This window comes from Strigops habroptila, chromosome 2 (assembly GCF_004027225.2).
Source record: "Strigops habroptila isolate Jane chromosome 2, bStrHab1.2.pri, whole genome shotgun sequence".
NCBI classification, from domain to species: domain Eukaryota; kingdom Metazoa; phylum Chordata; class Aves; order Psittaciformes; family Psittacidae; genus Strigops; species Strigops habroptila.
Window position 1 is genome coordinate 53737095 of NC_044278.2, and position 68365 is coordinate 53805459.

General features: G+C 41.6%; 2 protein-coding genes across 3 annotated transcripts; both read right to left on the minus strand.

Annotated features, from left to right (window-relative positions):
• Positions 1–12717: 12717 nt before the first annotated feature.
• ASMT (acetylserotonin O-methyltransferase) lies at positions 12718–21194 on the minus strand. Of its 2 annotated transcripts, none has more exons than XM_030476630.1 (8): positions 19954–21194; positions 18545–18719; positions 17218–17347; positions 16326–16394; positions 15684–15802; positions 15317–15457; positions 13925–14047; positions 12718–13298 (listed from the first exon to the last, which is right to left on the minus strand). In XM_030476630.1, exons 1-8 carry the CDS (start codon positions 20023–20025, stop codon positions 13087–13089), a joined length of 1041 nt encoding a protein of 346 aa, XP_030332490.1. In that variant the 5' UTR covers positions 20026–21194; the 3' UTR covers positions 12718–13086. The 2 variants fall into 2 exon arrangements, with proteins under 2 accessions (XP_030332490.1, XP_030332491.1); XM_030476631.1 differs by lacking the exon at positions 19954–21194 and adding an exon at positions 18003–18076 and having other exon boundaries at positions 12721–13298; positions 18545–18611.
• A 6634-nt stretch (positions 21195–27828) lies between these two features.
• On the minus strand, positions 27829–38753 carry AKAP17A (A-kinase anchoring protein 17A). The gene is made up of 4 exons (XM_030476633.1): positions 37913–38753; positions 35651–35799; positions 34293–34533; positions 27829–32858 (listed from the first exon to the last, which is right to left on the minus strand). Exons 1-4 carry the CDS (start codon positions 38672–38674, stop codon positions 31929–31931), a joined length of 2082 nt encoding a protein of 693 aa, XP_030332493.1. The 5' UTR covers positions 38675–38753; the 3' UTR covers positions 27829–31928.
• Positions 38754–68365: the final 29612 nt, after the last annotated feature.

Genomic DNA, 68365 nt, shown 5'->3' on the forward strand with positions numbered 1-68365 from the left:
CATCACCCAAAACTCACAAAACTTCTCAACATTAGCAGGAGGGGAAAAACCCTATGCAAGCCACTTTGCTTTTCCCACGCCATTGCTCTAGGAAGAACCCAGTCAGATGCCAAGAAAACCAAAATGATGCAGAATGAATGGGCACAAGTCATCACTCAAATACACCAACACATTTCATCAGCTTCCTCTGGATAGACTCAGAGGGGCAGCAAAGCCTCTGCTAAAATCACAAGGACTTATTTCCTCTGAGTGTCTAGCCTTTATCATTGCCTATGGAAACAGGACACTCTCACTGATACAAGGCATTCACTCAAGTCTGTCTCACAGAAGATCTTTTCAGACCCAGCCTACTATTTTTGTTCTGCTCTTCAGTTCTCACAGATGGAAGTTTAACATGGTGAAAATTCACCAGGTAGAAAACTAAATGCCAAAATTAAATGCTTATTAGCAAAAATGCTTTTAATGAGAATCTTGTAGATTTTATTATCCAACCATGTGTAAGAGCCTCCCAGATCACATTTCTCAATCAAAGTACTGCTAAAACTAGCTATGCTGATTGCAATTTGCTTAAAGGACGGTTAGAGGTTGCTGGGAAGATGCCAGCGTACCTATTGCTGGAATATATGCATTAAAACTTCCAATGACAGGCAAAAATCCTGCTGAAAGACCCCCAGTATGAAAAGTTGTCATCAGAAATCCCTGTTGGAGCATGGAAACCATAGAGAAAACAGGGTTTGAATTTGCCTGCATACAGCAAAGCACTTCTTACACAGAAAGATCCCTGCAAAGGCATGTTTTTCCTTGAGATTTACCACCAGGGTTAGCAGAAACCTTGACAAAGGTGGCTTTTCCTCACTCAGAACTGTCCTCATAAGCAAAAGGAACAAATTGGTTCTGCTGAGAACATGTGTGTTCCTCATATGCGGAAGGTCTTCTTCATAGTGTCTGTCATTTATCAAGGAAAATGGGAAGAGGCTCTGGTGAGACTGATGACACCTCCATGCCTTTGTCTTCAATTCAGAGCAGTCAGGGATTACCCTGTTACTAACCTGGCAAGCACAACTTGGCTTCAGGCACCTTCAGGTCCTCAATACCGGAACTCATGGGGGGAAAAATTAAGAAAAGAAAATAATTATAAGCATATTTTTGAAAGGGAGGTGGTAAAGTTTTCATTTAAGCTCATCCATCCTAGCTGATACGTTTCTTCCCCAAAAAGATACTGATGTCTAAACAGCAAAATGACTTCAACATCCAAAAGAACAGAAAGGGCTTGCCCCATAAAGGTTTTCCTGCAAAGGCATGGTAGTGCTAAGTCTATGTCATTGGCCTTTTCCTACTTTAATGAATTAATTCAGAGAAATACTGCATTTAGGGAATTAGGTCTGACGAACCAAAATGTCCCATTTTTGCATTTACTGAAGACAAGGGCAGAATTACCACTGAATCTGAGTCACGGATTCTCTGACTCATCAAGCATAAACATCTGGTTATATATGCAGCTGTAACATATTGACTGTGACTAGCCTATCTGCTGACTCAGGGGACAAAGCAGCAACATGAGCAAATGGCAGTCCATAGGCATGCCCTGGTTTTATCTCTTTTTCTGCCTTTAATTCCTTGCCCATCTCCAGGTTCATCCTAGAAATCAAAGGCACCTTGTTTCATTTCTTTGCAAGCCTTCCTACTTACAGTGTAAAGGTCTTCAGGAGTTAAAACTAAGCCCTTTTCATTGACGTCTGCCCAACATATTTGAGGAGCTACTGCTGCAATACTAAGCCAGGCTGTTGTGTCTTGGTAGGGAATCACAGGATTTGGGACACATTACATGTGCCCTACCCGCACCAACTAGCCACATCCTGAGGCCAAACACTTTATCTTGAGTCACAGCAATCCATGGGCATACAGGATGCTTTACAAGCATATGAAGTGACAGCTCCATACCCTGAATATCTGTCAATTTACAGTGGGATTTATACAGCAAGGACCTTAACAGACAGTTGGAAAAGGTAAAAGAGGACAGAAATTGCAAGCGTGGAAGATACTGAGATGGGCTTGATGTTGTGCGTCCACTGGAGGAGTGTTTGGAAGAGCTTGCAGGCACACATGGATATTTTTTTTTTTCCCATCATATAACATAGCCTGATTTTACAGTGCTCCTCATTCAAAGATAAATTTACATTTCCTTGGTAAAAACTGTAGAGGGTTCATATTTAGCCACTTAATTCATTCACTTAAAAAGGTAATTAATTCACAGGTACCACCACTTCCTTCAGGCTACTTTTTAGCATGAAACCAATATTGCTGGTGCAGCCAAATAAACAAAATAATTTCTCTGAACTGTTTTATTTTTAAGGTGGTGGTGGGGAAGTTGACAAAGGCCTAAGTCAGCCCCACACAGCTTCATTTCGTTACTTGTGCTGGTGCCTGGCTGCTGCAGAATGTAACACCTCGCTTTGTCTGGAAAGCGAGCAAGCATTCAGAACACATTACTCACAGGCTGCAGCTTCTGGCAAAGTCGCCTTTGTGCCACATAACTTGCAGGTAGAGAACACTACACAGTGACTGCAGCTTAGGAGCAAACTCTCCAAAACCACTTGCCCCAACTCCTGCAATATCCGGTGGATATCTACAGAACTAGATCCTACTTCAGCATAAGTGGCTCATGAACTGTGCCCTGTTGTTTTTGTTGCTTTGCAAATGGTTGCTTTTAAAGAAGGGCCATTACAGCCTTGTGATTTGATTTTATGCCTATCACAGGGTGTGACAAATGGCCAACTTTCCCCTGCTAAGGCTACTTTCTCCCTACGTTCCTCCTACAATCAAGGGAGAGGGATGTTCCTGTAGATGGCTATAAGTGAAGACGCCTTTTGTACCTGATGCATTCAGTGTCCTCTGAGTATAATGAGACCACAGTGAGATTAGCCCCACAAAGATAACAGCCTTTGCAAAGATTCTTTATGCATGCTTTGATGCCTATTACTGAGCTCAACAACTCATTGAGCTGAACATTCATTTCAGAAAGATATCTGTTCTTGAATTAAAGACACTACAGATAAGATCATCTGATGTCTCTCTCTCAGCCACTCATCCTCACTTTGCTTTCTAGTCCCTGCAGGAAAATAGGACATGCAAAATCTTTTGGAAAAAATGATACCCTGAATGATACCCTGAAGTGCCAGAACCTAAGGGAGCACTTTCAGAGGTTCAGATGACATGAGTCTACCTCAAACAATGCTGAATATACCACTGCTTCTCTGCTTTCATTATCCCTTAAATTTTATTTTCTTTTTTAACTGGTAGAAGGGTTTTCTTGACAGCCAAAAGAATCACAAGCAAGTAAAATCTCATCTTCCATGAAGAGGGAGACAGAGAGACTTCTAGTCTGTGTATCTGTGCAGAGATGCTCATAAACATGAAAAACATGTCCTAGAGTCTCATTAATGCGAAAGCAAGTTAAAAATGCCAATACACTGACTAAATAAATCTCATGATTTGCAGGTCTTCCTAATCTCTGAGCGTTTAAGGTTGACAACACTGTAAATTACAGCTTCTGGCCCAAAATGAAAGGAGAATTTTATACCTTTAACGCAGAATGACACAAAAGATAAGCAAAGATTATCTGAAACCTCTGTCAGAAAATTCATAAACAGGGCATTCAGGAGAACTGTATCATATTTGAAATGTCTGCTTAAACCATAAAACAATCTTTCAGATCAAGACCACAAGGCAGATTAGGAAAGAGTAGTAAGACATTTCCACTATCTGCCCTAGTGGAAGGAAAGGGGAATTATAAGACACATGGTCAACATACCCAGAAGCTACTTGAACCTTGCAGTCTGCACATCAGCTGGAAGACAAGAATTTAAGCATGGGGTGAGGCTTCAGCTAAGTCAAGAAGACATTATCTAGACCAGAAAACTCTTGCAGTCAAGTTCTCATTCCCAGTGACTGCCCATTTCCAGCCCCACTCCACCTGGAGCTCCAGGCTTTCTTTCTCTTAACCCAAACCCTAACCCTAACCCAAACCCTAAATGAATCACATAGACTGGCCTTTTTCAAACCCACACTTCCACTCCGTGTCTCATTTTCATTCTTCCATCTCTGTGCAGACAGGATGTATTACTTCTGTGAAGGAGCTGGGAAAGGAAACGGCAGCATATCAGGCTCGGCCCTGTGTTTCAATTGCCCCATGATAGTCACTTGTCATATATCTGACATTGGCCTCCTCCCTGGTACTTATACTGTCATCTTCAGCAGATCTTGTGTGTCTCCTTCAGTAGGCTTTTTCTTGTGTGAGTTCACCCTACAAGGATCAAGCTCCAGGTGTGTAGGAGCAGTTCTAGAACATCCAGGTGCTCAGAGAATTAAGTGCTTCAGCCAAGGCATTAAGACAATGGGACTAGCTTAATGTGCACTTACATAAATAGAAATATCTGATCCTGAGAACATCATTAATTAGGCTCACCAAAAGTTTTGTGTTAGAAGAATAAACAATTTTTTCTCTTTTGTTTAGCATCAGTTTGTCATTCATTGACATGCACTAGACTGTCTTCTCAGGACTTTTCCCTTGAATATGGGGATTAAATGGTATTTTAAAATTAAGAAAAGTATTCTTAGACATGCACATCACTTCTGGAGCCTGAGCTTTTACATGGACATCATATATTCAGAATAAAACCATGATTTCCCATTAAGTGCATTCATCTGTTATCCATGATGATGGATCAGCAATGAAAGAAAGCAGAGAAGGCATTTCCTTCTCAGATGGAAAACACTGATCTTTCAGAAGTTTACTTCAATTTGCGATACCAAATAATGAACTTGAAAGTCAGTGGAATTTTCTTTTAAGTTGCTGTACTGAGTCTGTCTGGGATGAGTTAATTTTCTTGATAGCAGCCTATATGGTGCCATATTTTGGTTTTGTGGCTAAAACTGTGTTGATAACAAACCAGCATTTTGGCTGTTTCTGAGCAGTATTTGTACAACCTTAAGGCATTCTCCATTTCCCTCTTTGCTCCCCCAGAGAGTAGGCTGGACAGCTGACACAGAAAAAAAGGGATATTGCATGACACATAACGTCATGCTTAGCAATAAAAACTGAGGGGTGGGTGGTTTGGGGAGCTAGTCATTGCGTAGAGACTGGCTGGGAATCAATCTACATGTGGGAAGCAGTGAGCAACTGCATGTGCATCGCTTGTTTGTTTTTTAATTCCTCTTACCGTAGCTCGTTAAACTGTCTTTATGTCAACTCATGCTTTTTCTCACTTTTGCTCTTCATATTCTCTCCCCTGTCCCACTGTGGGGGCAAGTGAGTGAGCAGCTGGGTGGTGCTTAGCTGCTGGCCAAGGTCAAACCACCACAGTTAGGATCAGTTTGATTCAGAGAAAAACATAGTTCCTTCACAGTCTCCACCTCCAATGATGCTTTTTGCCTTCAAAAAAAATCAGAAATTGTCCAAATGTAAAAAAAATTCCTGTTTGTTTCTGTTAAAATGCTGCTGTTCAATGCAGGGATGTGACCTCAACTACTGTAGGAGACAAAGGCTAACACACAAAGCATGGATATGTGCAGAACATGAATCTAAAGACATGAGCAAGTGGTGTGCGCTGTCTTCTCATCACAGGTAAATGTGGGTATGGATAGTTGAAGAAATACCTATAAAAGATTCCAACTTTATCACATAGACCACTGTCTAAACTAAATGAGTTGATGCTACAGTAGGGGAACTCTGGTATACAGAATCCATGGCTGGCTATCATGGCTAGACCATGACAATGACATGTACTAGTGGGGTCCCTCTAGTGACTAGTGCACCTAGTGCAGCAGCATGGTCTTGGTGGGGGTCAATTCTGCTCCTGGCTTCACCCTGGACTTTGTGGCGAATCCAAGCAGATTGCATTACATTTGCTGGTTATAGCCACAAATGGTGGGCAGAGGTCATAGCGTCCATTGCACACTGTTTTGATGCCTTTGCCAAAGTGCCCTGGGCACCAGTAACCCGTCTAGGAACAACTGCTATGCATTTATGGCAGATGACGGGGCCCTGGTTGTAGGTTTTGCTGGCTGAGCAGACCCTGGGAAACTGCCAGAGTGGTGGCTGCGGTCACAGGGTGGCTGGTGAAGGAGACCAGAATCCACGGAAAGGACAGAGTGGCAAAGCCTGGCAAGGCAGCCCCTCAGAGACGCCACCAGAAGCATGGAGCTCTTGGGAATGATGTTGGGGGGTGCCAGCCCCTGCAGAGAGGAGGCAAAGGGATGTCCTGCATCGGGGAGACAGAGGAAAGGGCCACGAGGGCAGCAAGCGCTGCAGCCAAACGTCATGGGGCACCGTCAGGGACCCACATGGGACAGGTGGTCACCCACATCAGGGCCAGCACCCATGGCCACGGAGTGGTGGTCACCCACACCGGGGTCAGCACCCACGGCCAGGGAGAGCAGTGAGTCATTAGGGTCTCTCCATGGCCAGTGTGGGGCACTGGGCAAACAGGGCCAGCATCCTGGGGTCCCCATGCCTGCTCCCTGCCTGGCAGCACTGGCAGAGAGGCACCAACCCAGTCGTGTAATCTGGCTCTGCATTTGCAAGGATGCTGTTATTCTCTGGGTGAAAGGAAGAAATGAAACGTAAGGCCCATGTACTACAATGTCAGTTTTCCTGTGGCACTATAAAAGGGCTTTTACAGCCGAGTTCTGCTGGACTGGCACAACCTTTTATGAAGAAGGGCCCTGTGCTCTGCTTTGTGTTAAAGATGGTAATGAAAAACAGGTTCATGTGGTGGCCTTGCTGCACATGAAGGTGAAAGGTTTGCTCCTTCTGCACATGGCTCTAGACTGAGCTGTGTGACAAAAATGGGTTTGCATTTATAAAGAGCTGTGCACAGAGCCGCCTTAACAACTTTTACCTGGACCTCCAACATCTAAGCTGTGTAATTTACACTGCGCTTCAGCTGTGACCGCAAATGACCCCGTAGAGCGGTCTTTTCCTTAACCGTGTCTGATGCCATCTCAACAGACAAGCGCAGCAACAGCAACATCTAGTGGCAAGTGAGATGGTGGCTACACCAGAGCAGAAACCAGCTCCAATTAATAGGATATAAACCAGAAATAAATGTACGAGGATAAAAAGTAGCAACAGATAACATTTTCTGTAATAATTCGTATTTAAATTTTTTCTCATGTTTATATGCATATATAATATACAATATATATCTCTCTCTCAAATATAAGCTAGTCTTAACTCTTCCTTTGCTTCACACGACTAACACTGTGTCATTACTTCAAACACCAATTGATTTGGTGACAATATGTTTGTGTCCTATTTAGCACTCTTAGATTTTAAACATGCTGAACCATAACTCCAGAATTTCAAGGGTAATTATACTATGGTTTTGTTAGCTACTCGGGCTTTAAGCATGAGAAACGTTAGATGTGTAATAGGGTATAGAATCATACATTAGTTAGGGTTGGAAAGGACCTTAAGATCACCTAGTTCCAACCCCCCTGCCATGGACAGGGACACCTCGCACTAAACCATGTCACCCAAGACTCCATCCAACCTGGCCTTGAGCACGGCCAGGGATGGAGTATTCACAACTTCACAGTGCCTCACCACCCTCACAGTAAAGAACTTGTTCCTTATATCTAACCTAAACTTCCCCTGTTTAAGTTTGAACCCATTCGCCCTTGTCCTATCACTACAGTCCCTGATGAAGAGTCCCTCTCCAGCACCCTTATAGGCCTCCTCCAGATACTGGAAGGCTACTGTGAAGTCTCCATGTTCTGCTGGACAGGGTCAAACCACCATAACCGAGCATGCTTTCCTTCATACCCTGTTCTAAATATACACATTACATTGTGCCCAGAACTACCAAGTGTGATGTTTCTAAGCTAGATTTTGGAAAAAAAATTAAGGACAGACTTTTCTTCACAAACAGGAATATGTATCAATGTAAAACTTATGAGGCAATATTTGTTATAGATAGATATACATGAATATATGCAGTTAGAGACAGCCATTCTCATACCTGTCTCTATAGTCACACAAAATTAACAGACTGTTGTTATCATACTACCTTCTGGAGGACTTGGATCTCTTCTCATCATCCCAAAATGTGCACTGTAGCAATGTTGCAAGAAGCTTCTGGTCTTTATAACTTATTTGTAGCTGCGTATAGGCATAACATTCTAAATAAGTATCAGATAATGCTCTATTCAACCAGATTTAAGTGATGCTGAAAAAAGAACATCTGCGTGTCCTATTCTAATCCAAAGACCCTGAGCTGAGTGGTGGCCAACACTTCTGAGAGATGGTTTGGAGAATAGTCTATATAGCCTATATCTGGATAGTGTGATTCAACTCTCTTTGTTTGCAATTTGCAGCAGTTCAGGAGAGATAAGTCTATTTGTCTCCTGGAGCCTTAATCTTTCCAGCTTTTCCTGTGCAATCATAAGGTTTCACAGCTCTACTAAAAAGTTAGAATTAAGCACTGGCAGAGGATAACTTTCTTCAAATGAACCTCCAGCTTGAACTGAGATAGTACATCAAAACACTCAACTCTCTAGATAAAGCAAAGCCTGATGAACATTAACATCACAGTGTCATGCACTCAGAAGTGTGGCACATCAAAATTAAGGTAGTTTCTTCTTCCAGGACCTGGAGACCAGGTCTTGACAAGGAAAAAATCCTTACTTCTTATACTAGTTGTATACTTCTTATACTCTGCTAAGAAACTAGACCAGTTGCTGCAGCCTCAACTAGCATTCAAGCCACTTGTACAGAAACTCACTTCCTACCACCTCCTCCAGATGCTTCCTGCACCAGGCAATTGGGCTATTGCGAGCTGTACTTCACCAACTGATTTAAAAAAATAGCAGATGGCCAGTGGCTTCCTCTTTCCACAGTTAGAAAGATAGGAAATGAAAAACAGAACCACTAAACCAGCTGCTGGGAAGCAATGACGGAGCCCATGAGGGAGTCTGGCGGCTCCCATGGATCCTGGCAGTCTCATCAGCACTGGGACAGCTGTGTGACAGGCTGCAGACAATCTCTCAGCCTAATGGCACTGAGTGAAAGGGAGGAGGGAAAAAGTCTGGCACTAGAAGAATGTATTAAGCAGAGCATGAAAATTACCAAACCTTGTACGTTCACAAGGGGATAAGCCACTGCTCAGACAAATGAGACTGTAGAGAAAAACACTGAGTTTCCTAATGGTCACACCACTCTCAAATACCCCTTTTTAACCCCGCCAAGATAGTAAAACACTCCCTTTATTGCTGACAAGATTCTGAATTATGTCCTGCTTTCTATCACTATCATAAGTTAGGAGTGATTTTTCTTTTTAGAGCTTGTAAAGGAAGACAGTTTAGAGCCTTGTTAAAGATCTACTGATACTCACATCCCAAGTCACAGATCTGCCTGAAATAAGAAAGGTCAAATGCAGCAAGAACATTTCTCTCACACTTACCTTATACTGAGCTCTGGCCAGCCATGAATTTCAGCATTTCTTTTCAGCATTTCACCATTAGTTTAATTTGGGCACATTAATTTTTATATTCTTCTTATATTGTGGAGCCCAAAACTGCACACATTACTAGAGGTGAGGCTGCACCAACGTTTAGTATAGTAGGACAATCACTTTTTTCAACAGGTTAGCTATACACCCCACTGAAACACTCGGCATTTTGGCCATGAGGGCAAATTGTTGACTCATATTGAGGTTACCATCAAACAAAACCCACAGATCCCTTTCTGCAGACCCACAGATCCCTTTCTGCAGGGCTGCTCTCAAGCATCTTGTATCCCACGGATGCATCCCATGGATGTATAAGTACATCCATGATTACACCATCCCAGGTGCAGAATCTGGCATTTGTACTTGTTAAATTTCACCCAGTTAGTGATTGCCCAGTGCTCTAGCTATCAAGATGTCTCTGTAAGGCACCTCCACCCTCGAAGGAATCAATAGTTCCTCCTGATTTAGTATTGTTGCCAGCTGATTTGGTAACATCCATAAGAGGGAAAACTCCTTTACCTTCAGTAAGAACATGGTTGAGATTACTGCTCAAAAACGTGACATGAATATGAATTTTGAAAGCACTGGATTGTAAATGAGGAAAAATAAAACTGAAATTGAATAGAGGAATTTTATGCAAATGCACATACACACAGGAAAACAGCATCAGCAAACATTAAGGAAATTGAAACTACTGTCTGTCTGCCTTAATGATGTGCTGTCTGGAAGAAGGTCATTATAACACATTTTGTATTCACAGCCCCTTCCCTCTGAAGGGACGTAATAGACAAATGTTATCAAACTCAGTCTGCTGCATGGTAAATCTGGGGAGGGAAGAAGACATTTGAAAAATCTTGTTATTTGCATGGTTTAAAAGGGAGGAGAAAAGGCAGTTCAAATCAGTCCTCTGTTTCTCAAACTCCAAAAATGAAAAGTAGGAAGAAATCCCATCACCCAAGGAACCTCCCACATGTGAGGTAGTCAAACAGCAATTCCTCAGCTGTAAAAGCCTGTGTTTTAAAAACTTCATGCAGATACAAGGTCTACATATACAAGATTCCAAAGGTCACAGGGGTCTCAATAAAAGTTAGGTCCATCCTGAGGACCATATCTACACTGAGTTTTTTTTTTTTCTTTTAGACTTCTATCATGCCTATTCCAAATTTGAAGTCAGTGTAGTATTAGGATGCTCTATTACTAACTGTTTTCTTCTCAGAGACATTAAACAAGTCCCTTGAGCATATTAGTCTTTGACATCTATCCAAGACTGAGTTACATTTCTTACCTTTGAGACTAAAAATCCACTGCTGTATTGCAGGATGACTTGAGGGTAGTCAAGGTCTTCTGTGGAACTGACCTTTTCTCTGGACTTTCACAGGCATGTGAGGCTATACCATGCCAAATGGATTTTCTGAACTGTTACTAAGGACAAAATGGTGCATACAAATTCAAAAAAGCCTAAGGAGCACAGTAACAGACCAAGTACAAAAAGTAGAGGTACACTTCTTTTTAACAGTAATAAAAAATACTTATACATGGAAGAATATAAGCACTGGAGGGATCCATTCTACACAACCAGTTCTGAACAAGTGCAAGTAGTGAGTAGTTTGGGTTCATTGCTGCTTTAAAATCTCCTTACAGACATCTCTGCAATGTGATCAACCATGGGCAGCTCTATTAGTCTGCTATACAAGTCTACATATTTTCAAATTCTGCTGTAAAATTGTTTCTACCCATCTGTTTCAGTTGCATTTATCTGCAACTGATGACCTGTGATTTCTGTTTATACCCCTGGGTCCTCTGCTATTACCCTATGTTTGTACTTCAGGGGCCTTTGACAAAATTGGAGGGGCATGGTTCAGCAGCACTCAGGATATGACTTCCTGATACTAATGTTACATTAGCAAAATAACTCAGGCATTCAGCTCTGTTCTACAGCTATTGAATAGTTTACACTCAAAAAATAATGGTCCATTAACTCTGCATCTGTTAATGCAAAGTTAAAGTTTTGTTAACCACTTGCTATCAATATTGATTAATTGGGGCATTATGACTTGCACATCATCAAAATTGCTTTACTGCAATGGTATGCAGACGGAAGACATCCGCAGACCTCACGTGAGGAGAAAAATCCAGCTGGGCTCCATTCAGTGCTGCATGAACATGGGTACCTAGCATCTGAATGGATGTAAGATTTACTTGCTATCTATATTCCTCTTCTTATTCTGTCTTGTTAAACTAGTTATTTTATTAATCCATTTGCTTTGGGCCTTCCAAATAAAGACCATAGTCAGCCTTGTTTCATTATTCGTGTTGGTGCCTGGCTGCTGCAGGATGTAACACCTCGCTTTTTCTGGAAAGGGAGCAAGCATTCAGAACACATTACAGGCTGCAACTCCTGGCAAAGTCACCTTTGTGCCACATAACTTGCATAGTGACTGCAGCTTAGTAGGGAACTCTCCAAAACCACTTGCTCCAACTCCTGCAATATCCTGCCAATATCCTCCAGGTGATCCTACTTGAGCATAAACCCACTCCAGTGCACAGTGGCTCATGAACTGTGCTCTGTTGCTTTTAAGGATGAAAAGGGCCACTGTGGCCTTGTGATTTGATTTTGATATCACAAAATGTGACAAAAGGCCAGCTTTCCGTTACTGAAGCTGCTTTCTCCCTATGCTCCTCCTATAATCAAAGGAGCAGGAGACCCATGCAGCTGGCTACTGAGAAGACTGTCTCAGTCCCTTCTAGTATCCAGCTTAATATACAAATGAAATTTGTATTCAAACCACAGCTGCAAAGAGTCTTTCTGCAAATGTTTCTCACTTCAGTAACCTGTAATTCTGCTTCCCAGAAAACTGGGTGGATTATGGCAGGTTGTGCTTGATCAAATGATCTAAAGAAATAGCAGGAGGCATACAGTAAGGCATTCCCCTGCGTGTAACTGAATGACTTGGCTGCATCATGCTCCCTCTCAGGTGTCTCAGGGCCTGCCCTGTAAAGAGCATCACTGGGCTTCAGCCAGTCAAGCTACAAAATTATTTTTCATAACTTAAAATCTAGAGGAAATAAAAAATTAATATAACTTTTCACACCAAACCACCCAAGGCTCAGACAGGATTTCTCCTGAAAAGACAAACCATAAGGAGATGTCATTTGCTCTGTTTATACTATGTCCATTCCTCAGGAATAAAAATTCAGTTAACAGAGCTCAGTACAGGGATCGGTTTTATTCGATTAGAAATTCAGCATTGCTTTTGATAGATACAGTATTAAAATTGGAAAGAATGAAAAGACCTGAAGCCAACACACTGCACATTTTCTTTCTGGGTTATTTCTCGTGGAACAGGTGTTGACTTCTTTCTCTCCCTTCCAGATCCAAAGGCAAGCCCTAGTCAGGCTGCAAGACTCGTAATCCATGCATGCTCAATATCTATCAGTAGTGATTCTCCTGACAATGCATCAGCTTACAAGAAAGTTGGCTGCTTTACATAAAAGCCGAGTTGATAACTCCCCTCAAAGAAGAGAATATCACATTTCTTGACTTACTCTATCTTGTAAATACATGAAAGGGGTGCTATTACTTCCTTCCTAAAACAGCATCATAGAGTTTTCCAGTCCTCTTGACTTGAATCTCTCCAAAGCCAGCTGCCTCAAGGAGCTTGCTGTACTCTGCTGCTGTTCGCTCCTTTCCTTCTGTCTGGACCAACATATTCATCGAATACAGTTGAGTTTCTAAAGGCCCACTTTTATCTTCATTCAGTAGTGATTCAACCAGCAGCACTCCGCCGCCTGGTTGAATAAAGAGAAATAAAACACACACTGAGCTACGAGAAGACAAGCTGTGTTTCAGCTGAGTTACTAGGCCAGATCCTAACCTTTAGTTTCAGGAAGAAGCAGCCTCTATGTTCAGTCCCAATTCAGCATCACAGAAGACAATGAAAGAGCAAAAGCACTGGAGCATGCCTCTGCTTGCATACCTAGGTACTGATGTACCAGGTCTGAAGGGGGTGTTACGGCTGAGATGGAAATTTTCCATATCCCCCAGCTGAAATCCACAGGAGCTTACTAATTTTGCTGAGAATCTGGCTGTGTAGGCAGTGTTTTCAAAGTGTGAGGGTTCAATGTGATGCTTAATGGGATTTTTACTGTCATCTACACCTATCTAAACAATACCCAAAATCCCCAATCCTTACACCTGAATACCTTGAAAGAGAAGTACCTGTGGAGAAGGAGACTAAAACTAGAAGCCCAAACTCTATTTGGCTCAGCTGCACATGGCTGGCTTTGAAAAGCAAAAGACTAAACCAAGGAAACCCCTGCACTGAAACTCTGCCACCCAATTGAGCATAGAGACTGGTGTGCTTCTCGTTACTGATAGCCGAGAGTCTCTCTTCTCTTCAAGAGCTCACACCTACCAGGTTTGCAAGCTTTGTAGACCTTTGCCAGCAGTTGCCTGCACTTGTCATCATCCCAATCATGCAGTATCTTGGATAAAATATACAGTTCAGCTTCTGGAATTGAATCATTAAAGAAGTCTCCTGTAAAGCAAGAATACATGTATTACGCAAAACCCCTAAACCACAGAGGGCTGAGTTAAGCAAATATTTTCAGTTCTGTTCAGTTCTGAAGACTCTGGGATTGCCATGTCCATCGTCACATCAGATTGAGTTACCAGGTAAAAGTCCTCTGTGGCACTGCATTCTTTTCTTGTTCAGTCTCAAGAAGGCCTAAAATGTTTAAAAGCAGCAGCTCATCTAAAACAGCATTTGATGTACAGGAAAGCATTTGAGACTAAGTTTTCTCCAGTGACAGGATTCAGATTCATAAAACATTAAGGAGGCAGTTTCTCACAGTTTCTGTCATGGAAAAAAAAGGAAATAATTTTCCCTTTTCTAAGCGAATTTTCAAAGACCTTCAGAAACAACAGAAATACATCATAAATCCATAAGGAAAAAATACACATCTCTCACCTCCTAGCACTAGCTTCATCACACACCTTTTCTTCAGCACCTGGTGTACCACATTCAGATTTTTCTCTCTGCATCTTAGTCATTTCCTCTCCCATTTCTTTGCACCACTGTCACATGTAACATTTCCTGTGTTTCCCCATCTTTGATTTTTATATACTCCCTTTCTTCCTCAAGGCTTCTTTCCTCTCTCTTATCTTCAAGCAATATTAAGTCATTACAACACTTAGAAGGCTTTTGTAAACATTTAAAGTTAGACCTCCCTACACATGTTCATCATAGATGGTGCAAAGACCATCCAAGATCTATGAACTGGGCAACAAAAATAAGGACTAGCTCACTAATATTCAAAGCCTGACATATCTTAGGACTTGAAAGTCAATCAATCATGACCAGAGAAGGAAAAGCCCTCGCTCAATGCAGGCCTGGCATCCCACACATCTGCCAGGAGGTCTGTGCAGGAGAAAAGGAAGTGTTAGGAAGATTTGTAACATGGTATGGTAGTTTTTCAAAATTGCATGACTTTTTTTTATTTTTTTTTTTATGTTAAAGTAGCCTTGTTCTGAAGAAATAAAATAGCTCTGTTTAGGAGTAAAGAGCTTCTGAGTTCCTGAACAACAGAGTTGTGTCTCTGATAGAAGATAGCTGCAGATGCACAACTGGGACCGCCCTGTGGTAGCAATGAACTGCAGACCTGGGCTGGGGAGGCTGCAATTTGGGACACTCTGCCCACATAAGGGGCAACCAGAGACCTGAGCCTTCGGTATGGTACCTCTGAGCAGAGACAAGGGGCTCAGGAGCAACAGCTGTGACAATGCTTACACCACTGTCCGCACCTACCTTCATGGAAAGCAATACGACGCTCCTCAGGGGGAACAAATTGCTCTTTGGCCACTTGCATGACTTTAGGCAGGTCATAAATTGTGACCGTGGAATTTGGGTACAAAGAAACACACTCCCGGGCCAAAGCTCCTCCACCTCCTTTGAGGAGAAAGCAAAAAAAGTCAGTGCTGACACAAAAACAACTTGCTCAGCAACTCCTCCACGAAGCGATGCAAGCAGTAGTGCATTCAGTGCATTCAGCTTCATGGACGCTGGCAAGGTATGTTTGCTGGCCCCACGTTGCCCAAAGGGAATAGGAGGGACAGGAGAGGCCACTGTCAGAAGACAGTTCAGAGGCTTTTAAAGAAGATCTACTGCGACTCACCTCCCAGGTCATAGATCTGCCTGAAAGGGGAAAGGTCAAATGCAACAAGTACATCCCTGCCACAGATACTCCATACTGAGTTCTGGCCAGCCATGAATTTCAGCATTTCTTCTTCTGATCTAGTAATGCAAATAGACGCAGCACAGGTAATTTACAATATCCTTGGTGATTCCTATCATAGAAATGTCATTAAAAGTTTTAGCTTAAACACTAATCTCTGTTTTTATTGACACAAAATACGTTCTTTTTACATATAAACTTACCTATCAGAAGGTAAGAAGGTAAGTTTATAGCAGAAGGGTACAGCTATGTATTCAAGCATTTAAATATGGAATTAAGACTAGTGAAGTCCAACAGTAAATTATGCTGCTAATTCTCAGGCTTCCAAGGGATTTTTTTTCCCCTTCAAATACCATTTTCTCTGTGACAGAGATGTGTGATATGTTTTTCAGAATAGGAAATGATATACTTCTAATCAAAATATTAGACAATGTCCCAGTAATGGATACTATTGAGAAAGGAAAACGCTGCATGGTGAGTGGGATTCTCACATCATCATATTTAATTGTCCTGAGCCGTAATTAAAAACATTAATTGTAACTACAATAAGAATAATAAAATTTCTATAAATATACTGATTACCTGTACATTGCTCCAAAAGGGTCCTTAGATGAAATATGAAAAGCTCTTTCATACTGGTTTCTTCCTTCCCTAAAATAGCAACCAAAAAAAGCATATGAGTGTGGATTTCTATTTCTTTTATCTCAAATACACCTTGGGGCTGTAGTTTCAGCTAGTTCATCACTGTGAAAGGCGCTCAACTTCGTACAGAATATATGCCAGCCTGTTTGTAATGTCTGTAAAGGCACCCTCATTTGCCACCTCAAAATATGCTGATGTATTTCTCAACCTTTCACATGAATGACTGGTTCTTTTGAAGACCAGGTTGGATGGGGCTTTGAGCAACCGGGTCTAGTGGAAGGTGTCCCTGCCTGTGGCAGGGGGTTGGAACTGGATGAGCTTTAAGGTCCCTTCCAAGACAAACCACTCTATGATTTATGGGAACACATCTCAGGTAAAGGTACAAGACTGGTGCAACCATCACCATGACACACACCATGTTTAATCTTCAGTTACACAGACTGGAACAAGTGAGACTCCTGCCCCGTATTAAACTACTTGTTACACCTTTGCAGAAGCACCCTTAGCTATCACTACTGATCATTTAATGTGATGTATTAAAAGACACTGTAAAGTTCAAATGCTTTCCTGAAGGTCAAATGCATAGAAATCTGATTCCTAGGTCACCACTACCATCAGAAGGAAAAGGTAAGCAAAACTACACACAAATGGAAAACAAGAAAAACCAGGAACACATTTGCTGCATTATGAACTGAAAAGATCTGTTGTTTTTTATTTCTGGGAATGAGCCAGCATCTTCCTTGTGCCCTTCCCCAGAAATACACCACTCAGAGCAGCCACACAGATGCCACAAAGCAGTCTGCAACAGACAGCGCACAACATTCCTCCTTACCTCACAGCATCAGCCAGGTAGTGCCAGCACAAGTAGACTGTATTGGAGTAATACATCATAATATGATACTGGGACTTGGGACTTGATTTTGTAAGGTAGATGTTGGAAATGTCTGTGTTTCTGTAGAGGGCTAATAGGTAAAATAAATATATTTACTGACATGTATATACTACCTTGCCAAGCCTACTACATAGCATGGTACTTATCACCAAAAATGTCCACATGACCAATGACACAACTACATTGCTTCTACAATCAATCTTTCCACTACAACGTGCAGTGAGTGAGGGCTGCTGAAATGTGTGTTGCCCCATTCAATCTCAGTAAGCACCACCTACCTATACTTACTCTAGCACCAAACATTTCTTTGAAGAACAGCAAGAGGAATTCCTTATGAGTGTCATCATATACTGATAAGCTTCTGCTATCAGCAGGAGCCTTTGGTATGCTCTATTTAAATAAGAAGCCCTTGCAGACAAGCATCTTTGCCAATCAACAAGGTCAGCAAGTGGGAGGCAAGTCCCCAAACCAGCATGCTAACCACACCTACTCCCTGTCAATTCACTAGGGCAGGTCCTTCTGCAGAAAGACTGAATGCCTAAAGGACTTGCAGAAATCTCCTCTGCTTCCTCCAACACATCTGCAGTGGCATCACTCACCCATGGGAATGTCACACAAAAGGAATTTAAAAGAGAGATTCTGCTCTCCTTAAACTCATTGAGCAACTACAGTAAGCCCTAAAACAGGGCAAGACAACAAAAGTCAGAGCCAGGGACACTACTTACAAGTCTCTGGCTCGTCTTGACCAGCAGTCTGACTGTCAAAAATCCCTCCTGACCTCATGGACTCCACATTTCTGCTGCAAGGACAAACTTATATCACCTCTCAGTTCAGATCAGCAACCTAACAAAATACTTTACATGGTGCTAAAACCCCAAAGATAAAACATGTTTTTAAATCATGCCATTGCCCATCTACCCTGGCATTTTGTTTTAAGGTTTAAAATCATGCCCACACCTCAGAGTTTTCTTGAGACCAACTCTGCAGAGACACTGAATATCTTCTCCAAGGTCTCTGAGGCTCTTGCACAAAGATATTTACAGATATAGAGCCCTTCACCTGGGTTCTACTTTACACCTTTATTTGATAATGCTGATATTTGCGGCTTCTCTTTCAGTTGAAGAAGGGATGGCGTTCACAAGTGATTCTCTTCTCCTTCCAGCAACTGTCCTAACACTAGATATCACCTCTCCTTACCTTGCCTCACTTTCCAAACCATCAGAGGCTTAAATCTTATAGTTTCTTCCCCTTCTTCTGCCTATATTACCTCCTCCTTGTGTCAGCTCTACTGCCAAGAGCTTCAACCCCACACAGGCATCCAGCAGTCTTTCCATCCCTGTGGCGCTGGTACCCAAGCGTGCAGCAATGGCATCTGTTGACAGAGGCTCTCCTGACTCCAGCAGAAGATCAAACACCCCCAACTCACAAGCAGTGAACATAACCTGGGAGTAAGCAAAGATGGGAGTGAGGTATCAGGTGAAAGCACAAAAGCATTTCTAAAGCTTTGTTGGAGAAAATACACACATAATAACATTTTTTCATGTAAAAATCATATTTCATATAAACAAGTCAAATGATTAAACTGAAGTTTCTCTGAACACCTGACAATACCATGAAGTGCTTGCAGTACACTTTTTTTCCATTTCTTTTCCTTTTCTGGAAAAGCCAGCCAATGATTTTTGCTCACAAAGCTTCACATTGAGAGACCTGTTTTGGATGTGAATGTTCCTGGCTCTTCCTTGGTTCCAGAGCACATACTCACAGTCTCTCTTGCTTTTTACCCAAAGAGCACAAGAGGATTTTTCATAATTCATTTTTCCTCTCTTTACTGTCAGCTCTGTCTTTCAGGAGCAGTAGGATGCAGCAGTATTTGCACAACCCGAAGAATATTCTTTACCTTACCATGTTCGCCAGAAGTGAAGCAAGGGACAACAGGAAACATAACTAAAGAGTAAATGAGGAAAAAATCTCCACTGCAGTGGATATTATAATTATATGCCCATATGCTTACACACAGAAAGGCAAATAACATCAGTAAACAATAAGGGAAGTGGAACTACTAGTACTACCTTTGTGCCTTAATCAAATGCTGTTTGGAAAAACAGTCATTATACCAGACTCCATGTTTCATGTGTAGAGAGTCAACACATAGAAGCTTTCAAGCTCAGATATCTGCATAATACATACAGAAAACCATGGCAGAGGGAAGGAAATTCTTTGAGAAGTTATTTGAAAAATCTTGTTCTTTGCATGGTTTAATAGGGAAGGAAAAAGGCAGTTCAAGTCAGCTCTTTGTTTCTCAAACTCCAGGAATGAAAAGTGGGAAGAAATCCCACCACTGAAGGAACCTTCTACATTTGAGGTATTCAGACAGCAAGCCCTCAGCTATAAAACCCTGTGGTTTTTATAAAGCCTCGTGCAGAGAAGGTCTGCTCATCCAAGCCCCCAAAGGTCAGAGAGGTCTCAATAAATGTTAAGTCTATCCTGAGGGGTCAGGTCGCTTTCAAATCCTTTTTGTTTTCAAATTTCCTTCCTGCCAAGAGGAGCAGACAGGATGCTTTCATATGAGATGGTTTTCATTCCAAAGACTTACATTCAGCACCTAAAGTGAGAACCTTGAATATCTCCGTCTGCATATTGTTAGACATCTACCCAAGACTGAGTTATATTTCTTACCTTTGAGATTAAAAATCCACTACTGTATTGCAAGATGTCTTGAGGATAGTCAAGGTCTTCTGTAGAACCCATCTTCTTTCTGGACTGAAGCACAGATTTTCTTGTCCTCTTAAATAAGCTTCTTTCCACCAGGCACAGAGCACACCAGCTGATCCACTTAATCTTCTCGCTTCTGAGAAACACACTGTTACAAAACGGTTAGCTAAATTATTGGGCTTCAGTGGGTCTTTCTACCAGGTCCATCTGTTTCTTTGGCTCTTCCATCATCAAGTACAAGGCTAAAGAATCAGTGCAGATTGAAGCTTGTGTTGTCAGTGCAGCAGTCAGTTAACATGCTGGTACACCAGAAGCACTTGAAAGCTTGTAACAAGCAAACCAGAAACCACTGCATCAGGAACCTGAAGTCAGTGCATTGCACCCGGAGTTCATTGACCAAAGCAGAGCCTTAACTCGGGCTTGTTCAGAAGCAGCTCTACTCCATCAGGCTGGCTTTTTGATGCTGGAAGACTTCCCAAGAATAGAAATCCTTACAGATGTCAGGCAGCCCAATGGCATGACCCCAGAATAAAGATGAAAATTTGGCAACACAATTCTTCACGTCAAAAGTGGACATTCCCAAGGGTATAAGAGTAAAGGAATATCAGCTTGTCTCAAAGCAGTCATGGCATATTCCTGGCCAAACCTGGCATCTCCCACAGCCGTACTTCCACTCACCCCTCACTCAAGTGTATGCACAGCACTTACTTACCTTCACCATACTGAAACAGAGACTTGTTCAGCCTCCAGCGCCAGGTCATGTACCCAGGGCCTCTGACTTTACTCACGCAAGGATAATGACTGGCATAACTACCACATAGCAGGCAAGAGGAAATAATCTGAGATCAGAGTCCACACAAGGAGCTGAAGGAGAAGAAAGCATCCCACCAGAGTCTGTCCCTGGAATAATTTCCACCCATGTGTGGAAAACCGGGGTGTGCTTCCCTGGTCTGGTTTGCAAGCTGTACCCACAGAAAGGCTAAAGGAAATACAAGGGTGTAACCAGAGGGGAACCGAAACTTGCTGTGATGGGCACAGGTCCAGGTGAACTTTGAGCTGGCAGTAGGGTACACCTATCCCCAAGTAGAGAAGCAGCCAGTCTGAGAAGAAGCTGCAAGAGTCTGTTGTGCTGCTTTGTCACAGTGACTAGTTGTGAATGCTCCACCCCTGGCAGTGTTAAAGGCCAGCTGAATCCGGCCTTGAGCAACCTGGTCTAGCGTGAGACATCCCTTCCTGTGGCAGGAGGTTTGGAACTAGATGATCTTAAGGTCTTTTCCAATTCAAACAATTCTATGATTCTGTGGTGATCACTCAGGTGAAGTCTACAAGGAATTAAATCTACTCTTGTTCTTTTTCCAGACTTTGCCGGTCTCCCACATAATGGCTTAGCAAGCAATACCTGTTTGACAGCAGCACCACAGTAGGGGTGTCCTACTTGTGCTTTGCCATGTTTTGCCAGAGCAGGGTGCTGAGGGATGACAAAATGTTCTGCATTTTCCAGGTGGCTGCCACATTCTTCTTCCCCTTCTCTGCAAAACTAACCAGGGGCATGCAGAAAGTCCTTGGGAAGAAACTATAAAATGACTGCCAAGTGCCAGATGCGACATGGATTTCAACTTCAAGCAGAACATACCTCATAGGTTTTTCATCAAAAAATTAAAACCCTGGATTACTTTCCTGAAACCTCTCTGCTCCACTGTCCATTCCTCCAGCTTGTAAATGCCTGCCATGGTGCTTATCTTGCCTTTTTGGGCTGAAACTGCAACTCTCAGGTGAGAAAAGATGCTCTCCATGAAGGAAAGACTCAAGGTTTTTGTATCACACATTTAGCAACCCTTCAGGCAACAACATTAAATGAGACCTGACTTGGGTAATACAGGGGTGCCAGAATGTTACAAACCAGCATTTTTTCCAATGGCAGCTTTCTCCATGCTTCAGTGATTAAGTTAATGGGCAAAATTTGAGCAATACAGTGATCAACACAGAGCTCAGCATTTTGTGTACATTAGCTTGGTGTATGTTTAAAGACTGCACTTTACAATTTTGTCCCAACACAACATTTTAGTGTTCCCTTCCTTTCCTAGGAAGTAGGGTTGTATTTATATACTGCTGCTGCAGGTTAGTTCTGTGTTTCTCTTTTGAAGCTGCCTCATTTTAGAAGAAACAGGCCAGTATCATGCTTTCCACGTGTTCCTTCTGACCATTTTGTGGATGCAGTGGAACTTTATCAACTGAAAGGTTTTACTGCATAATCCCTCTGTGAAACTGTATTTTCCTTTCAGATTCTTACATTTTAGCCAGAAATGCAGTCCTGCATTTCTTTTAGCCAGTAGTGAAATAACAACCTACTTTAAGAGTTAGTCGTTAAAGTTAGCTAAGAGGTTCTCACAATTATCAGCCTTTTCCTCCTCTGTACACAACTTGGAAACAGTAAGGGTTCCCCAGGCTCTACCACCACAGGGTCTCTGTGTTACCAGGTCCGAACACACAAACGTTAGGGCAAAGGCCAAACTGTAGGCACACTTAGACCTCCTCAGCCTGGCCAACAGAACCTGTAAACATAGTGCTATTTTCCTGCTAGTGAGCCAAACTTCACTGTTCGGTACAGGTTAGACACTAATATTCTGTTTAAATTGTACTGTAGAGGCTGGAGATCACAACACACTCTCTGCCAAAGTGACCGAATCTGTGCAGCTTGCATATAACAAGACATGGTTTCTCTGAAGGAAAAGCCTGAACAACAGGTTTCAAGAACACAGCTACATTCATAATGGACATCTTCCCCTGCCATCCTGCCTGCCTGCTACTGAGAAAAAAACTGGTGCAATTTTGCCCAAGCATAAAGATTTCCCATTCCTGGGATGATAACGACTATTCAGATCCAGGCCACCATGCACACTGGAGGCAAATGCTCACCACACTGAAGTATACATTTCTCTTCCATTCAGCTAAACAGAACAACTCTAGGAAAAGTGAGCTGCTGCTCACCAGCTTACAGACCACTTTCCTCAAATGACTTGGCCACAGATTAGTAATCAGGTATTAGTGACGTTTAGTACAGCTGCATTAAAGATTCATGAGTACAAAAATGGTCAACCCTTGATTCTTGTAGCTTTGACTAAATAACAGACAGGAATGTTCACAACTGTAGATTAGAATGTCCTAATGGGCCATAAATTCAATTCACTTAAGGCAAAGCTGCAGGGTACAGGAGGCTATGTTAATAAAATGACCACAGGGTTAATTAAACCCACCTGAAGTACCTTTTCAATTATGACTAAACCTGTCTGTTGAGGACACATAGAGGTAATCGTGTAATGGGATTACTACTGGTAGTGCGATGTAGGAGAGGAGGGTTGCAGATAATCCACACCAGACTGATGCAAAGCCACACACAATGCATTGCTGTTCCCAAGTAAATTGTTAGTGAGGCTTAATTCTAAGCTCTTTTTAATCTATGAATGCATTCATGAAGATAAAATTGCAATGGCTTGCTTTCTCTAAAAGCTTCATCAAGGCTTTTAGAGCAATCTTGCTCTAAGGTTTCTCTAAACCTTATCACCACAGTGCTTAGACCATGTGCAGGCTAAAGCTGTTCCTTTACCTCCACGGTTCTATTTTGGTGATTAGTTTTTCTTTGCCTAAATGACTCACTACAGACAAATACTATATAAAAAATAATTACCTCATTTTTGCATAACACCTGAAAGTAAGAAATTCTCTATGAGCTAAGCAGATTTAGTAAAATTAATGTGTCTGCCAGTGAGAAATGGAAGATGACACTTTTTTCACACACGCAACCTTCTTTATAAGCAACAAGTACAAATCTCAGGGATGTGACTATGATAAAGAGCTTCAGTAATGCCAATCTTGAAACAACTGTGCCTCACTATCACTATTAAGCCTCTAAATATGCTTGGAAGTGCAGTAGGATAAAACAGTTTGTGCCACACACACCCCCCCCATTTTATTTTTTAAGAACCCTAAAAAGCCAAGATACTCAGTATCGCACTTTTCTTTGAACTATAACATCCAGTTTTAAAACAAAAATGTTCGTTTTCCTCTTTGTAACTTGTAATCCTTCTCATGTTTTACAATATCTGCATCACCTTGGTAACATGACGTGCTTCTGGTTTTGACACCAACTAATTTTATTTCTTTTCCTGTTTACATCACATATACTACTGACAGACATTTGGAGTCATCAGGAAATCCTGCATATCCAGCTCATTCTCGAAGCAAACCCTCCCTTCTCAGTTTTTCTTCTAGTAAAAACTGATTGAGAATGCCTTTTAAAGTGCATCACAAGCAATCTAGAGTCATTCTTGGTTTAACTTCATGGCCAGCAAATAATCTCTCAACAAATAGTTCCACCAAATATTCATGGAGATATCTGTTAGAGGAAAGTCTCAGCAGATAAGAGGCACACGCTCCCTGAGGACAGACAAGTTCATTAGCTAAAACTGGCAGAGTCCAGAACTTTAGAGAGAGATGCAAAAAGAAAACAAAGATGGACAGCAGCTGAGGCAGGCTCTCATGTCAGAAATTACTTGTGCTCTGTCAAGCATCATAAGGGCAGTCGGTGGACACGCAACTGCCTTCCAGAGACCATTTTACACTTGCTAATCTGATAATATACTCCTCTATTTCTTTAAAGAGCTTCAGAAAGAAGTGTTCTCATGGCTTTGCATGGGCAAGCATGACTGAAGTCTTTACCTAGTGGCTCACCTGAAACATTTTTATACAATCTTATGCCGTTTGCAACTATGCTAGTTTTCACTGAGGTAATTTCCTTCATAGTCGCTGGCATAGGTCTATGTTTTGGATTTGTGCTGGAAACAGTGCTGGTAACACAGGGATGTTTTTGTTACTGCTGAGCAGTGCTTACACAGAGATAAGGCCTTCTCTGCTCCTCACCCCACCAGTGAGTAGGCGGGGTATGCATAAGGAATTGGGAGGGGACACAGGCAGGGCAAGTGACCCCAACTGACCCAAGGGATATTCCATAATATGAGCATAATATGTACATAATATGCTCAGCATGTACAGCTGGGGGAAGAAGAAGGAAGGGGGGATGTTCAGAGTGATGGCATTTGTCATCCCAAGTAACCGTTTCATATGATGGATCCCTGCTTTCCTGAGGATGGCCGAACACCTGCCTGCCCATGGGAAGCAGTGAATCAATTCCTTATTTTGCTTTGTGTGCGGCTTTTGCTTTACCTGTTAAACTATCTTTATTTCAACCCATGCGTTTCCCCACTTTTACTCTTCTGGTTCTCTCCCCTATTCCACTGGGGATGGAGGGAAAGGCAGGTGGGAAATAAGAAAGTGGCTCTGGGCATCCTATCCAGGGCAGGTAAAGCTCACTTTGCAGGTGCTGCAGTGCACAGGCAGCTAGATTAAGCATCAATTAGAAAACAATGCCGATCAGCCTTAGCCCTTCAAAAGTTTTATAACCTACTACTATGGCAAAGCATTTAAGCTAATCTACGAAATTTTTTGTGAGGCAATAGGAGATGTGTTCAGAGGATGCAGCGTAAGAGGGGGAAACAGATCAGATTTATTTTCTATGCTGTGATTGAAGAAGAAAGGATGGTGGTGCATACCATTTCAAACAAGCTTCAAAAGCCCATTATAAGATTAAGTAAAAAAAACCGAAATAATAAAATTGAGGTACACTTCCCTTTAACAGTAATAATACTTACATATGTAGGAATGTAAGACACTAGTGGGATGCACACTGCACACCCAGTTCTGAAGGATCACCCGCAACTAGGCTGCTGCTCTGTACAAACACTAAAGACAATTCTGCAAATTTTTTGTGAGGCAGCAAAAGATACATTCTGCTAATACTGTGTTCACTGGGCTGAGGAAGGGCCAGAGCAACAGAATGCAACATGAGCTTAATGAAATGCGTGTTGTATCCAGATTATAACCAAACCTAAAAGTCAGGATACCAGATCAAAACACAGGCAATACATATATTACCTCTTAATTATAATAAAACCCCCATCCTTAACTTGCATAGCAATAGAAAACATTAGTGGTCAAATTTGCTCACCCATTTATGACTTAAGGCATCTGCAAACTAGTTGGCTTAATTGTTGTCTTATATAGAGTCTGCCAACATCTCTATCTCTGCTATCAAACATGAGCAGCGGTAATAGCCTGTTACGCAATCCTATACATGTTTCAGAACTGCCCTAAAGCTGACACTGGTGTGGTCAGTGATCAAGTCTCACTGGTTTGCAGTTACAGATTCACTGTCCCTGGTATAGCCCTGTGTCCACTGCAAAAAATCCCATTTTCACTAACAGCTTTCAAGATGATGCTTCCAGATAACATATCAAATGTTTTTATATGCATACCTAATCATGCATATGCCCTTATTCTAGGTCATTGAACACATTACTCTTCAAAGGTAGAGTCAATTATATGAAAACATGGGTATGGTTACATCTTTGGTACCCATTCCTTACTAACATCAATTACTTCTGGCAATACAACTTATACATCATCAAAATTACTTCACTACAGCAGGCAGTAAGCCATTGGAAAGCACCACAACAACCACATTGAAGGGCTTGGTTTTGCCCTTGTGGAGAAGCTGTAGTTTCTGTGAAATAAGTCACTTTCTGAGTGACCTAGTGCAGGCTGAGGCCAGGAGATAAACGGCAAAAGGCTGGTAAGTGAGGAGGCTCATCAGCCCTCAGACAGAAACAGGACACATGCTTCTTTAAGGATAAGAACAGGACTACGTGGCAACACTGTCCATAGCACAGGAACTTGGATTTCTTACCCTTTTGAGGCTGACCACCTTCTTTGCTTAACAAAGGCTGCAGGAAAACGACTCCTGGCTGCCAGTGCCAAAAGCACACGCAGGGACAGCATGTGCCAGCTCCTGCACAGCACGGGGAGGCTCAGGAGCTCAGCAACTCCCACTCACTGCAGCTCACACCTTTCTGCAAGTGGTCTGTGGCAAGCAGGGTCCTCATCCTCAAATGATAAGAGGTCACATGCTACCTTGTATCATTAGATGATTAATACACTTCTGGACCCTACACAGCCTCATGAGCAAGGTGGGTTTCCACTGGCTCAAGCCTATCCTCCAAGGACCTCTTTGAGGACAAAAGGAGAGACCTCGGTGTGGTGACAGACGTGAAATCTTTTCTGCAGCTGAGTGTAAGAAAAGAGCTGCATGCTCCCAACTAAGAAAATTCCCTTCCTGTTTCACCGTGTGACTTACAACTCAGTAACAGTCAGAACACTGGAAGAAACCCTGGGCATTTCTTGGGACTCAGGAATAGAAATAGGGCTGAGAGGTCTCTTCCACTGCTGCAAAGGCTTTCCAGCAGGCATGAACGCAGTGCTGTATTGTGGAGTTGCCCGATCCATGGCTTAATGGGATTTACATCCCATATTTATAACACACCAGTCCTGCTCACCAAGCACATTTTTCCACTACTGAAGGAAAGAAACCACTAGTTAACAGAGAACCCGAGCTTTCCCCAGCAACAAAGGCTGATCTTACAGTAAGCTTAAAATTTACAGGTATGCCTGCCTGACACAGAGCAAGAAGTTGGGAAGTATTTGAGTTCTTGGTTTTGCCATAGCACGGGAAGAGCTCCAGAGTTTGAAAGCAGGACAAAAAAATTAAGCCAAATGCACGGGATAAGCTTAACATTTTTTGAGGAATAACTTGTACTGAAGCCTTCCATCATCTTCAAGAATTTCTTTTCCCATCTCCACCCTATACCCCTGGGGCTGCCATGCATTCAGTCAAGATGAAAGCTGACATCCAGGCTCCAACTTTTCAAACAGTAGTCTAATGGAGAAGAAACAACAACTTTCAATCTTGCTCACCCAGATCCTTAATGTTCTGATAAAAACAGTGAATAAATCTATATTCCTGCTTACAGCCCACTGGAACAAAGCCACCAAAACCAAACCAAACCCTGAATATTAACAGACAAATGGAGTAAGATATGGAACTTTGACGGAATGGGTCCCAAGTAACATGCAACTTATGACAAGCCTAGGCACTGGTATATAACCCTCTCTGACCAGTTTGCAGGCATTCTCGTTGGATTGGATTTCTAGCAGCTACAGCTCTGAAAGCAGAGGTAGCATAGTAGCTAAGCTAGACTCTACCCAGTACTCAACCATACCAACATAAATTCAGTGTTTCAGAAGTATTTATTAGTTTGGTATGTCTTTAATAACTATTAGTTGCTAAATCCCTTACTCTTTGGTTTCCTTAATATTTATATAACAGCCTGTAACTGCAGTGTGATTTGAACACTGCACATTTAATAACTGAACAAGAGCAGTAACTGATTATTGGAACTCCTCCATTAATTAAGACCAAAGTTTGTTAACCAAAGTTTGAAGTCAACTGCAAAAGGACATTGCTTCAAAGCAGCTAACCCAGCAAAGGGTAGACATTAAATATTTATCTTTTCATATGAATTCAAGGTCACTCAGACATACACTGAAATGGAAGAAAAAAGACCAACTAATTTTATCTGCTTTTAGACAGCTCCTGAAAGTCAGCAAACAGGTCAGATTTAAGCAATTAGCGTCACAACATTCATTCAGAGCAGGGAAAAGTACCAGTAACTTTGGTATTTTGGCTTCTAGAAGACATTATACAGCCTGCTGGTATCCTAGGTTCTTTCATTTCAAACGCTAAGATCCCTAGAAAATAATTGGTAGAAATGTACTGAGTAGTAATCAATACAGAACAAAGAGCAATTGTTTACTATCAAAAATTATATTCTTGAAGTTATTGCATCACTGAGGTTTTTGTATGACCATGTACCTCAGCCGTAATTAAAAACTGAATAAATGATATTGGACATGACATAATTTATATTTGTGACCTTATGAAAAGATTACAGTTTCAAGTCTTTCAAAGTTTCCTTGCAGCTCAAAGCCCATCATCAACAGACCCCAAGCAAACTGATGCCCAGATTGTCTTGGAGCAACCTTGGAAAGACAAAAGCCCCCATTTTTATTGTTGAGCATGATGTTATATCGCAGAGGATATCCCTTTGTTCAGTTGGGATCAGCTGTCCCAGCTGTGTCCCCTCCCAACCTTAGCCTACCCATTCAGGGGGAAGTTGTGCACAAAATGGGAAGCAGAGGCAGCCTTGACACTGTGCAAGCACTGCTCTGCAATAGGTAAAGCACTGCTGTGTTAACAACACTGTCATAAATCCAAAACACAGCACCACACCAGCAGCTACGAAGAAAGTTAACTCCATCACAGCAGACCCAATACAAGGATACACGGTTCAGTATCTGTGTCAGAGGATTCAGCACCTAAAAGGTTTTGTAGAGCTTTGATGCAAACTATGTACCTGGAGCAACAAGACTGCTAAGTGTTAAGAATAGATAAAACTCTGCACTGAGCAGTTATTAGGCAGCTTTAGATACTAGGAGTTTTGAGATGTTTTGATAGGGTTCAGCTGGCTGACTGAAAGAGAACTTACACATTCCCTCTGTATTTTGGAAAGCAAGTATTTGCAAGTAACTTCAAACCGGTTTCAGGCTTTTCTTCCTGAGGCTGCTGTGAAAAAAAGAAATAATACAAGCACTATAAACAACTGAGTTACTTCACGTTACTGCATTTTCAGGATATTGTATGAAGCCAGTGCTGGATATATTGTGCTAAGCTGAATGATTATCAAAACTTGACAGCTGAACATCTTCCCCATAGCTGTCTTCTCTGGCCTTAGTAATTGCCCTAAATGTCAGGGGAGCTTATGGAATTTAATCATTTTGGGGTGGGATATGAAACCTACTCTTGATGCCTTCTCTGGAGCAAAAAACCCCAAACAAGCACAGTCTTTTTTTAATATCAAGTAACAGTACCTGTTGGATTCTTCTCATATCACTCCAACACTTTTTGGTGAATGCCACTGCTTTAACTGCTTCTAGTCTTGGCAATGATATTGCATTCATAGCTTGATGACTTCCTGAAAGCAGCATCATAAGCCAGCACCTCCCATCAAGACCTCCACCCAACACATCAATCCCAGTGGAAATCTAAATAGAAATACACTGCAGAAATTCTGATAAAAATCTAATCAGGAGCTCAAAGACATTGGTGCCAACAGCCATTAGTTTAACTTCTCACATAACTGCAGATAGAATACATATTTTCTTTTTAAAGTGGCGTTACCATGGGCAGTGTGTCAGTATTTAAGAGTGGGCTAAGCAGAACTGCATGCATTTACAAACAGGCATCCCACCCACCTTATGAAACACTTGCAACCAACAGTAGATTGGATTTTAGCTAAATCATTACTGAAGATGAGCTTACCATCAAGGAGAGAGGCCTTTAACACTTTAACAGAATGTGTTTTCTACAGAAAGCAACTACTCAGAATTCAAGAAATTACTGGTGTTGAGATGATTAGATAAGTCAGTTTAGCTCTTGGCCCCCAAGACAGTGATGAAACTCACAGGAGAAGTCACAAAAACTTGGGAAGTAACATAATTACTTGGAGATCATTAAAACCATGAATTACCAGGAAGACAAAATAATGTCTACCTTTCCACAGCTAGTAACTACAAGCTTTCAACAGCATGGTCTAGTAAGAAACAACCCCTGTATGAATTCACTGAAAGTAATGCAAAATCAGCCAGCCAGGGATCCAGCTGAGCTGCAGCCCCAATGTGCTCCTCAGGCACTGCAGGAAAGGGATACACTTTGATTTGATGGATCATTGTGATGAAAATGGCATCTGAAGGCTGAAGATAAGGAGCACACATCCTGCTGAATTAACAGTTGACATAGCTGTACATTATAGGACCATCGAGAAGAGTGTTTGAGCTTCATTATTCAAATGTGTCAAGTGATTTTTTTTTCAGCAAATGGGTTCTCGCATGATACTTTTGCAGATTTTAATACACTGACATATGAAAACAGCAACTTCAGTTCACTGGAAACAGCTTCTTTTTAATTTTACCATAAAAAGGCAAAATAAACTCTTTCACTGTAATGTTATAGCTTTTAATATTCCTGAGCTGCATTTTAGAAGCAGAAGTATTCTTAAATGGATTTAATAAGAGACACTGCAGCCTTACTTTCCAACACCACAAGTAAAAATAATTTAGCAAGAAGGCCCCTTTATCAAAAGACAATGGCTACCTCTGTATGTACCTGAAAAAATGCTTCAAGTGGTTCTACACCACCTGAAGTAGTTACAAAGCCAAATATGTCAACAAAATAACAGAACAACTTTTCAACCATTTTACCATTGCTTCTTACTTCCTACATCAGTGCACCTCTCTTCCATGGAAAGTAGTATTATATCAACAGCATTACATGCCAGAATAATTTGGGCACCAAAGCTTGGCACCCTAGACATATGAAGGAATCATAGCAGTTTAAAAAAAGATATCCTGCATATCTCTATAGTCGGTTTTAAGAACTATGCAAAAGTCCTGCTATGCATCTCAATCAGCAACAACTCTACTCTGTTAAATGTGATTTCACTGAATGCATCAGAAAACATTTTAAATTAAATCTGTATGTAATGTTTGTCACATCTGGAGTTCCTATAACTGGCATCCAGTACTTCTCAAGCCAAACTAGGTGATACAGAGATAAAAACTAAATTGACTAAAATTAAGGTTTAGAAAACTGAAAACCAAGAAAACAGGTTGGCTTTTAGCACTGTAGGAACTTGAGCACAAGCACAGGTGGTTATACCTATACATTGTGGTAGAAACCTAGAAAGAGACAACAAAGCATGAAGGAACATAAAAAAAAATCAGGCATCTATTTTCTTGATTTCAGGGACTAGATGCAAGTTAACCATTGTTTGAAACAAACATGTTTTCTACAGCAGTCACACCCATGAGGTCTCATTTACAACTTTCTGGCCTTTTTGTCCAACCACAGCCTCTCCAAGAAGCCAACGCCTCCACTACCCACTCCAAGTACTCCTTTGCTTACTCAGCGATCTCCGGTGCCTCCGCCTCCTGCTCACACTTCTGCGACTACGACTTCTTTCTCGTCTGTCTCGTTTACGTTCCCTACTGCGAGTTCTTCTGTAATGTGAACGTCTAGGGCTTACACTTCTCCGACGAGGACTATGGCTTCGTCGAGGACTGTAACTTCTGCTAGAGTGTCTATAATACCTCCTTTCTTTCCTGCGCTTTTCATCCTGGTAACTCTCACCTCTTCTGTGTCTGTTCCTCTCTCGTTTACCCTTACTCTCATCAGTGTTTATGCTGCTACATGAACGGCTCTTTCTCCTTATTGGCTCTGTGCTATGTTTGCCCTGCTCACAGCGCAAGTCCTTCCTGCAAGTATTCTGGTCATAGCTAGAGAGGCTCTTCTGTTGCTGGTTATTGACAGGAAGACATGAAAGTACCCCTGAACTTCTTTTCTGAGAACAGCTCTCAGAGTTTGTGGTATGAAATTTCTGACCTTCTTTGACATGAACTTTGTCATGAATGTTGCCATTCAAGTACTTGCATTGAGTGTTTACACTCTCAGAGGTTGCTACGTCACCTTGAGAGCTGGAAGCCAGTTTGCTTGTAACAGCCTGCCCTGAGGTAGAAGTGATGCAGCTGGAAGACACAGTGTGTGGAACACCAGTAGGGGTTTTCGGCACATCAGACTGAGATGCTTCAGTTTCTTCTTTGCTTTGATTAACTGCATCCATTTTCTTGCTCAGAAGATTGTTCAGTAGTTTTTCCCTCAGTTCCTTTTCTTTTCTCTGCAACCCCAGTGCTCTTTCCTTTTCTTCTTCCACACGTTTGAGTTCAGCCTCCTGGAGCCTTCGTCTCTCCTCTAGCTGCTGAAGACAAATCCTTTCTTCATTCTGTTCTTGCTCCAAAAGCTTTACTGTCTGAAAGATAGTCAAAGGTAAGAGTAAATAAAAAAATATTTGTAGACCTGTTCATGCTTTCAAGTTACACTGTAACATAAAAGCAGCAATTTGGCAAGAAAATAAAATCTAACAAACAGAACCATCCTGCCAAAAAATGATCCATTTCCTTCTTGAAGGGAAAGAAAACACAAACAAAAAAAACCCACTAACACAAAACTGTTGTTAGGTGAGACATCAATATTAGTCTGCAAACTCTTTTGAGTGTTAATTTCTCCCATCTGTTTGACAAGGCAAAACCAAAGCTTGGTCTTTATGGCTCCTTGATATGATGAGAGTAACACACAAGCTAGAACAACAAATGAAATTTGAAGTATTAAAATACATTTATCAGGGCCAGCACTTGAAGGTTTCAAATTGAAAACATTAATTTTTCTTAGATTATTGCAATCTGTGGTTCCTAGATGACCTTACAATGGGTCCATAAAAACCAAATGGGTCAAAAAAATTAAACACATACATTAAGTAGAAACTGATTCTCATTTTGTCAACCACTTTAGAAACTCATGATACTGAAAAAGAAGGTTCAAACTTTCTTCTTTTATTCTGACCCAGACAGGCTTAGTGTAGACTTCAAAATTCTGGGAGTGAAAAACATGGCTCTATTTGATCAGACAACCTTTCTGTTTCATGGCTGCTAAGTTACAAAGCCTGCAAGAAGTATTCCTCCCTTCGCTTAGCATGTAACTGACCACACAGCATTGTATGAGGTCGAAAACTCTCCTGAGGTACACAGGCATCAAGGAAAAATACTGTTCTTTGGCACACAGTTTTTCATTTCTACAGAAAATACTTAACATACATTACATTACACCCTAACGTGACTTCGTCCAAGTCTTAAGCAAATGACATCCTGTTCCAGTGAAAAATAAAAATATTGTTAGAGAGAGAGGATCTAACATTCAAAACCTTAGCTGACAGTACTTTTCCTACAGAAAAATCATTCTGCACATTTTCAAACGTCAATCAATGAAAGCTCATTCTCTGAAACAGCAAAGAATAGTTAACGGAACTGCTGAAAGCCAGACAGGAAACAGATTCAAATTAGAAATAAGGAGCCCTGCATCTTACCCTCTGTGTTTAGTTGACTTCATCATGCTTATACACTCTTTTACTACACTTAAGAGCAATCATATCAATTAGTTTACAGATAAAAAATGCTACTTAGGACTTCAGGTTTAAGTTCACTCTTCCATTTACCTATTTGTGCATATTTTACCTAGGGAGAAATATGGTTTCATTGCACTTTTCCGAATTTTTGATCTAAGAAAGAGCATCTGAAGAGGTACTAAATCTGTTGTTTAATGAACAGCACTCCCTAGCCCCTCCCAGGTCAGTAAAAGGCTTTGTGCTGCTGGATTCTTCATTAGCTTCTGAAATAAATATTGAAGTTACCTTTGCCCTGCTTAGCAGTTCTGCAATTAGCCTAATAGACTGAAGATTTCTCTGAGCTAACAGGAGCTTCCTTTCTTCTAACTTTATCTTCTCTTGCAGTTTTTTCTGTTCTTCAGCTTGAAGCTTTTCAAGTTGCTTTTTGTTTCGTCGAACTTCACGATCTTTCTGTTTCTGTTCCCTCTTGCGCAACTTTTCTTCTCTTTTTCTCTCTCTCTCATATTCTTCAAGCTCTCTCTGCTTCCTAGAAAGAGATTAGTATTTTTACATTATCTAGGGCAGGTACAATTTTAGACTTCTACTCTATGTAAAAATGTATTTTGTACTTTAAGTAAATTTGTTTCTAAGTAAGGCTTGTTGATTACTGAAAAACAGAAGTAGAAAACAGTGGAATTTTTCATCATTTGTTGTGGTAGTAAACAATCCTCAACCTGCCAATATTTTAAAACAAATTGGGATCCAAACACAAAACATGGCTACAACAAAAACTATTATTTTTTTAAACCAGTTCAACCACAGATAATAACAACACATCAGGCAACTGGGCAGTGAATCATCATAGTGAGAAATCTACCAAGCCAGTTAATGTGTGCAGAGGTTGGTGGTTTTTATTTCAGTCACAGGGACAAAATGGTAGCTTATGTGAAAGGCTGAAGGCTTCCAAGATCAGCTGTCTAATGGCACAATTTTTAGGAAAGTGAGTGTTTTGCAGATTTAATATTCTGAACTAAACTTAAACATTGGTGCTAATCTACATAATCTTACAGTTTCAGAAACTGTTTAATAACTAAACATTAAGCACTCAGAATTTACACACATCAAGGCAAACGGACACCATACAACCTCTAAAACAATTTGCTCCATTTGTGTTTATATTCTGAATAGCAAATGTCTTATGACATTTACACCCCTATGTATTTTCTTAAAATGTCACTATTAAGATATGCTTGTATATCATGTCTTTCCTTGAAAAACACTGATGGATAGAACAAATGAACTTTATAGTATCAAAGTTACTTAGTAGTAACTATTTTCTACTCTTTATTTACAATGCACATTTTTCCGTCACAGAATGACTACACATCATGTAAATTCCCAGTTCTTGGAATTAGAGCTCATGGGGAGAAAAAAAACAGGTGTAAAACACTCTTCTCCAAATCCGATAATCCCTGAACCCTATTCGCTCAAAAGGAACACAACATTCTCACTCAGTTTTAAGTGTTTCACTTTAGCTACAGAAGTAGAAGTTGAAAGCCAACTTGTCTATAGTTATTTTCTATTTACTGATGCTGATATGAAGGAGCAACCTTTTTGTTATACCTGAGTGCTAAAAATATAACTGAGCAATAAGTGATAAATACCTTTCTTCCTCTTTTTGTTTTTCTTCAGCTTCTTTCTCTTTACGTTTTTGTTCTTCTCTCTGTTTTTCAAGCTCTTGAAGCTTTTGCCTTTCGAGCTGACGCTTCTTAATTGATGCATCACTGAGGTGTTTTGTTGAGTCAAAAGAAACCTTTACAGGATACAATTGAGAACAGTTTTAATAAGTAGACAGGAAAAAAAATAAAACAAATCCCTGACAACCTGCACAATCCCCAATAATTTTAATTTAGCACAAAGGTATCCAAAATGCAATGTAAGTAAAAATCAGGAAAATAAAACCTTTTTCGAAACAAAGAGAACTTCTCTCTGTGCCCAGAGCAAGTACAGAGTACTATAACCAGATAATTGGGAACTAAATGCCTGCACACTTGAACAATCAGGTACCAGTTTACACCTTTGTATATCTCTGACATTAAAAAACAAACCCTAGGGTGGTTTAGGCCCTGGCTGTCCAAAGTTTTCAACCTGTCGGAACAGAAACATACAGAACTTTTTCAACTCCTGTATGCTGTTAGGGACTGTAGAGCACTAGGTAGAAATGAGCCTAAATAAAGGCCTCCCTTCCTGTCTAAAACTGAGATCCTTAAATTCAGCAGAAGAAACAGTTCTACTACACTCAGCACCTGGTTTAAGCAAGTGCCTCCTCACCAATTCTAACACCAAGATTCCCAAATTGAGGTACACTGGCCTGAAGCTCCAAGTGCAAGATTGGGAACACAAAAGAAAAGGATGTTACACACATTTGAGCATTGAGACCTGGGAAAATGCTCAGGTTATAGGACATACAAGCACACCTTGGCTATGTTTAGCTGTGTGCTGGAACAGGACACCAGGGCTGGTGTCCTAATCTCCTATTCTAGATATCACCAGGGTGCAGGCAGGCGGGTCTATAATACATTCCCACAGGCCCACTGTCGTGAACCATGGGGCAGAGAACAAGGTGCACATGCTCTGCAGTTTAATTCATCCAGGCTCTACATAAAATGATGTTTCACTAACAGGCTAAAAAAACAGACAAGGTGTTGTGACCTTGTATGAAAGAGATGTGTCCTGACTGCACATTCACAAAAGCAGCACTCCCTCTTTCCTATCAATCCCTGGACAGCTGCCAGGAAGGCATGCTTCCTTTCACACAGTCAAACTAAATTTGGGAACCCTGATCTCCTGCATGTGACACTTTGAATTTCACATCCCCTTGAAAACCTTGAGGGTCAAGGTACAAACAGCTTCCAACCGACAACCTTTGACAACAAGATAAAAGATTACAGTATTTTACTTATATGGACTAAACTACAACTTGAATAAATATTTGCATGTTCCCACATTACACACAGGAATACTCAAGCTTTTTCCTGAAATCCACTGATTTGGTGAATGACTACTGAGCATACTGAAATAGATCTACAAACATTTCACTCAGCTGATATGTACATGCACAGACCACCTCCAGACATATTGGAACAAGTTTTCTTCAGGCCGTGCTTTCATAGATACCACATCTGAACAGACTGTCTTGTTCTCTCCTGTCATAGCTGTCTTTTCTAAGACAATGAGGTTACAGAAAAAATAGATCTACAAAACTCAGTATGTACATATGCACGAAGAAGGCTGCATTCACAGCAAATTGTGCTATAGATTAACGCTACCACTTAAATTTTTGTGGGGCTTTTCTGTATGGGAAGCACACTAATGATTAACTGTGTCTTCCCCAGGCTGTACCAGCCCCATGCTATTGAACTTCAGAGTTCTGACACTTGTCTGGTAGACCTCATTATGAGTGCAGGAACCACAGAGGTCGTGAAATTCTCCCCCAATATTTCTATTTGTAGTGAACACAAGAGAAAACAATGTGCCTTAAAGTCAGCCTTCTGGTAAAGTATGTCTGAACTTGTTCAGAATTTGAAGTGAAATGATAAAATATATAAACATATAGTGCTTTCTAAAAACTATTTAGTGGGTCATGTTCATATACTTGGTCCTTCCATTAAGCAGTTCTTTCTAGAACTGTCTCATTAAAAAAAAGCAATACACCCCCCCCTTTGTTCCCACAGTCTACCACCACCTCTTTCTTCCATCATTTCCCTTTAAATATTATATTACCGCTGCTCCATAAAACTACACTTGTGCTTTTAGTGTCATGTGTTGTCATCACTACGGTATAGGTTTTAAGCACTAGGGACATAACAATTACTTGCACTTGGTCTTTCGCATGGGTTCCCCTAAGCAAGCCTGCAGTTTCTCACCTTTATATTGCAAGCCACTGCTTTGCCGTCATCACCTTTATACATGAGCTTCATCCCTCGCAGGGCGTTCATGGCCTTAATGAAACCTGCATACTCTTGATACTGAACGTAAGCTTCAAAATTTAAATGGCCTCCAAAACTGAAAGTGTGAAAATTCCTGCCAGTCATTTCTTCTCTGTACGGGTCCAGCATGGGTATGTCCACATTACGTATTTCTCCAAAGTTCTTGAACACTTTTATAAGGATTTCTTCACTAGGCTTTTCGGAGCCAGAGTCCTTTGCCGCAAACCACTTACAAGGTAAGCCTTCTAAGTGAATAGTATCTGGCCTTTCCCCAGGCAAAGTTTCATTCATATCTTTTGCATCGCGGAAAAACGAGTCCCAGTCATGCCTGGTTGGAAAGTCAATCTTATATTCTGCGGCACGGACTTTTAAAATGTCAGAGAAGCCACTCAGCTTTATTGTTTTGCCATCAAGGCATGCCAGGAAAGATTTAACCAAACTTTTGTTTTCAACCTCTCCTTCAAACCGGATGAAATCCATTGTGCTTTTAGAAATCCGCAGCGTGGAAAACTGATTAGTTTGCACCATCCCTTTCAATCTTTCCATCACTTCCCAGTTCGAAATGGATTTTCCTGGTTGTTTCAGCTGAGGAAGTGCCACACTGATGGTCATTTTTGTAATGGGTTTAAGGTATAACCCACAGGGAGCACAGAGCTCTACAGCTTCTGATGTATCATGAACTATTGTTGCAGCAGCCATAACACAGAAAAAGCATAGGATAAAAGAAATAAAAGATGAAAGTTTAAGTCGCAGGCCAACAGCAGTCAAATAAAATAGCCCTTATCCGTAAATAATTGAATCCTTTGGCCATTTAACCTTTCCCAAGTTAAAACAATGTCTCTTAATACAAGAGTCAATTAGAGAATTAAAACTGAATAGTACAAACATCTTAAATTACTTTATAACTACTACAGCCTATAAGTAATAAAACCTTAGTAAGGCCTCAGGAAAAACAAAAACAAAACCAAAACCAAAAAAACAAGAAGCTGATGACAATCTTAGGAATACATGAAGTTGGTATGTGATGGCTCAGAAAGCAGCTACCCTTTCTCAGGAAGGAAGGGACTGGCAGAGTAATGTCACACCGCTTTGAAGTCTACATAACAACCAGGAAACCTCAGCAGGCCGGCGCCGAGGCAGAGCCCATCTTCTCCAGCAGGGAGACTCGGAAGGTGTCTGCAACGAGAGAAAAACAACTCTTTTATCTGAAGGCCTGAAGCCCCACCGCCCTCCCTCCCAGCAGCCGCAGCAGTACAAGGCGGGGGAGCGCCGGACGCCGCACCGGAGCCAGCGACCACCGCCGGCTGCCGCCCCTGACGGGAGGAGCCGGGCGGCGAGGCGAGACCCCGGGGAAGGCCCCCCGCCCCGAGCGGCCCGGCCAGCATTACCCGCACCGTCCTCCTCCTTCTTCTTCTCCTCCTCCTCCTCCTCCTCCTCCTCCTCCTCTTCCTGTAAGCGTCCCCGGGCCGCCGAAGCCCGGCTCTCCGCAGGGAATCCCCCTGTGCCCGGCCTCACCCGCAGCCGCTGGGGTGGCTCTGCCGCCGCTGCCTACCTCTGCCCGTGCGCCTCTGCGCGCCGCCAGGCCGCTTCCGCTTCCGCATGGCGGAACACTCCCCAGCCGGCAAGGGGCGGCTGCGCTCTCTATGGCAGCGGAGCTCCAGCGGCGCCCGGCGGCGGGGCGGGAGGCCGATGGGGGGCTCTGCAGAAGGAGTCGTGCCGCCCGGGTGAACGCGGGCTGTTGGTTGGCTGTCCCGCAGGGACGCGCGGTGCGTGGCGCGGTCAGCGTGTGTGCACCCGGCATGTGCGAACGGGGCTGCTTCCCGGTGAGGAACATTTAGATTTAGATTTAAATAAGAAGTTCTTCCCTGTGAGGGTGCTGAGGCGCTGGCACAGGGTGCCCAGAGAAGCTGTGGCTGCCCCATCCCTGGCAGTGTTCAAGGCCAGGTTGGACGGGGCTTTGAGCAACCTGGTCTAGTGGAAGATGTCCCTGCTCGTTGCAGGGGGTTGGAACTGGGTGAGCTTTATGGTTCTTTCCAACCAGGTCCCACCACTTGAGAAACCAGGGCTGCAGTAACCTTTAGCAGCAGGCTGATGCTAACCATTGTGTGGAAATAATGACTGTAAAACACCAGTGAAAATGGCACAGGAGTTCACCATCAACCCACTCAGCAGCTGCAGCAAGACCACAGCTCTTGTGCAGAGATGCTATTGTGCTATTTCATGTTGCAGATGCTGGTAACTGCTGGTCCTCCTCTGTTTCTGCTATGGTTTAGTTAAATGATAGTGTAAAAGCAGAAACTACTGCTACTGTACAGCAGTGTGAAATAGTTTGTGCTTTATAGTCTGAGAGTCCCTGCATAGCACACCTTCTCCTACAGACTTGCATCTGGGAGCACACAAAGCAGATCTAGTTACATTCCAGAGAGTTTCAGTAGCAGCGCAGTGAGACACTGCATATGACAAAGATTTATAATCCTGTGCGTTATGATAGCCCAAACTGTGCCAGAAATAAATATTCTGTATTTTAAAATAAAAGAGCAAATAAATGCTCTCAAAAGTTGCAAAATACCAGAATTGAGGTTACCCATGCCATGACATCAGCCACAACTGCGATGGCTTTCATAGGCTGTTTTTCTGATGAAAGAACTGTTTCAAGCATTACATTTAATAATACTGTAAAACATACGGGCGAGAAGAAGTAGCGAAAATGTATGTAACTTCTAAAAGATGTAATCAAGCACCAGTACTGCAGTACAGCAAGGGTAAACAGTGTCTCTGCTCAAATGCAGTCCTGTCTTGGGCAGATGAGTCATTTTTATTATTTTTTCACCGTAGTGAGATACCTAAATGAAATGTCTCCCTTTAGGTTTCAGAGTCTGAAGTGAAGGTCAGTAAAGCAAGGGTATCACACCTACCAGGCAGAGGAAGGATGAAGCGGCAAAGTAAACATCAGCGAGGGACAGTATCCAAATGTAACAGCGTATGTAAATCTGTTTTTTTCTGTAAGACGTTGTCTCTCCCCAACTCTGACAAATACATTGCACTACCAACCTTAAAAGCTATCTGAAATCTTGTACCTTTTTTCTGACTTCAACAGGTAGACTAATAGGAGGTATCACTTCTGCCTATAAACTTCCTAATCTGTACTTTCAGTAGTTACAACACTGAATCCCACAAAAGTTCACTAGAGGGAGCGCTTGTTATTTACACATGTGTAATAGGTCTATTCATAAACACAATTAAAATAGGCTATGAACAGCAGATGCTAGGTTTTATATTCATGCCAGAATGCAGACCACTCTCCCTTTTTTGGAAGAGGATACAACTCTCCCAACTACACATGGTCTTATCTGTGTGCTTCTCCTGCTTTTCCTGAAATGCCCCGTTTTCTTGACCTTGATGGTCATTTGTGGTAATGCACGCAAGATGTTACGTAGGTGTTTACATAAAATAAAACAACAACCCAGTATAATTCCGTTTCCTTTCCTTCCACCTTCCTTCCTCTCCAAAACACACCAAAGAAGAAGAACTCTTTTTAGTTTAAAACTTAGCTGTACCTGTTGGGGAATGATTTATCTCATCTAAATCTTTTCTACTCTACAATATCCAGAAATGCTCCTAGTATATATATTTTTAGAAACAGAGTATGTGGCACACTGTGTTTACTTTCAATATGATTTCTGTTTTGTCACTGAACAGAAGACATCTCTTTATTCTCTCTTACACTGAGAGAAAACAAAATGATTCATTGTGCAGTTGAACAGCTTATGAATGGTACTTGGAGGTGGAGGCAGCAGCACAGAAGAATCTCTCGGATGAAGAGAGTGTGTAACTGTTGAAGAGCCATTTCAGTGTTGTTTTCAGACTCTAAATAGCCACTCTCCACAAAGCAAAATTAATCCCAGAAGTGGGTAGGAACAGAGAAATTAATCTGGAATACATTGTTTTATTTCCCATAGTAAGAAATGGCTCCACAAATCATTTGATTTCCTTTCATTAGCTCTAATCAATTTTTATTTTTTTTTTTTAATCTAACTGAATGCTGTGTGTCAGTGAAATGTGTGTGTGTGACAGATTTTCTGCCTTGGAGAGAATACAGAGCATTAGAAGTTATACATGTGCTGATGCAGGGCAATTACTGGAATTAACCATCACTTCCTGTGGCTGGTTCTCCATAGGCCTAATTATTGTATTCTGTTTAAAGTGGTAGAATATGACAATCCAGATTTTTTTTTAGCAATTTATGGAGTGGAATGCAAAAGCTATTGGCCTATCTCTTAATCTATTTCTGAAGCAGAGAAGAGTAACGGATTAATACTAGTAACCTTCCTCAATAGTATATTTCTCTTTTGACAAAGGGAAAAATTCCACAGGATTAAGTACTAGTGTAACTGTTGACACCCCAAAGAATTTTTAAAGAGGTGAAACTACATTGTTACATTTGTAGAACTATGAATTTCTGAAAAGCTTTTAAGCAGACAAGATCCCCTCTGTAGGTTCAGCCTGCCCTCCCCACTTATGTTTCACCTAATCCAGAAAGACCAGAGGTATTTTGGTAGATCTGGCATAAGTATAAGTGACTATGGCATCAATTCCATGTTTCAGCAGTTCTGCCTGTAACCCAGCCTTGCTTCCCAACACACACACACATATCAGGGAGGTCAGGGGAATCAGTGACAGAATGCTGTGCTGAGTTTTCATTATTACTGCTTTTTATTCTTGGCAAACCTTCTTCCTCATTTTCCAGGGTCCGATTGTGAAACCTGAAAAGCTAAACAAAGGGAGAATGAACAAGCCAGATCACATTTGATTTCCTCATAACACTGCTGTTTTCACACTGGCAGATACTGTCAACATGTCTCAGAATGTGCTGTCAAAGTAATTCATTTTAACCTTTACATCTTAAAAAAATGTCTTAGAGTAATTTGTGTTGACCAGATTTATACTAAGATGCAGATTAAGACATCTGAAATAATCATCAGGTGACCCAAACCACTGACAGTTTGTTTCTGGCCCACAAAATGTATATACTTCTATATCTATCTCTATACATCTACCTATATATGCACCCACACACATGTATGTATACAACCTATAACCAAAATGAAAAATAAAACACATTTTTAAAATTCGTTTTAAAAAAATGCTGATCCCTGTGACAAATGAAGGCATTTCTGCAAGATTTATATGACAGAGCATTAGAAATCATCTGTTGCATGTCTAAGCAACGATTCTTGTAGCTGTCAATACTATTGAAGCCTTTCAATCATTAATTTCTAACCATCTTTTTCATGGAGCAGAACTATGAAGAAAGATATGAGTGCTGTAAAAACTAAGCTGAGTAAGAAATGATGTGTTATCAGGAAGTGGCAGAAAATGTAAAAGTAAGGAGAATAAGGTGAACAACTTTATACTAGTGACATCAGCTTCAGGTATAGTGTAGTTTGTCTTGACCTGCAGCACAGGAAAACCTGATACATCATCTCTATGTAGAAGTTACTTATTCTGCCAATGTCTAGATACTCACATAAATACTGGGAATTTCCAGTATTCTGGCTGCAAGCCCCACAACATCACTGCAGATGAGCTATTTTTCCTAACTGGGGGTTCTGCAATGACTGAATGGAATAAAACTTTTTCCATTAGTTTTCTAGTTAACCTACACTTTCCTATTCTGTTTGCAGTAATATTATAGGCATGATGGGAAGAGGAGCCAGGAGGAAAGGAAGATTGCCTTATACTTCATAGCTTTGGACAGTAATAATCTCTAACATAATGACAGTCCCATTTGAAGGATAAAGTGACAGTTTTCTGCAAGTGGGGAGATAATAAAAGGATTCTTATCAAGTAATTTTAATAAAAAAGTAATGAATTCTAACTTAACAGTGTATTTTCACCTACATATGCTACAGTCTAATTGTTGTCTCCTAATTTAGTATGAAATAACTACATGAATCAAGCTTCGCACCAAAGGAGGAAAAAACTTATTTAAGTAGTGCAAGGGCACCTAATTATGAGTCATAGGACATTATTTAGAAAAGGGAAAATGTCACGATAACAAGATCCTTTGACCTATAAAAAGGGAAGTCATGATAACAGACAGCTTGTTTTGTTTAAAAGACATTGTAGAAAATAAATCTGTCTGGGCCACGCTGCAAAGCCTAAGAACTTTTTGTCTGTAGCTTCAATTGCCCACTTTACTCTTCGCTGGTAAACCTGGATAGTGTAATAAATTGGTATCTCCAGTAGATTTCAGTGATATTACTCTGGCTTCACAAGCTTGCTAACATTCCAGAGGACTTGTTACCTCTTTTAGAAAGTCTTTGCTTATTGAGCTAAAGGCTGGACTTTTTTCATGTTTGTTTCCTTCTGATTATATGTTTAAATATTTTACATGTACATGACTCATTGTATATTGTGGATTATGGTATAGAAAGAGGACTTGAAGAATTCAAATTCTACATCAGTGATTATCTGCAACTCTATCATCCTTCCCTACAGAGCTGGGCTACCCAATTTTCTTTACAAAGATGGATGTTGTTCCTGCAATCTCAACCAGTTTATCAGGGACCATGACTCTTTTTAAGCAAGTTCTGCTGATCACAAGTTCTCAGGAAAGTATAAAGTTTTAGGGTAATGTTTGCACTTGCCTCGACCCTCAGCTCAGCACTCCCTTTTTGTGCTCTTCTTGTCTTTCACTGACACTCTCATATGTTGTTACTAAACCACCGAGTTTAGAGATATATGCACATCAGCTTAAGACTAAAGCAGCATCCTTTTAAGAATAAACTCTTGAGGCCTGCCAATTCCAAGTGCATGACAGCTGATAGTAAATCTCTGCAGTATGCAAAAGAAAGCAATTTGATTGTTGAGGTGCTTATCCAAGAGACTGAAATAGAATTTCCCTCCCTGTCAGAATTTCTGTATAAAGCTTTTCCAGCTAAAGGAATTAAGCATGGTGATGCTTAAATTTTAAGTGTGAAGCCATTGCTCCGCATGAGCACACCTGCATACAGTGCATGGAGAGAATCAAACATCTAAAGTGAGGTTCTAAAAAGCCAGTTAGGAGCCTAAACTACTCAAAACTGAAGTCAGGTATGGGTTTGGAGTCTTCATCTCAGCTCTCTGCAGGAGGCAAGTGCTGAAGCTCTCTCTCCCAAAGATCAAGTAGTTGATTTTCATCAACTACTGTCATAAGGATCCTTATGGTGGGAGGATCACAGGACCTTCATGATTCGTAGGTTCCCTTAGGTGAGGTGGGAAGCCTAACCTCCTTTCCCATCCCAGCCCAAAAGGAAACAAGCCCATGACCAAAATCATCAGGGCACATTTTTACAACATAGTTAAACCAGAATATTCTTAACACAGATGTATAAGCCTGTTATGAACTCAAGGTGTTTGGTTTCTAGCAAGTTCTATCTTTCAGCCCAGAAATGTGATAGTGTTTACTACTGTTCAAGCTGATGAGTTTAAAAGATAACAGAAATTGGGTTTAGCACCTAAATTGCTCTGTACACAGAATTTGTTGTGAATACCTTTCTCAAAGGTCTGTTGCTCAGACATCAACAACTGACCTCAAGGCATGATGATATTCTAAAGGGGGTGATATTCCCTTTAAGGGGATGATATTCTTCTACAGCCTGTGTGATGCTGATGTCTAAGTCCATGTGATGCTACTTTTAAGAATTACTTGGGGAAATTTTCATTTGCGTACACAGTGTTTTTCAATTACTTTCACATTGGCTTAATCTCTTTTTCAGGTATTTTGTTTTAGACCAGGTCTAGGCAACCCCTGCTGAATTCAGTAGTGCTGGTGAAAGACAACCATGTCTGCTAGTCTGACAGTGAAGCAGTTCCTATAAGCGCTTTCCCATGCAGAAGGCAAATACCAGTCACCCAGCTCTGGCCTACTTGACCCAAATGATTTTATCTATGGTAATGGGGAGTTTTGCCCCATGATTTCTCCTTTCCCTAGCTACCGGCTGGCTGTGGGCAGATAATAACTAATTCCTCAGCCAGAATCAGGCAGAAGTCGCTGCCTCAGTTTAAGATATTATCAGCTGCACCTAGCTGTTTGGCTCCTCTGGTGGAGATTAAATACCACAAGCAGAGGCAGGAAAAATCTATATCTGTTTACACCTCTGCTGCCCTCATGCACAGCCCAACTTACTTAACTATGCAGGAGCTGGGGTAAATGTCATATTTTAGTCTGTTGCAGCCTACACTGCGAGAGGTCATTTGTAACTCTTGACTGAAAAAGTGCAATAAAGTCTATATGGAGCAACTGCGGTCAATGCTTGTGTATGTGACTTTGGGTTCTGCACTGCTGCCAGATTCACAATCACTTTAATTAAATTGCACACTAGTTTAAAGTGAGAGCAGAAAGGCAAAACTTAACTGGTTCTTTTTCCATCTCCCTCTCACCACTTCTCTGTGCAGGAAACTGGCTGCAAATTTTGATGTTGCACCAAAGCAAAGAAAAATGCTTGTCTGGAGTAGTGTCTTTTAGGAAGGCTTCTGTACAAAGAGTGTGTTGATCTCTTTGTTGACCTTCATTTATACTCTAAAAGACACATGAGTTCAATAAGTGTGCCCCATAGTAACTAGGTTGTATCTGACTTAGGAAGTGAAAAACAATGAAATACAGGCAATACAGAAAGAATTCATAGATAACAATAGTATAAAATTTAGTTTATATAGATGATCAAGCACAAAACCAAATATTAATATTCAAAACTGAAGTTTCACCTTGAAGATCGCTATAGGAGAACAGCCTAATAGAGGAAAAATCAAATGTAGTTTAAACCGAGAGACTAAACTTCAAAGAGGGTCTTGAGGAGTGGACATGGGCACTGCAGCACAGACTTTAGCCCAGTGAAAGAGAGGGGGGCATATCTCCAAGCAAAGCACCTCTTTTACTAAATCAGAATTGTGTTAGTTAGGGCAAATTCTTATTATTATTACCACCACTATTTTTTACCAAGTATTCCTAACTGTTATCAGGAGTAATGTAACTAAAACTGTTTATTCTATATAAAGAACTCCAAATATCTACTGGTTTTAATCATCATGCTTTCTGACTTCTACTTCTTGGAAAGCCCCAACTTCCTTCTCGCTTCTGAATCTTCTTACCTCTGACGCTTTCAGGTTGCTGTATTTCCTATTAACATGACTGAATCTAAGCTGGACAGATGTAATTTTTTTCATCTTTACTAATGCTGTGAAATCTGCTATGTATATTGCTACCCCAATCAATTTTGCTGCTATCCTCTACTGCTTAATATATGAAGTTCTCTTAGAGGAGCTCCTGTTAAATGATTTATCTACTAAGGAACAAATGAATTGCTGAAGTAATAATTTCTTTCAGCATCCCAGCTAGATTTTGGAGGGGACATCCTGTTCCCAGTCTCAGGCAATTGCACCAGTCAGGAGTAACTCTTACCTGATGTGATTAGCAAGGGGCACTACTGCTAATACAGGCAAGTTCTCTGGTTTAATAAAAGGGGAAAACAAAAGCAAAACTCTCTTTTAGGAAGAAGCTTTGATATAGGAATAGATTTTACAAGGACAACAGATTTGCTAGACAGTGTTGGCATTACCTAATGTGATATTTATGTCAGTTGTCTCCAAAGCAGGGTGTGCAAGAAAATCCACTGGGATGCAGGAAGAAAATATTTTACCATTAATAAATAAAATAAAAATATAAGTTTTTAAAATAGTTTTTAGTTCATCTTCTTGTCATCCTTTTTTAATTTTTATTTTTATAGGTTTTATAATGTACACAATATGTTAATACAGCAGTATACATATATAACTTATTTATAAACAAACATGCATATACTGGGGGGGTGTGCTCAAAAATTTTTTACTGTGAGGGGTGCATGATCAAAGAAGTTTGTAGACTACTGCTCTGTGTCATATTGAAATCCCCTTGCACTGGATGTCTCTCTGACCAGCTGCAGAGCATAAGTCTCGGTACAGTTTAGGACATCCTTGTGTGGCTAATCTCAAATAAGTAGCACTATTGAAACAGGTTGCCTATTTTTTCCACTATGGAAAATTAATCTTATGGGTGAATGACAGAGACAGATCAGGCTGCTAACATGGAGACAAACATATTGCTTCCCTTATACTGTGTTCATCTTCTACTTGGATTGCACTTAGTAGTTTAAGAAATTCTTTGCAGCTTTCCCTGCTTTAAAGAGACGTGGATGTGCATTGTAATGTCAGTGTTGCAAACCATATGTCCATTCTGGAAAAATACCTCTGATGGCAGCTCCAGCATTTGTGATGCAAGGTGAGGAAAACAGCCATACAGGGCTTCATGACTAATAGGTGCATCTTCCAAAAATAGATTTTTGAACTGGGGAAAAAAATATGTATCCTTTTAGCAAATATTCTAAAATAGCTTTGTCAGTGATTAAAAGATATGAAAAGAGGAAGTAGGTGTTACAGTATAACACACGTTTTTATTGGCATCCTACAGCAGAAATGCATTCAGTGGGAAAAGACTGAAGGAATTCAATGTGTTTTTAAAAATAAGGTAAGAAAATAATTTATTTATTAAGAATTTACAAAGTCAGTAGGAGCAGAAGTAACTCTTTTCTCAGTTTGTTTGACTGACAGGAGTGTTACATTTGTGATAGTATTTGTTCAGTCTATAGTTTGAAGAGTTTGAGTTTGTCTAGCCTGGACAAGAAGAGTGTTTGGAAGACTTATGTAAGAAGGAGCTCATGCTCTGTGTGATTCTGCCACAGGGGAGAGATATGAACAAATGAGGCCCCATCCAGCCCTATTTGTTTTGTGAAACTGTGGTTGCTCTTTCTTATACTGTGAGTTATAAAAGGCTAAATCCAGGTTTTGGTCCAAATTCCAGAAGAGTAAAACCCTCCAGACAAATATTTGATTTATAAATTCCCCAAAGTCCCATGGATTATAAGTGATGTGTTTTTATTTTGCTACATTAATTGTATAATTATATAAAACTGTATTGAACTGAGTACTATAGCAAGCCATATTTTATTGAAAATGTCTGTATGGAATTCAGGCTTTCCTATGGTTAAATAAAGGTGTGAAAAACTTCCCTGTTTAAGGCAACAGCTCTTTTCTGAAAACAGGGTTTCAGTGTTACAACTACTGATCTAGTTTATTTAGCTGACTGTGTATTTAGCTTTTGCTCAGTTGTGTATTCCCACTCATGTTTTATGACGCCAAGTACTTTACATATATGTATCCATTTCAGGAAAAGGCTGAAGTTTTCTGAACTGCCTTCTAAAGTCACTTACGTAGGCTTCAAAAGAAACATTTTACTCAGCAACCCTTTCTAAAGACCTGCTAGTGTGAACTGTGGGCAAGGTGCCCGCAGCAGCAGAAATGAGTAGGATGGAGAATGCATAACAATGAAAACCAAAAGTCAGACAGCTGCTCAGTTTATTTTACTTGTGCTTCATGGGTTTGCTGCAGGGACAGAGACTGTTCTTGTTCATCTCCGTGCACATGCGTTCAACAAGCTGCTGAGAGGGGAAGCGAAACTGGCATAGTGGGAGTGAGGGAAGGTGGGTGAGATGTGGATGCTGGAGGGACAATAGAGTGGAGGAAGGTGACCTGTACTGGTGTCAACGCACTGTGGCCAGCTGAAAAATGTGGGGAGAAAATGGACTTTTCTGTGGAAAGCTTTGACTGTCCTGGACAGACATCTGTGACTTTGGACACTGCGGATAGGCGTCTGCATATTTGTGCAAAGCTGGTGAACCTGTTATTGAATCAATACTCACTGCATTCAGAGCTTATGAATACTCAGGTTGACAATATACAGAGCTTTTCAAGTATTTTAGGTAAAACAAAATAATTATGATTAAGCAAAAGGTTCTTTCCACAGAGAAAAGCTATTACAGAAGTGGGTTTTTTGGTGGGTGTTTTTCCTGTGGAACAGTTAGCATGAAAAAGTCTGGTTTCTGTCTTCCCTCCACTGTTCTTCTCACAGGGCAATTACTTGACAGCTGAAGATAAACCGCAGGGAGCCACTGGAAAAGTACAGCAGTTTTCACCAGCTTCTATATGACTTTTTTGAGAAGGATGACACGTTATGAAAGGGAATTGATATCTTCTGTAGAAAGTCCCATGCAAGGATTAGAGCAGAGCTTGGAGTCTTATAGCTTTTCCTCTCTACTTCTGTTTGCTATGACACTATAACCAGAGAGTTCAACATCACAGCCTGGTACCTGTACCTCTCTGCTTAAAGGATAACTCCTAATGGGAAATATTCAAAAAGTAATTCGTTTTCTTTTCAATTGTGCTCTTTTGATTAAGTGCTTGCATCTTCATATGCACATACATAGTAGCTGTATTCTGATTTTTTTCCTCAGTTTTGCACCCTGACGTTTATTTAGGAAATTACTGGAGCCCCTAAAACCAAGTATGTACACAAATTAGAGCAGCGAGAAGTGAGCAGAAGAGCACCCTTTTGCTTTCAGTTTCCCATAAGGATGTCTCAGGGGCTGGTGAGGACAGGCTGCCTCAGAGGAGCGGGCCAGGAGGAAGGCTGGCTGTGAGGTCGGCAGGGCCAAGACCTCCCCAAGAGTCCATCCAGCAGCACCCAGCAAGGGAGCAGGGAAGGGGTAGGATGGTGACCATGGCCAGCCCAGAGCCCAGCAGCCACCAGCAAGGCCACAGTGATGGGATAGGTACCAATCCCTCAGGGTGCAGTAGGCAATGGTCAGCACGTACAAGGTTTCACACAGACTGTGGTGTAGCTCAGGCAAGGACCAATGCTGAGGATCTGTTCACAAATGCAGTTCCCAAGAAAATGGGAGATGTAAAGCTGTCCCAGTGATAGTCCCAGCAATTTCTGCCCTGGCAGCATGATCCCAGGTTACCCAGCTGGGCAGCAGCAGAGCCTGAGCAGGGGCAGCCTGGTCCTGAGGAGTGGGGAAGGGCAGCACTCAGAGCCTTGGAGAATGGGAGCTCAGCAGCAGAGCTCCTGTGAGTGTTACTGAGAAATGCTGTTACTTTACCTGAAGTGTTTTCTTGGAAATACTCTGCATTATCAACAAAGTTGCTGGGTCCCAACTGGTGCTCTCAGGGTCCTGCAGTGTGGGGCCAGCAGCGTGAAAAAGCTTTAGGGTCTGGCCAGGGCCAGCATGGCCATGGCCTGAGAAGACCATGCTGGGAGCAGAGGCTTTAAGGTATTTGTCTGTGCAGCAGGCAACGGGCATACTCAGTAACTCAATAAGATCCTTGAGTGTTTTGCTGCATCAGATAAACATGAAACTTTCAGAAGCATCAGCCTCCTGGAACAAGGGCATCACCTGAGGTGTGTTTCATCTGAGGAAACATGATAATTTCTTGGAATCTTTGGTTTGTGAAAAATTAAAAAAAAAAAAAAAAAAAAAGAGTCTCTGTGTGTCTAGGTTTGTTCTGACTCAGACCAAACCCAAATCTCAAAAGCACCTGAACTTCCCAGAAACCTCAGCACTCTTTCTGATCATTTCTGGAAGGAGGCTCACTCTGCCAATCACCATTTTGTTCCTTAGAAACAAAAAATGTTGATTTCTGCACAAGTCTCTTTCAGGAGGCGCATTTTTCTCTTGTGGCTGTGGCCAAACTTTTCAGAACAGACTTTCACATTAGAGAAGAGAGAGAAGTCTACAGCTATAATGAGGTAGGCTAGATGGGAACATGTAAAAGCCTTGAACGTTGAGAGCATCATGCATTTGCTTCATACAGCCACAAAGATAATGACTTTTTGTAGTGTGGTATAGACTGACTGCTCTCAGGAGGGGACAAAGGCAGACAGTTTTAAAATATCTCTTTCTCTACAGGCAGTGGTAAGACCATAACAGAAATGCTAGTTGATAACAATGGGGCTTATTTGTATTTCAATAGGAAGCTTCAATGCTCTACTTGATACTTCAATTCACTAAAAATATTGCTGACAATATTACTGACATGAGCATGCAAATGAGCTTCACATCACTTGCTTTAGATATTAAAGTGTCTTTCCAGGCAGTGATGTAGCTCAGGTTAAACACAGGTAAAAGATCTAATCTGAGCAATGTAGAGATTTTCCAGTTCTCGTAAGAGGAGCTTTTTTCCTTTTTATTTGTTTATCACTACCTCACCATTCACTTGCAAATGCAGTGACATGATTTGGACTGAATCTGCTGTGCAGTAAGATCTGCTTGGCAAAACCATCTCAGTATGAAAGTTGTAATGGAATCGAGGAAATGGTCTGTGTAGTCTTGCTGACTCCCTTTAAATGGCTTTTACTTTTGGCAGTTCCACACAGGGAGATGGGTTTAGCTTTAGCTGGGCACAACAAAGTAAAAATTAACAGTGTCTGGTTTTTGGTGAGATCCCACAGGGAGAAAACAGAGCTTTGTTGACAGTGTAAGTGTAGTTTCATTTATGGGTTGAGAATATGAGCCAGCCATGCCACAAAATGAAAGCCAATAGGCTGGGATTGCTATTACCTCATGTATGTATGTGCAGTGGAAACTATTTTTTCTATAGATGTGGTAGGGAATAAGTCCCACCTTAAATAAATTGATTGAATGATGAGCTTGCCAAATTGTTATATGTCCTTGCTTGAAACAGCTTGAAACTGGTTCTGTGCCAGTGAAGGTGCTCAGAGATAAGTATGGCTTGAAGTTTTTAACTGACTTGGTAGTAAATGAAGGCCCTGGGTGTAATTCACAGACAAGTCATGAGCTAGCTGTGGAGGTCAAGGACCCCATTGCTAAAACACAAGGAAGGGAAAAGGAAAGCGATGAATAATTTGCAGTTCAGTGCTTCCTTTTTTTCTGCCTTCTCATGCTGGTGACACAAGGTCCATTTTTCAGAATCTGCTTGTGAAACAGCTGAAAAAGTGCTCATGGCCCTTACTAGTGAGGAACGTGTAATGAAAGGAAACACAAACACTGGTTTTTGCCTTGTTTTGTATTTGTGAGGTTAAAGTTCAGCATAAACTCAGCATGAAGCCACAGCATTAAGATGAAAAGACTTATGGCACCTGGTCTGAGTCAGAGCAAAAAAGTCCCTGTCTTCAGAGACGTTTCAGGTGCTTTATTACTGTCAGAAGACCAGTAATATGGGAATGAACTTTCAGTTACAACCCTCTGTTTGGGGGTCAGAAACTTGCTGTTTCAGTCATACATCAAAGCATGGCATTAAACATGTTCTTCCTGCCCTGTCTCAGCAGCAATTCCCTGGAAATGAACAACAGGGGTTTTCATCAGGTGCCACTGCCTCAGCCTCCGGAATCCAAAACTGGTTCAGCAGCATCTCTCTTGCTATGATCTGCTCAATCTGAGGCAGCTCTCCATCTAGCTGAGATGAGGGCACTTGCCTTTCCGTCCTCAAACCTCAGGCACCTTCATCCAGAGATGTCCTCTGACGTGGAGCCAAGCCATCTGCCTGAGTTCCCAGCCTGGGAGCATGTTCCAGGAGCTCTGAGGCAGGTAGAAGTATTTTGCTTCCAACATCTCAAAACTCTGTCACCCCTCAGCCAGACATTTTAAGATACTACTTTGGAATGGCTATATTTATGCTATCCCAATGCTTTGCATGAGGAGCAGCTCCTTGTAATGTTTGCAAACAAGTCTGGCTCACTTTGAAGTTGTTTATTGGACAGTACTGAACTTTAGTAACTCTATTGTGGGACATTGCTTTTTGGGCTTTAAGATTTTTCATATAACTTTTTTTTACAGCTTTTTAAATTATTTTTCAGAGCTATCTGGGTGAAGCTATCAGGACTCAGCAATTTTTTCCTCTCACTTGCCTTGAAAGCACCAATAGCCCAAAGAGCCTCCCAAAAGCAGGATATATAGAAGATACATTCTTACCTTCTGCATATACTGCATTATTTTTCTCCTGCCTCCAAAAGTGCCAGATTTTCCTGCTGTGGATGAGCTCTGTCCAGAAGCGGAAGTCAGACACAGTAGATACGTTGGCAGGAGTGAGTCAAATGGAAGAGGGACAAAAGGAAGTCAAATGCTCAGTATAGATGGGTAAACTGCCCTTCACAGGGAGTTCAGGAAGGAGATGGAAGGCCAAGTTTCATACTGGCTTAAAAAAGATTGTGAAGATTTTTGTGTGGGAAAACGCATGCTAGTAAAATAATTGTGAGGACAAGTGGAAGAAAGAGAGAATATTACTGGGTGTCAGAGCTTACCTTCCACCTTAGGACAGCAGATAAACATATTTCCATCCCAAGCTGTGCTATCAGTGTTTATAGCTGCTGACTAAACCCCAACACTTTTTCATTGTTGTAACACTGGCTTTCCTGCTCATTGCTGATAAGCACAATCTTTTCAACGCTGAAACATCAACTGAGACTTTTATCTGGTGACTGAATATATGCTCTTCAACACGGAGGAAAAGTCAACGGAGATAGCGTCAAAAAATGTATGAATTGCAGCAATACATTCTTGTTCTTTCCTTCATGTTTACTTTACATTGTTTCTTGAAAAATAGAATACAGATCCAAAGACTAGGGTAGCAACACAGCTGCAAGAATTATCTCCTAGGCTTGATTTCTACTATAACAAAATAAGAGTGCTTATCTGTGGAATAACTCAGATTTCTACAGGGTTTGGAGGAGCGTAAGGTCCGTGCTGGAGGTACCGCTGCAAACCAGTGTGATAACTCTTGTGCTTACATGGCACCACCTGGTGGGTAACTCGCGTCACTACAGCTTCCAAATCCGACATGCATGATGGCGGTTCCTGAACAAGTCTGTTGCATTTTGTCTACGGTTGGACTCGCACTCAAGCCCAGATGCACCTACCCCTCAGCAGATGCACAAGGGAAAGGGTGAATATGGTTATGTAGTTAAAGAGAAAACTTTCTCACTACGTTTGTACAGAGTGATTTTTCATGCTATTATCTCTAGTTTTCCCAAGTTTGTCATCCCAAACTACTTTTAAAAATGTCATTTTACCTTTAATAAATGCTCACCTTCCTTTTGGAAACTTCCTTTCCTGTTGATCTGGAAACATTTAGCAAGCCTATATTCTGTGCTGCAGCTGCAAAAATATCCTTCAGAGAAGGATTCACTTACCAGCACCATGACTCCTGTGTCAGACCAGCTGCCTGGGATTCTTCTACCTGGTCATATTAAAAATGGCTGATGATGCTGGATTTCTCTCTTTTCCCTCGAGGGTTTTTTTTTTTTTTTTTTTTTTGTGGATAAATGGAACTGGTTTAGGTTCAACTCCAGATCACCTCAGATCCTTTTATAATAGCATTAATTTTTTCCTTTTAATTAGAATTTAAACTTTCTTCTCCTCCTTTTTTTTTTTTGCTCTTAAAGAAATTTTTCATCCCCATTGTTGCAGAAAAAGTTTTGAAGATATGAATTTCAGTGAATGACAATCCATAAAGCAAGTATTTAAGAAAAAAAATCTGATTTTTAAAACAACCTCTTTGTATTTCTCATTTAGGATTTCTACAGATGAGACTGGCAGTAGGACTTCCAGGTTAAAGTGATAAGGAATAAAAATACAGTATTACTTTCTGGTCCCATGCTCTAATTCTGCCACATTTAATTTGAAAGGTCTGTAGGCATAGCTAGCAATACCCTAGACTTAATCAGTTAGAGCATCAATTGCGCAAACTGGTACTAACTCAGACTCATGTTTTAATTGTTCTAACCTCTACACCCACAGAAATGAAATAGTTATTTCTCTTTATGAGGAACTGGGGTGTATGTGTGGGGAGATTAATTTTATACTCATTTGTTATTGGGTTTCATCTAAGCTTCACTCTAAAATAGTTTGGTTTCATATACTGAGTATACCAGGGCCGGTTTTAGGAAGATACATGCTGAATATATGCTCAGAAATGGCAGTAATGAGTTTAACTTACTGTTATACCCATGAGTTAAGACTTGGTGTCTGGAGTAAGTCACAAAAGATGGGATTCAATCTAAAATGTAGGTGTCTGGGTTAATCTTGTCAACTAGGGAGAGATGGGCACTTCTAGAAAGAGATTTAATTTTATTCCAGGACAGCTATTTCAGATACATGGGACAGACTGCCCTCCGGACAAAGATAATGTGATTCTTAGCCACAAAACTGCTGCAGTATCAGTTGATTAGCACTTGAGCTTTAAACTCACTCTTATCTGGCCTCGTAGGGTAAAGGAAGATGAAAATGAAATGGTATCTTAGCTGACAAAACAAGGGTGAAGGTTGCTACCAGCTATAGCTGAGCCTAAGAGAAATTGTTCATAGAATCAACCAGGTTGGAAAAGTCCCAACCGTTACCCCAGCACTGCCAAGCCCGTCACTAAACCATGTCACTGAGGGACTCACCTATCCAGTTTCTGAACACTTCCAGGGACAGTGATTCCACCACTGCCCTGGGCAGCCTGTGCCAATGGTTGAGCACCCTCTCAGTGAAGAATTTGTTCCTAATATCCAATCTAAACTTCCCCTGATGCAGCTTGAGGCTGTTACCTCTTGTCCTATCACTTCTGACTTGGGAAAGGAGACCAACCACCTCCATCCTCTCCATCAGTTGTTTGTACAACTGGCCAAGTCGGAGTCACGCAAAGTAGCGGTGGCAGTGAAGAGGGAACTGAGGGAAATGTTTGGATTGCAATTGCTCCTGCACATCTGCAGTTCCGTGCTGGACTGTGTCTTGGCTTTGGCCAAGAGGTGGCAGGTCCCTGATGGTGGTCAAAGCTCCCCAGCTGCTCTTTGATCTGACAGTCAAAGCAGAGGCCCTTGAAGATGTTTCAGGCTCCCCGAGTTGTCGCAGTCTCCTCTGCAGCATTCTGAAAGTGTATTTCAGGGGACAGAGCCCTGCATTGCATCCAGCCAGAGCCTGCTGAAGGGAAAGAAGATAGGGAGAGGGGGGATAAGGAGCAAAGACTTTGAAATCAGCAATTTTGATTTTACTGAAGCTGAACTGGCATAAGTTACAACAACAGAGGAGCCTTGGAAGAGGGAGGGTTGGCCGTCCCTCCTGCTGCTTCTCTTCCCTTCCCTGGGACAGCAATTGTTTGCTCCTGCCTTGTTCTGGCAGGAGCAGGAGGATGTTTGTGGTGCCAGCTCTTGCTGTTAGGGAAGGGACAGGACAGCGCATATCGAAAAGGGAGAGCCAGCGACTTCTGCAGTGAAGGAGGATCTTGCAGCACGTGGGAGCAAGGCTTCAGGGTTTCATGCTCATGAAGGTGCATAACTTTGTATGGGAAAGGAAGGTGGTGTCAGTTGAGGATGATGTGTGATGAAGAAAATTGGCTTACTAAACAATGACATTTAAATGCATTCAGTGTAGCTCAATGAGCTGCAATTACTGATGTACTAGCCTTGATTTTTATCCCGTTTCCTGAAATCCTTTCTCCTGTAGAAGTTTGGGTATTCCCTAATGCTTCCTCATTAGGGAATGCAAACTAACTGTGTCATTAAATTGCTGATTTAGAAAACATGTTTCATTTTTCCCCATTGTTATGAAAAACAATAGATGAGCTGAAACCTGCAGGAAGTGTCCCTTATCATCCCCAGCCACGGGCTCATTAAACACACAGCCTCTCACATTTGCAGCTATGTTTCTAGAATCAGAAATTACAAACAAGTTACTACTTATTAATAAAAGCTGAGGCTGCCCCTCATCTGTGTATGTAGGAGTTGACAAGGAAGATGAATAATATTCTCCATACCTGAGCAGGAGGAATCTGCAGGATAGAAAATCCAATACAAATTAGCTCATGCTTTGGGAACCAGGGAAACACAAAATATTTTGATCTTCTGGAGGCTTACACATGCTCAACGACTTGAAAATCTACCTGCCATCTAGCTGCCACTGTAAGTTCAAAATCCTTACATTTCCCACCAAGACCTTAAAGTTAAGGTTAAAGATACTTCAGCAGTTGATGGGGCAAAAGAAATCAAACCCAGAGAAAAGTTTGCTTCAGGTCCTAGCAGAGGCCTTTTCATTTCACAAAACTATAGTGCTAGACTACGTAGGAAACAAAGAATTCCTGGAAAATATTTTTTTCCCCAATTTTCCCTTTTCTCGTTTGGCTCCTAGCTGCTTTTTAGGAGTTTGTTCAGTGATGAATTGGTCAGTGAGGACCAAGGAAAATGCTGCTGCAGATGCTTTTGGACTGAATTTTTACTGTCAGTCAGCCAAACTGGCTTGTTTCTCTGTCACTGGATCAAGGTTTCCCAAAAGATTCCAGGTCGCATAGGAGAAGCAGTGGCTCATAGTGGTCCAGCAGATGGCCATCTCAACTGGGGTAGATATTGCTGCTTTCAGTGTGTCTGTTAGAGCTACAGAAATATGCTGGAGCCTTGCTCCAAACGGCTTCAGATTTAAACGCTCGCTCATGGGTGTATTGTACTGCAGCTATAGTAAATGCTCCCATACTTGCCACCAGCCAGAGAGCTGCGAGCCCCTCTTGGTGATCTGCTCCCTTACCTTCAAGGGAAGGGAGCTCAAGCTGGCATTTGGCTGCTGCGGTCAGACATGTGATATTTACATGTGCAGCATACAGCCTGCAGGAGGATTTCAGTGCCCATTGAACAAGTGAGAACTCCTGCGTCTGTTGTGTTAGTAGCTTGGCACCGTGGCAGAAGTCATGAGGAGGGACTGTTACCTGTCTCCTGTTAGAACAAGTCCAGAGGAGGGCCAAAAGGATGATAAGGGACAATATGCCTTATCAAAAAAAAAAAAAAACCCCAAACAAAACAACAAAAAACAAAACAAAACAGAACAAAAAAACCCGCCCTCTCAAAAAACCAACCAACCAACCAACCAACCAACCAAAAACCCCTCCAAAACAAAACAAAAAACCTCCAAACAAACCAAAACAAAACATAGGTTTAAATCCCACTAAATTTAAGCAATATGAACATGTAAAGCACCTCTTAACCAAAATCCTGTTAGCAAGAAATGGACTGAATCCAGGGTGGCAAGAGAAAATGGAACTGGAGAAGATAGAGGAATAATAATTGAGAGGGAATAAAAACATACATTAATGGAAACATTTATTTGGTGGAACAGCTCTTAAGAGTACCCAAGAGAACATCCTTTCCTGATGCATTATGTACAAATGCCAAAATTGCTATTAAAACTGGGAGATATATTAAACATTGAAGAAAATGAGTTTTAAAAATAAATATTTATTTATGGAAGAAAATGCATAGTATTTGCCAAGACAAAAATAAAGTTTTTCTGGCATGTAAGGGAACTTGCTGCTTAAATATGTATAATACATACATTTTAAAAAGAAATAAAATGGGTTTATTCTTTACCCATTTGGCCTTCTATCATAAAAAAGGGTCTTCTATTCTTATCTAGAAGAGTAATTTCAGAAGAGATCACCAAATCCATCCTACCGCTGTGGCAGCATTAGCTAACAAAGCAGGGGAGATGCCCAAGAGTGAACGCTGCACGCTGCCGTGCCAGCCCTTTGCTTGCTCACTTCCCTACCAGCCCAGGCTCCTGTCATGTTCCCTGTAGCTGCTGTATGCCTCGGGCTCCCTCTGTGAGATTCCGCTTTAACTGACGCGGAGCTCTTTGCTGTGTATCAGGAGAGCCTATGTTGCTTGCTGTCTTCAGGAAGGAGCCAGCTCTTCAGCTCCATGCTCTGACGTCCTGCACGGTTGCCTTTTGCAGAGAGAGGCAGTGCTCTGGTTCTGGTCACATGTAGCAGCCTCGGGCAATGCCCAGGAACTGTTCCCTTGATGCTGCAAATATCTGAGATGTTCAGGACTACTCCTCTGGTGTGCGTCGTCTTCAAGTTTTCACTTCCACTTTGGAAGATACACTGCACTTTTCAGCACAGGAATGACAGACAGCAGCTCACTTTAATGTGTTTGTTGCCCTGAGCTATATTTTGCTTAAGAAACATCACTTAGGTTAGAGACTCTGCTTTAGCTCACAGGTCTTTTTGTGTTTTCTCCCTGCTCGCTAGCAATGGCATCACAATTATTCAAAACGTTTTACTGAAAACTTCTCACTTCCCCTCGTACACAATTTGGGGAAACCAAAAAGCACACTAGCACTTTCAAGTGTGTTTTGTGTAAGATTTTTATGATGTGCTATATGCTTAATACAGTGATAGCAGTAATCCAGTTAGCCTATGTTGCCAAATTGAAGAGTTTGTTTTGGGTTATATAAGCTTTGCTGGCATTAAAGAGTCTCCACTTTGATCTCGTTGTTTATTATTTTGCTACAAAGAGTTTCATCAAAAGGCACAAATGAAGATCTGCAGATACATTCCTGAGACATGCAATGGAAATGAAGATATGCCAAGAACTTCCTGAGAGAAGAACTGCAGAACTGAAATACATTTAATCTGGAAGAGATACACAATATAATTTTATTTGAGACCTGAAAAGACTGCTATTTTAGAGCTCAGATTGCAAAAACCACAGAAGAGGGTACGTTGCTCTCTGCCAGAACATGATTGCAACTTCTCTGAGAGAGAATTATTGGCACTAAATACAGCTCAGTGTGAATAGCAAGAAAGGAGCTGATCTTCCTTGGCATCAGAATACTCCAGGATATGAATTAGAAATGCAAGGTATACATTAGTGCAAGGGCCCTGCACCCTGCTGGACTACATTTCTTGGGCTTAAAAAAAAAAATTCTTCTAAAGCTTCTTTCCCGTTCTCATTGTTAAAGGAAATGACTGAAGACAATACAATAAACATTCAGTCATGTAGCAAAGAAATATCTGGACTGAGAGCAAAATTCTTTGTTACCTGGGTCAAGGGTAAGTACAGATGAGTTTATAGAGCCTGCAGTTAAAAATGGAATGGCAAGAAGACACGCAGGTTAGCTTTAATCTGTCTACGTAAATTTGGTTTCCTCTTTGCAGTCAGTACTTGCATTGTTGATACATTCACTATTAACACTTTGTATGTGCGTTTTCTAATGGTGCCGATGATTTTATCAACCATTTATGGTCATGGCCCACCATGTTGTGTAGCCTCTAGTATCTGAAATGTATGGCAAAGCATAGCACAGCAGAAAATCAACCTGGTGCTTTGCACCTCTCCTCTTTCTGGGAACTAGCCTTACAGCCTCACCTGCTTCCCAAAGTTTGGCTCTAGGTCCATGTCTGCTGCCAAGGAGCACCAGTCACAAAAGCGGCTCTATGGGGCTCAGCTGCGCCCCGTGGGAGCCCGAGTTGTGCTGCAGCTGGAGTGCTGCAAGCATCCAAGACAGCAGGCTTGCATTGAGGCTGCTGCTCCTCTGGAAAGCTGCAGCTGACAGGGCACCTGCCACAGCAAGTGCCCTGGACCTGGTTCTCCTCCGGCTGCCTGGGCTCTCCTAAAAGGCTTCCCGAGACGTCCAGCTTCCTTCCATGCCTCTTTCCCATCTTGGCTGCCCTTGGTGCTTACTGCACATCCAGAGGTTCTGCACTCCTTGCATTCCCTCTTAGCTGGCTCCGTGCGCCCTTTGAGCATCCCAAGAGCCATGGGTTCTTCCCTGACTCACCCCAAAATCCCTTCCCTGCCCCGAGTGGGAGCATTTTGCATGCACAGCTTTGCAAGAAAAGCAACGAGGATGTAAGGAGCAAAGCTGTAGCCCCATGAGGATGGCAGTAAGCATGGAATCGTTCCAGGAGCTGCAGTGGTTTTACTCCCACCTCAGCAGAACTGTGAATACAATTTAACCCTCACATTTTTTTAATCTTATGACTCTCAGGAATAATTACAAGTTTGAAAGTACTGTCAGGTGCTTGTATCATAGGAGTAGGATCCAGGTTTCTGATTTGAGCTTCAATAGAGAGATCTTTGGAAATACGTACCACCTTCTCTCTCACATGCCGCTTCCTTTCTGCAAGAAATAGCACTAAATCTTTTTGTATGTTGCTAAAAGGATTTCTTAGCTAATGTGTGGCTAGAAAAACCAAAAGCATTTTTGGGTGTAACTGCCATACAATTAATAATTAATGAGCAGTAAAATCATCTGATTTTTTTTGTTGTTTTTCCATTTTCTTGAAAAGAAAGGGAAAAACCAGATTTCTGTTGAGACACGGATGACACCTTTAAGCAACGGTGAATGATAAATTAAGAAACTGGGTGGAGTGCTTCCTTCCTGTAATCCGTTTGTAATCAGTGAGAAGTTAGAGACAAATAGGACGCCTTACATAACGTCTGAAAAACAACTTTCTTATAGTTAAAAGAAAAAGAAAGAGGCTCTCCCACCTCCCAGGTGGGCCTAGTCCTGAGTCCTCTCAAAGGACTGGACTTCCTCTGCCTCGGCAGGTGGAATTGCTTGTGCTGGCCAGCTGATAACTCACCTTTTGTTTTCCCTTCTTGTTCAATAGGCAGGCTTGTTTCTCGCACAGCTAGTGCTGGGGGTAGAAGTAAACATGTCTTCAAGGGGCTTTCAGTGTCAGTCGAGACTTGACAGCATCTGCTTACCCAAACATGGGTGAATATATTTTTCCAGCAGCTGTGTGATACAAGAAGGGGACAGAGGGCTAAAAAAACCCCAGAACCACCAGGGGTTCCCACTGTCCTGTATGAGACAGCCACAGCCTTGCTTTTCAGCCCCTGCTGCTCTAGAGCTAATGGCTGCTCCATATTCCAGTTTGTCACATCCTACATCTGGGCAACAAAACAAACAAAATCCCATTTTCCAAATAGGTGCAAAACAAAACTGAAACACTTCAGTTGTTGAAAACAAAAAGCAAAAACAAACCCAAAGTATTAAAAAGCTATTATTTTTAACCACAGAAAAATACTTCCGTAAGATGAGCATATTGACTTTTGGCCATTTTCCTGCCTGTTTTGTCAAAGAGTTAGAGAGCACAGTTACAATGAAGTAGGAAGTCAGGCAGCCTGAAGAAAGGCTTCCCACTTGCACATCCTTCATCTGAGGTTGGACAAGATGATCTTTAAAGGCCCCTTCCATCCCGGTCCATTCTGAGGTATATCCATGAGCTTGGTTAATCAGGGAACAGGAAGACAGGAAGCATTGGTTTCCTGCCAGTCTGCCCACCAGTCACTCAAGTGTCTGAGCTGGCTGAGGTCTGGCAGGAAACAAGCCTTGCTTGTGACTGAGGTAACCAAACAACCTTGATGACCACCAGCAAAAGTTTTGCTGCACCTATATATCCCCAATAACAGAGTTTTTGGCCAAAGCCTTGCCCCTACTGACTTCAGTTGGTCAGTCCCCAAGTGTTTCAAGGCATCCTCCCAGAAACTGAGGTCCAAGAGTGCATCCACTTTGGGAAAACTGTAGTTGAAGTGGTCTTACTAGCACCTCCTAGGAACTACGGGGCAAAGCTCAATTGCTTCAACCACATGACTGCAGAGGGACTGCCAGACCACTGCCTTCTGCAGAACCATAGGGATTTGTCTCTTGACCCACTTTTTGGGAGGGCTTCAGAGAAATGTGTGTGTGGCCATGTCAGCAGAGAGCATCGTGTCTGTCTAATCTTGGGGCTCCAGCAGGTGCCTGAAAAATGGCAACGAGTGAGTGCGTTTTCCCCCAACCCAACTTACCCAAGCTTCTGGTCACTCTGCTTGTCTCTGTATGGGAGAAAGTTCTCTCTGCAAAATGCAGTAACCCAATGAACTGAGGTCTGGATCCTGCCTCTTCCCAACCCTTCTCCCACAGAAATATTACTTGAGGTGCTTAGTCCTGAGTCCAGTCCTTAAGTTAGCTGAAATTTAAATATGTCTTTAACAAAGATAAATGACAAACAGAATTGGACTTCATATGACTGGTGGAAAAATACCTCCAATAATTAAATAGAAAGGAAGAAATTCTCATCTCTGCTTTATTTCTTTCTTGCTTATTTAATGTCCCCTTTACACTGCCTGGGAAAATTAAGGGAGGCCCACTTATGTGGGGATCATACCCTGAAATAGAAATAATAGCAAGGGGAAGTCACTGTTAAAGTCTGCTGAGTGTCAGGATTATCAAACCGAAATCTGCCAAGTAGTAGATGTTAGTCGGACCAGCAATCTGTCAGCAAACACACAGTTTTCTAAACAATTTCAAAAGCAGTTGTTAGTATTCTCGAATCTGAGTCAATTCAAGACAAGTTTCTAGCCAGTTTGTGTTGTACAGGTGGTTTTATTCAGAGAAAGCTTGTGTACTGCTGCACTTCCCTGCAGTCTGCAATGCAGGCAGTGATCAAACCTGCAGTGACAGGGTGGTCAACACCTTTAAATCCCTGGCATACTGAGGATTGTGGATAAAAATTTCAAGAATTTTCAATGAATCGAAAAGTGTATGTTATTTTGTGCTGATGAAAATTTCATTTTCAGCCCAAATGCATCTTTTTATTTGGAAATTTTTTCCTAAAAATGACAGTGCTAGATTCACAGGCATGCTGTGAGCTGGCAGCCACAGACCTGGAAGCAGAGCTCTGGTGCTTCACAAAGTGGACTTTAGTTTCAACAGCAGGAAACTGAGGCATCTCTTGGTTCTTGGTCCAATCACCACCTCTCTCCCAGGAAGAGTCACCAGTAACCAGACTGCAGATTCAATCTGCACAGAGAGTAGTTCAATATTTTATACAGTGTAGAGCAGGAAAGACAAATTCTGCATCTGGACTTGCACTTTGATGCATGCCAGAGTGCATCTGATGAGCCTGGTTATTCCTCAGTCAAAACCTGTGCCCTCTGCCTACTCCTGCCTAAGGCTCTTTCCCCTTTTCCCTGCTCCCCTGCTTCTCCTGCCCCCTTACCCATCATAGAGTATTCATTCCCCTCTGCCATCTGTTATCACTCTCCCTCGCTTTGTCCCCAGACGTTTTTGCATCCCTTGCTTGCAGTAAGGTCTCACTCACCTGTTCCTACTCTGCCTCCACACAGCACAGGAACCCTTGGCAGGCTGCAAGAAAAACACCTGCCAGGAGTCTCATCTGGAGAATGCCTCCAGTTTTGCGTAGAAACCAAGGGGCATGTATGAGTGTGTTTGGAGGTGGAGGAGATGTACAGGATCTCAAAGTTCTCATGTGTAACCAGGACACACCTCAGTGTAAAACGTAGGAAGTTTTCCTGGATGTGATAAACAGATCTAGTCGGAAAGATCCTGACCCCAAACTACACTTCAGTGACTGAAATGCTCCCACAGGCAATGGAAGGCCTTTCTTAAGCAAAGCAAAGACCCATATAATGTACTACTGCAATTGCCACTGCACTAGGCAGCACTCATTTCCTATGACAGAAATTTCCTAGGCTGAAATGAAAATATGTCAGTTTGAAATCACTGAAAAGAATCTTCTCGGCTTTGAGTATTTTCCCTTCATTTTCTCTTGAGCAAAACTACATGAACCTGCATTTTTGGGGATGAATAATTATCAGTTCAAATGTTTTGTTCCGATGAAGGCTGTGTCATTGGACAAGGAAGCAGGTCACACCTCCCTGTGCAAGGAAAAACTGTTAGGTGGGTTTTTTCACCACACTACCCCTTCATGGGCCTAAGACATCTGGATACTGAATTTAACTTTTACAGTACTTGGCCAAGATTGTCTGCTTATTCCCTGGAGAGTTAACAGGAGTGTCTTCTTTCTGGAGAGCTCCACAGGTGTTTGCATGTTAGCACTGGAATGGACAATCAGTCATAACTGAGGTCTGGAGTTTCATCAGATGTGTGACGGCATCATAGCACAGCCAGCTCAATGGCATGGGAAAAAAAAAGTTTTGTCACCTGGATGATGAGTGCAAAGTAATGTATTCTGTCTGTCCTTGTCACTGTTGGCATTATAATTCAGTTCTGAGCTCTGGGGTGGGTGGATGTTGGGTGTTTTTTCTCTATTTTTATGCAACAGCATAATATGTCCTGAGGCTGGGGATCCCTCAAGGCTTTGAGTAAATCAGATCCCAATCTGTGTCTGCTTCCTCTGGTCACCAGGAGCCAGAGCCATATTCAGGTTGCCCTCAAGGTTGGTGCAGATTTGCCCTAGAGGAAGGTCTCTGTACTAGAGATAAACTGGGGAGCTTTCTAACATCACTTCTTTAAAAAAGTCTAAAATACTACCAGAGTAGTGTAAAATGTCTCACACAAAAGTCATGTCCTCGTCTCCCAGGATAATATAGTTGAAGTGGAGATTCTTACCAAGAAAGGCAGGAACCCAAAAAACTTCATAGCCTGCTTGAGATGGCTCCAGGGAGGACTCGCAAGATGAACTTGTGACCCTACTGAGCTCAGTAAGAAGCTGACTATGGACTTACAGAGAGCTGGAACTTCACCTAAAGGAAACTGATCTATAAAAATTCACAGCATTGCTCATAATCATTCTGAAAGACGTGATTAGTTTTCAGAGTGATGCTTTCTTATAATCTACTTGCTTTCTGATGAAATTTTAACATGGCAAAATGAGTCCCATCAAATTGATTACCTTGTAATAGTACTACTACTTGTAATACTAATTAATGATGATGATCATGATAATTATGATAATGATAATAATAAACCTTCTTTTCATTATGATGTAATATACCATAGAATATTGTACAGCAGCATTAACTACTGCTTATATTCATTATATCATATAGTACTCCCAGACTGTCAAATTTCATATTTTTTTACCAAAAATAAATGCTGATTTTTTTGTTCTGAAAGTTCCTTTCCCCAGTTTCAGAGGGGAAAACTTCTTTAAAAATGGTAATGAATAAAACTTGTAAAATTTTAAATATCTGTAGTCTTAAGGATCAAATGGTGGAAAAAAGCTGCATTTCTGTATTTGAACTGAAGGAAGATTGTTGTTAAAAAAGTAACAACGTAGGAATCAAACCAAATCTCGTTAGTTTTTAGGAGGTCTGATTCAATATGTTTTGCATGCTTTGAGGTTGTGAGACTGAAACTCCTTCCTGTTTACCTGTAGGCTCACAGTGAGAAGCAATTCTGGCAGCTGACAAAGACTGGCAGTTGATTCATTTTTTGTATGTGAAAGTGAGAGGATTCAAGGCAAGAAGAACCCAAGTCTTTGTCCTGCAGCCACGTTTAATGTAAAACTCCTTGATGCTTCTGCATCTGTTTAATAAATAGCCCTAGCTTGAGGAATCACCCAAATGTTTTGGCCTCCATTACAGAAAAGCAACTAAGTACCCGCTTACACTGAGGATCCTGTTATTTTTGTGGTAGACTGCGAAAGGATGAACATCAAGTGAAGATAACACTCCTTAGTGTCTCTCAGGAGCATGCCATGGGAGTCATTATTGCTGGAAATAATCCCTAGGAAGTCAATGGAAGAACTCAACTTCAAGACAATAAGGATTTAATTTGTTGTTTTTATAAAATCTTGATTGCATAAAAAAATTATACAAGCATATATATATAGCGAAAGGAACTCTTACTTAGCTGTTAAAACTCCCAGATAAAGAACCTTGCAAAGGTCTGTTTCTCTCCCTTACCTGTATTCAAGAGTGCCTTGAATGACTATCGCTGGTGTAGACCTCACCGCTGTCTTGGATAACCCAAATGTGAGGTCCCGCCACATTCTCGGGAGTTCTGCAGCCTGAGGTACAAGATCTGCTGTCCTCAGGTACCTCAAGGGTGTCATCTGGGGGAGGGTGAAGCACCCCATGGTGTCTACCTGCCCAGAGGATCCTGAACCCTCTTCAACATAGGTGGGTGAAGCAGTGATCCCCACATGGTGTCTGTGAGCAGTGCTGGGGAAGGAGGTCCTACCCACCCTTAGTGCAGTAATCCAGAATTACTGACCCAGAGAGTAGAGACCCTTCAGTCTGATCAGATTCAGGCTCCCTATTCCCACTTTCTGTGGTAATCCCCTAAGCCCAAGGCTGTGATTTGCACCCTTTCCAGTCCTTTGCATGAAGCTGGACCACTCTGCTGAGTGAAATCCAAGATCTGAGAAACCAGGTCTTGTATGTAGTAATAAGCTAAGAAGAAACCTGTTTCTGAAACCCACCATCCATCAAGATCTGGATAATGCTGAGCTCTGGTTCTTGTTACTAAAGTCACTTACGTAGTTCATACAAGGCCTCTCCCATGGAAGAGTCTGTGGAGCACCGGCTTGCTGACACATCAAGTCCTACTATGTCAGCTCAGCTTTGCTGAGAAGAATGGACTAGATCCCTATATCTTCTAGCTTCTGTGGACTTTTGACACACTTTATGCCCAAAATATTGATTTAGGTCCTCTCAAAGAGAAGACTAAACCCAAACCATCATAGCTGTGTGCTTGAGCTATGAAACTGTTGTATGAAAGTGCACGTTGGTGACACTTCTATTCTCTCTTCCTCTCCCAACATCGCAAATGCAGGCAGTAACACTTGCGTCCCCCAGAAGGTTTTTAAAATAAAACACACACATGCCTAGGTGAAGAGACTTCAAGGCTGTGGAAAGGACACATATGCACTTATGTCCACATATGTCCATATATCCAGAAAATATATGGATTTTGTTTTCTAAATCATAAAAAATGGAGAAGGGTACGAAACACAGGT

Excerpts from the sequence above, each read along its gene's own strand:
- ASMT (XM_030476630.1), bottom strand. The coding sequence starts at position 20,025 with ATGGGTTCTACAGAAGACCTTGACTATCCTCAAGACATCTTGCAATAC. Across the intron at positions 18,720-19,953 it reads GTGGATTTTTAATCTCAAAG|GTTATGTTCACTGCTTGTGA; the intron begins GTAAGAAATATA and ends GCTTACTCCCAG. Across the intron at positions 14,048-15,316 it reads TCGTATTGCTTTCCATGAAG|GAGACTTCTTTAATGATTCA; the intron begins GTAGGTGCGGAC and ends CTTGCTTTACAG.
- AKAP17A (XM_030476633.1), bottom strand. The coding sequence starts at position 38,674 with ATGGCTGCTGCAACAATAGTTCATGATACATCAGAAGCTGTAGAGCTC. Across the intron at positions 35,800-37,912 it reads CAGTGGCTTGCAATATAAAG|GTTTCTTTTGACTCAACAAA; the intron begins GTGAGAAACTGC and ends TATCCTGTAAAG. Across the intron at positions 34,534-35,650 it reads AAACAAAAAGAGGAAGAAAG|GAAGCAGAGAGAGCTTGAAG; the intron begins GTATTTATCACT and ends ATCTCTTTCTAG.